This window comes from Hemiscyllium ocellatum, chromosome 15 (assembly GCF_020745735.1).
Source record: "Hemiscyllium ocellatum isolate sHemOce1 chromosome 15, sHemOce1.pat.X.cur, whole genome shotgun sequence".
Classification (NCBI taxonomy): Eukaryota; Metazoa; Chordata; class Chondrichthyes; order Orectolobiformes; family Hemiscylliidae; genus Hemiscyllium; species Hemiscyllium ocellatum.
This window is the reverse complement of record NC_083415.1, coordinates 37651744-37723832: the sequence shown is the minus strand read 5'-3', so window position 1 is coordinate 37723832 and position 72089 is coordinate 37651744. Positions and strand designations below refer to the sequence as shown.

The 72089-nt window shown below is 39.6% G+C and overlaps 1 protein-coding gene across 3 annotated transcripts; it reads left to right on the top strand.

Annotated features, from left to right (window-relative positions):
* The first annotated feature begins 17966 nt into the window (after positions 1-17966).
* On the top strand, positions 17967-56510 carry ythdf1 (YTH N6-methyladenosine RNA binding protein F1). 3 transcript variants are annotated; one of them, XM_060836378.1, is made up of 6 exons: positions 17967-18179; positions 18407-18431; positions 19023-19102; positions 32898-34424; positions 46448-46486; positions 53491-56510. In XM_060836378.1, the coding sequence occupies exons 1-6, from the start codon at positions 18153-18155 to the stop codon at positions 53512-53514; spliced, it is 1722 nt and encodes a 573-aa protein (XP_060692361.1). In that variant the 5' UTR covers positions 17967-18152; the 3' UTR covers positions 53515-56510. The 3 variants fall into 3 exon arrangements, with proteins under 3 accessions (XP_060692361.1, XP_060692362.1, XP_060692363.1); XM_060836379.1 differs by lacking the exon at positions 46448-46486; XM_060836380.1 differs by lacking the exons at positions 46448-46486; positions 53491-56510 and adding an exon at positions 45975-46409.
* The last annotated feature ends 15579 nt before the right edge of the window (positions 56511-72089 follow it).

Here is a 72089-nt window from a genome sequence, read left to right as displayed (position 1 = left end):
TTGGTACCAATGAGTTAGAAGAGGATGTGATCCTATATCAGAATTTAGGGAGTTAGGTAGAAAATTTTCAAGCAAAATGTAAAAGATAGTCATCGTTGGATCTCTCTCAGTGCCCCATGCAAGTGTGTACAAAACCAGAAGGAGAAGATGGCACATGAGGGAGGGCTTTAGATTCTTGGGACACTGGCTCTTGTACAAGCGAGATAAGTTGCACCTGAAAACAGCCAGAATTGAATTTATTGCATGGCATTTTGTAAATTTTAAACTTGGTACAGATGTGGGAATCAAGAGAGAACATTAGACAGTAATACCAGAATGTACAAAATACTTGGAAAGTGGGACAGGACTAGTATGGAGGACAGAAAGTCAATAGACGAAATTGGAGTAAGGGAGAATATAATTAAAGCTTAATCAGGGTTACTGCGCACATATGTGACTGCATAGAGTAGAGTAAATCAGATTAGGGAGTACAGTTGCAGATAGTCATGTGGAAATGTAATGTTTGGTGATAACAGAGACCTAGCATTAAATCTTACTGTGTCCAAAATGTTCAGAAAATATAGAAAAGGAAGAAAATGAGAAGGGTCACAATACTGGCTTAGGAGAGATATTTGCAGTGCTGAGGTTCAAGGACAGAATCAATCTGGCCAGAGCTAAGGAACAAAAAGAAAGTGTGATCACTGGGGACTGCACAGAGGAATAAAATTACAGGGAAATTTATGATGGATGCCAACACAATAGAGTAGTTATAATGGGGACTTTAACTACTTGAATATAAGCTTGGACAGTGGTACTGTCAAGTGCACAAAGGAGCATATGTCCCTAAATCATGCTGTGGAATTTTTTAAATGTATGAGTCGAGTCCAACAACAAAGAATGCATTGTTTTACCTAGTTTTTGTAAATAATGTGGGCAATTAGATCAAGTGTCAGTGCGTAAGCATTGAGGAGTCAGTGAACTTTGCATCTAGGTTTAAGATTATGATAGAAAAGGACAATAGGCAATCCAGATCAAAACTCATGAACTAGGGAAAAGCCAACTTCATTGGGGCAAGAACTCAGCTGGGCCAGGTATACTGGAAAAAATAATGTAGTTGAACATACATTCAAAGTGGAAATCACTTTGATACAGTGAAGGTTTGATACAGTGAAGGTTTATTCTGTCAGACAGGAAAGGGAGGGCAAACAAATCCAGAACTCCCTGTAGATAGAAATTAAAATGAAGAAAGTGTCTGCTTTTTGAGAGGTGTCAGATAGAAAATACAGTTGAGAACATTGAACAATACAGAAGATTCAGAGAGGAGATGAGAGAGCATGTTAGATAAATAAAAGAGGAATTATGAGAAAAGACTAGCCACCAAGATTAAGAGAAATCCCAAAATCTTCCATAAAACATCATTAAAGGGTGCTAAAAGGAGAAGCAGGCCTAATTAAAGATCAAAAAGGTGATTTATACATTTACAGGAAGCGTGGCTAAAATGTTAAATGAATACTTTGAATTTGTCTTTACCAAGGAGACAGATATTATCCAGGTAATGGTGATAGAGGAGGAAGATCTGTTACTAGAAAGTTTAAAAATTCATAAGGAGATCTTGGACAGGCTATTCACACTTCAAGTTGAAAAGGCACAAGGATTGGATGAGATAAGTCTAAATGTATTGAAGGAAGAGAGAGTGGGAATTGCAGGGCCTCTGGCCGTGTTATTTTAATCTTGGCTGGACTCAGGAGGTGCCAGAGACATTACACCATTGTTCAAAAATGCCAGATGTGTTTATCTAGTCAAAAATCCTGATATGGATTCCCCTGGTTCCTGAATTGCCGAGTAAAACTGATAATGTCTCAGAATGATAGGAAGCTAGGGGTCATAATATTCCTTAACTAAATCTGTCAACTCTTGAAAGGTTGCCTTGCTGAAAGTCAGGCTCTTAATAACCAAGAAAGCTGAAAGTCCTCAAGCTGTCTGGGGAATTACTAATTGCTTTTCATCTTCCCCAATAAAATATGACTGGATAAAATATCACATTCTTTCCAGATACTGGGCCCAGTCTTCGATGGCAGGATCAAACAAGTCAAGCTTCCCAAATAAAGGCATGATGCCAGAAATGCTTACCACAACTGAAAGAACACTGTTGCAAGTGAACTTCATCATTAGTGTGCTTTTCTCTCATTACTACTGAAGTAACTCCATAGAAGCAAGTATCCCATCACCAAGTCATCCTTTACTTACATGTGAAAATCCTTGACACTGATCCAATTTCTTCAGTGCTGGCTCTCCAAGTGAGCAGAACCTTTTACACTCCTGCGGTAGTGCTTATTTTTTTCCCCAGCACCCATGTTGTGTGTGTGCAGGTGTGAGACACAGTGAGAGACACAAGGTGTACGAATCTTTATTCAATTTCCACCACCAGGAAGAAAGGAAATATGTTAGCTAGGGCTCCCTGATTGGACCAGATTAACAGTTGTAATCAGGGAACTCAAACTCTGTGAAATCCACCTGGCTGACCTTGTTACAAACACTAAAACCACCAGTCATCTCTCTTTGTTGAGACAGCAGCCTTATGGTCTGACTGGACTAAGGTGATTTTACCTTGAATTCAAGTCCATTTCTAAGCAAGAGGAAATGTCCTTCAGTCAGGTACTGGGTAGGCAATATAACCTTTGGAACTCCCAGCTATGAATTTAGAGAACAATTATCCCCTGACTTTGGTGTCCTCAAAACAACCCATTAGTTTTTCCTCCCTGAATTGAATGGCATCCTGCACCATGGTTTTTTCATTTATTTTGCAATTCTTCAGTACCTCATATCTGTTGGTCAAGGATTGAGATTCTGCCATCACTTCATGTTGGATTCTCATACCTATCTGACTTGTGGTCACAATGTCAGGTCCTTGATATTTGAACAAATCTAAAGTTTATTTAACCTTACAGTGTGACTGCTTCCTATAACAAATACCAATACTTCCCATCTCTCACCATTCAAAAAAATATTCTGCTTTTTTATTTTTTGATCCATATTGGATGACTTCATACTCCCTGACATTATGCTTCATCTTCCATCTTCTTGTCCATTCACTTGTCACATCACTCTGCAGTCTCTTTACGCTATCCTCACAATGTACTTTCCGACCTAATTTTGGTTTTTCAGAGAATTTGGAAATTATACATTTTGGTCGCCGTGTCTGAAAGTCACTTTCTTGGATTGTAAACAGCTGAGACTCAAGCAGTGATTCTTGCAAGACACTGTTCTTTACATCTTGTAAAATAACCCGTTTAATCCTATACTCTGTTTCTTTGTTTGTTAATTGATCTTCAGTCCACAAAAATGTATTACCACAATCCCATCATTTTGCGTAGTAACTCTGTGATATTAATAAATGCATTTTAAATATCTAAATATACCAGTTTCACAGGATTTCTAGTGTCATCCCTGTTAATTATAACTTGAAGAAATGCTCACAGATCAGTCAAAATCAATTTCCCTTTCATAATTCCAAGCTGATTCTAGCCCAATCATATTAACATTTCCCAAGTGCTCTGTTATTTTAAATCTAAGGTAGTTTTTTTTTGTTAAGCAAAGGTATTAACAGATATTTGTCAAAGGCTGGTACATGGATTTAGGCCACACCATCAGCTATAATCTCAATGAATGGCAGAACAGGCACAAGCGGCTGAATGGCCTACTCCTGTTGTGATTTTCCTCTTATCACATCCTAATACACAGATTCTGTATTTCTCAGCTACTAATGTCAGTGGGCCTACAGTTCTTCATTTTTCTTTCCCCAAACTTTATTGAATAATAAGATTACATTTATTACCTTCCAAATCCATGGGAACCATTTTACAATCTATGGTATTCTGAAAGAGCAAAATCAATGCATCCACTATTTCTGTACCTAGCTCTTTGAAAACTCTGGGAGGTAGACAATCAAATCCAGGGGTTTATTGACTTTAAATCCCATTAATTTTAACATAACTTACTCAGCAATTCTAATTTATTTAAGATCTTTGTTTTCACTGCATCCTTGACTTCTCACTATTCACAAAATGGTTTTGTGCCTTCTACTTTGAAAATTGTTTTGATAAATATTTTTAAAATAATACACTAATAATAAAATAACTGAAGTATAGTAACTGCTACTGGGTATGTGAATATACATTTGTTTAATGTCTTTGTTGTCATGCCAACAACAGGCATGTTATGTTATGAACTTTCAGTCCATACTTTTAAAAATTGGACACAAACAACAGTCAAAATGGCTTCTGCAATTCAGGTGAATTTTGATATTTGGATTACTGACTGCATCAAGTTTGGCATTTACCCAATTAAACATGGAAATGTGTGAAGGTTCCTCATTGAATTATGCCAAAGTCAAATAGCTCATTGTGTGTGTTTGGGCCAACACCTAAAAACTAAGGAGTTGAAACTGCCTATCTCCATGTCTCGCATTGACCAAAAGGGGAAATCAAAACTCAATGATAACTATTAACTTCTATTGTATTACAATGGCCACTCCAATACAAATTAAACTGACCAAGTATCAGAAACATTAGGTGCACTACCAGTTGATTAAAGCTGTTTCAGAGACCGCACCCTTATAATTCTGGGATTCAGCAAATCTATCAGCCATCAATTAATATGAGAACCAGACTCTGAAACAAGCTACAAACAATCAAGCAGTCAAAGTGTTCAACCTGTTCCAGTTACGAAATTCTCCTGAGAACAAACCTCTAAAATATTCAACTACAAGAAACCTCACAACTTACTGTGAACCCTTTGCTTTACAACACATTCACTTTAACTTAAAAGCATTGAAACCATTCAAGACATCATAGGCCTACAATGTGGAAAGCTGGAAAACATAAATCAAATGCCCAAATAAATTGTGATCTTCTGAAATGCATCACTTGCATCTATACTAATGTTTTCCATCTGTGATTTGAGTTAATTCAGGGCAACTGTGGGAACAAATATCCTTTATTTTAAAACTGATGAAAAGTTGGTGCTGAGTTATTTAATTGGAATATATACTTCAAGGATAAAGAAGACACTCTTTGCATACAAAATATACTGATTATGGACAGTAATGAGAGAATGTAAAGCATGTGCTGGAAACTGTAATTTCCTTATTCCCCATTATAATCTCCAAAATATCTACATTTACTCTGGCTAATATTTTTCTTTTACATATCAGTAGTGGCTTAATCAACTTGCTTGATATCTCTTACTAGTTTCGATTTATATTCTTTTGTTCCTTGCATCAATTGCAGCTAATGTTTCATTCGTTTTTCTTAATTTCTCTCCAGGCATAGCCACATCACCTAAATAGCTAAATAATTGGCTTAAGCCTTGCTAAATATTTTTGAAGTTCACTGGATTCAGATGTATTTAACACTCTTCTAAGTGAAAAAAAATGGTAGTCTATATGCCACCAGAAAATACATTTCCTTGGATTAAAGCTAAACTAAAGGGCATATGACATAAAATGTTAGATGGAATATAATAAGGATAACTACCGTGGTACATGGAATCCAACAAATATGTTTGGTAACATTTCTTTCTTTAATTTACTGTTTAAAGAATATTGTATATTCATGGATTTAGTAGCTGTTGCTATAGTTCAATTTCACTGTTATTTTTGAAATTATTTAGGAAAAGGATTTAAATGTATTGTTTTAAGTGATATTAAAATAGCAATCATTATATGTTAAATAAAATACAATATTTCTCATCTCACAGAAACCGTAGATTCAAGAGAATCCTTGATCCCCTCTACTCGTAGCAAAGTAACAGAGGTTTTATCTGGTGGAAAGAAGATATGGATATACTGTATAACAACCTTCATGAAAGTTTGTGGCCATATCTTATATCAACCATTAATGCCTCATTCCTTTTATAACAAACTTGTGTTATCTATTTCTCCTTATAGTTTCTTTGTGAATATGCATCTTATCTGGCCAAGGCAAATGGCAAGGGACATAGCCAAATTCATTCTCCATGTGAGAGACAACGTTGCCTTTACTTGTCTCTCAAAAGTGACCTACCTGAAACCCAGAATTCACCATTTGGCAAAATGCTGCCGCTGCCAATTCTTCCAAACTTACAAGTGGCATATAGTAATAGAAACACTGTAAAGATATTCCAGTTCTCAATCTTCTGCATTGTTAAATATGTTTTCTTTTTAAATTAACAAAATCTCAATGAATTAACCTGACATAACACATTCTACTTTGAAACGAAAATGAAAATTATCTCAAAATTCCAAATTACCCAAATAAATAAAGAAATAATATTCAATAAGTGGTAGATTTACAGTTTATAATGTATAAGCTTCACAGGAATTGTACCAAAGTACATTGTTACATTCTGATTAATAGAATGCAGTTGCTTTGTCCAACAAATCAGCCTAATTTGAATCTATAGTAGATTGCCATTTCTTCACTGTCAGAGTAAAAGTCCTGAAATACTCACCTGATCAGCAATGTAATGTTCTGACATTACGTGGTCCATTCAAGAAGGCTATACCACTCTAATCATAATGGTGATGCACACCCTGCAGGTCAGCTAGCTATTGCCCTAGTGGCCTAATGACAGCAATAGTTGATGCACTGCCATTTGGCAATTAAAATTCACTCCTGCTGAATTGATGTCCATTACAACCAGACTGTATAATATGCACTATTTTGAGCTTAGATCTTTTCTCATTGCCAGCATTAACTGACTTCTTTTGTCTCTTTATGATGGCTCCAGAGATGGTAAGGAAGCAGATATCCTCTAAGACAGCTAGCACTCTGAGGATGCTGTTGTGAAAATCTACTTTGTGCTTTAGAATATAGGTTTACTTCCAGGAATATAACTTTGAGATTGGAAATTAGATTGTTAATTGAGTCCTGATCATGAGTCCTGATGAAGGGTCTTACCAAAACATCAATTCCCCTGTTCCTCAGATGCTGTCTGACCTGCTATGCATTTTCCAGCGCCACACTCTATATACTCTGAATTTCCAGTATCTGTAGACCTCACTATCTCCAAGGAACTAGGGAATCTGAAGAAAGCATTTAAAACTCCATTAGCAATACAAATTATTCATATGGGCCACAGAATCAAATAGTAGTGTGGAAAATAAAACAATATGGACCCTAATCTTAATATTTTTGGCTAGGTGCGAGTTGTATCAAGTTTATTGGAATAATACTTACCACAAGGCCCAGAGTGTTTTCTCGCTATACCTTACTAAGCCTGTCTCATTACTACTTATCCCACCCCTATGATGAACCTTACATCCAATTCTAGCCCAATCTTGTCACATGCCATTCCCAGAACATTCAATTTGATTTTTAGATTTTTCATTTGAAACACAGTTAGTTGTAAACTGTAAAGCAAAGTCTAATTCCCCAATATCTTTTCAATTTTTCTTGTTAGTTCTATAGCAAAGGGTACTGCTATACAATTTTGCTCATATATTTGTATTGCACTTCATCTTCCATTGCTCTCTGTTCACTTTTCTTATTTAATTCATTTTGTAGTTGGCTGATTATCTTTTCCAATTCGAAAGTTGAGGAATTATAATTGTAATGATGAAAAAAAAAGTTTACATTTACTGGAGCTGCGAAGTTGAAGCGGTGATCTGATGAAATTTAAACATTATGAAGGTTATGTGAAGTATAGTGATAGTTTGTTTCCAACGGTTAGTGACACAGTAACAGGGCACAAATTATAATTTTTATTCATAAGTAGTGTTGGGAAAATTGGAAGAATTTTAAAGAAGGACATTAAAATGTTGACTTCCCGACCAGTTATTTTTGCTCAGAGGAAATGCATTTATTAAAAAGGGAGTTGGATACTTGATTAAATTGGAACACTTTTTTCAAATGTTTTCATGGGATGTGGGTGTCAGTAGCTAGATCATTTATTGCTCAACCCTAACTGGGCAGGGTATGTTAAGAGTCATCCACATTGTTCTGGGCTTGGAGTCAAACATAGGCCAGACCAAGCAGATTTCCATACTTAAAGAATATCAATGAACCAGATTTGTATTTAATTCACATAGCATTATCTGCCATGGTGTAATTTGAACCCATGTCCCAGAACATTAGCTAAGCGCTCTGTATTCCTGGTCTAGTGACATTACCACTACAACACCACCACTTTTCCCACGGGATGGAAGTTGAGTAAGGATAACGGACTATTCTTTGTTCCTTCTTAAGAATGTCAGAGGCTAGCTGTGCCTCCTTAACAAGTTAGGCAAATCCAGCCAGAATGTTATGAATGATTGGATTTGCCCAGGTGTTCCACAAAACCAAAGCAGTCGAGAACACAAGCTGGTACCAATGCAAAACAGTCCTAACTCTATTAGGAAACAAATTACAATAGCTTTTACTACAAAACAATACTATTTCTAATCCTTTTCAGCCCCTTAAGTTTACAATACTTTCCAAGTCTCTTGTAGATTACACTCTTTTGCTCTAAATCTGCTCTCTCTCTCTCTTCCTCCTCCTCCTCTCCCCTCCCCCCCCCCCCCCCAGTCAGCAGATCTCTGTCGAGAGTGTGGTGCTTGAAAAGCACAGGAGGTCAGGCAGCATCCAAGGAGAAGGAGAATTGACATTTTGAGCATAAGCCTGATGTAGGGCTTATGCCCGAAACGTCGATTCTCCTGCTCATCAGATGCTGCCTGACCTGCTGTATTTTTCCTGCACCACCCACTTGACTCTGATCTCCAGCATCCGCAGTCCCCACTTTCTCCTAGTCGGCAGATCTCTGCCTTTTGACACACCAGTCTTCTCGGAAGGTCTCCTGCTTGGCGTACAGGTAAGTCCTGTTTTTAAATCTTTTTCCCAAGCTTCTGGATCTTTCTATAGCTTCAGCCAATTAGGAGATCCTGCTTAGTGGGAGGCACGGTGGCAAGCACTGCTGCTTCACAGCGCCAGAGACCACAGTTCAATTCCTGACTCAGGCGACTGACTGTGTGGAGTTTGCACATTCTCCTCGTGTCTGCGTGGGTTTCCTCTGGGTGCTCCGGTTTCCTCCCACAGGTCAGGTGAATTGGCTATGCTCAATTTGCCCATAGTGTTAGGTAAAGGCGTAAATATAGGGGTTTGGGTGGGTTATGCTTCGGTGAGTCGGTGTGGACTTGTTGGGCCAAAGGGCCTGTTTCCACACAGTAAGTAATCTAATTTAATAGCTAATAATGGTTTGGATGGCATTGTTAATCACTAGATGTTCTCTTAATATCTGTTCACGGTTTAGACTTGAGTGGCTGGTTCTTGATTACTAATATACATCTCCTTTATTTTGTTGATGATATTTGTCTATCCAGGAAGACTGTTGACAGAATATGTCTTTACATTACACTAATGTCTTTAGCACTTAATTGCTGTTTGTGTCTGGTGTCTGAGTTTTGTAACTTCAGGGTTTTACTTGGCCAATGTACCCAGCAGCCCTTGCTTGCTATTTGATCAAGTTGGCAATCTATCAGTGGTTTAGCAGCTAGGAAGCTGCTGCAACTACACCAAGTGTGGTCAGAACTAATGTTGAAGACCTGATAAGATACATATGTGTTTATTAGCTGCAAAATGCTACAGTTCAGCAACCTGAATCCTCCCCCTCATATTAGTATCTGATTCAAATTCAACCAGTGTGCATTGAGCAGTTGAATCAAAGTCATTAAGATAATCAGATGAGGGCAGAGAGATGAGTTTATGGGTGCAAAACAGCCTTACCCATTTCAATGGCAGGCTGTACTCTGGGCCACTTCATGCATGGCATTTATCAATAGGAGAAGCTACTACAGATGATGCTACAGTAACAAATTGGTTCCCATCTCTCTTTATAATTTGTCTTTTATGCTAGTTCTTACAACATTTATTCAGTTGCTGAAAACAAAATAAAACATTTGGGAGAAAACACACACAAAGAAAACCATGGATCAGAAGCTCCTCCACCCTCCCTGAGGAGTTCATCAGTGCTTCCTGTTTATGTGAAACTTTAATTAGATGCCAATTTCCTTTATCTCCTGAGGATCTCTACCCCTACGGAAAATAATTCATGATTCTTTGTAGCTTTCAGCAAATTATTGGTTCTATAGGTTTATTTTATAGTGCTTCTGTAGGAAATTGCTTTATTTCACTAGGCAACTTCCCAGATCAGTATATTTAAAATTATACATTAATGGTAAGGGAAACTGAAGTCACAGATCTATCTCACATTAGTCCACTGTGTGCACGTTTGGTGCATTCTCGAGTAGTTCTCAGGCAAAATTTTTTTTGGAGTTGTGGTCTTTATCAAAAAATTGGTGTAGAGTTTGTCTTGAATTAAAGCATGTCATCAAAAAACCGAAAGTTTGTATCTAACTTTATGTATGTTTAGCAGATCTGCAAAGCTAAAGTTCCCTTCAACTGATTAAACAAAAACTTCAGGAAGTATGTGCATCATTGGCTGGACCAACCTTTATTGTTCATTCAAAGTTGCATTTGAGAAGGTAGTGGTGAGTTGCTTTCTTGAACAGCAGTAGTTCATTTGATATAGGTACACTCACAGTGCCATTCGGGAGTTCCAGGATCTTGATCCAGCAGGACTGAAGAGACAGCATAGATTTTTCTAAGTCGATACGAGTAGGTTGGGGGGAAATTTGCAAATGGTAGGGGTCCCTGTCTCTGCTGCTGCCCACATCCTTCAAATGGTACTAACTGTGAATTTGGAAAAGCTATCTAAGGAGCCTTGGTAAATTTCTGTTATGCATATTGGAGCGAGTACACTGTTGGTAGTGTGTACCTTGTAGGTGATCCACATTGCTGCTTTTGTGCATTGGTGGTGGAGGCAATGAATGTTTGAAGATGAGGTGCCAATTAAAAAGGCTGCTTTGTCCTGGATGATGTCAGATTCTTGAGTATTGTTAGAGCTGCACTCATCCATGCAAGTGGGGAGTATTTCTTCACAGTCCTGAGTTGTGCCTATAAATGGTGGAGAGACTGTGGGAATCAGGTGAGATGTTACAGGTTCCCTAGCCTCTGGTCTACTTTTGTAGCCATTGTGATTATGTGTAAAGTCCAGTTCAGGTCACTTTCTGGTCAATGGTAACCACCAGAATGTTGATAGTGGGGATTTTAGCAATGGTAACACTATTGTACATCAAGAGATCATGGTTAGATTCTATTTATTGGAGATGGCCATTGCCTAGCACCTGTGTGGCACAAACATGACTTGTCACTTATCATCTCAAGCATGGATATTGTCCTGGTCTGCCAAGCCTTCTTGCATTTGGACATGAACTGCTTCAGCATTTAATTGTGCAAGCAACAGCAAATTTCCTGACGTCTAATGTTATGAGGAGGGAAGGTCATTGATGAAGCAGCTGAAGATGGTTGGGCCTAGGATACTATCCTGAGGAACACCTGCAGCCTTGTCCTGCAGCTATGATGACTGACCTTCAATGACCACAACCACATTCCTTTGTATTAGATATGATGCCAACCAATGGTGATCTTTTTCCCTTAATCCTCATTGACTTCAATTTTGCTATGGTCTTTGGCAGAACCCAAGCACAACATCAGCAAGTAGATTATTACATTTGTTGCTTGATGACACATTTTGCTCCTTGATGACACTTGGTCAAATATGCCTTAGTTGTGTCAAGAGCACAACTTACATCTGGAATTTCGCTCTTTTGTCCATGTTTGAACTCGGGTTGCAATGAGGTCAGGAGTTGAGTGGTCTTTGGTGGAACCCAAACAGAGCATCAGCAAGCAGGTTATTGCATTTTTTTTGCTTGATAACATTATTGTTAACACCATCTATCACTTTAATAACAATCAAAAACAAAACAATGAGGCAGTAATGGCATGGTTGGATTTGTCTTGCTTTTTGTGTACATGTAATAGCTGTGCAATATTTCACATTGTCAGATGGATGCCAGTATTGTAGCTGTACTAGAAAAGCTTGGCTAAGGGTGCAGTAGGTTCTGGAGTACAGGTCTTCAGTATGATTGCTGCTCTATTGTCAGAGCTCAGAGCCTTTACAGTATCCAGTGTCTCCGACCTTTTTTTGAATAATCAAATTGACTGAGGACTGGCATCTATGACACTCCAGAAGAGATGACTGATCAAGTCAACAGTTCTTGCTGAAATCTGTTGCAAAGGCTTCAGCGTGTACTTTTCACTGATGTGCTTGGTTCACCCTTCATTAATGGTGGTGATATTTGTGGAGCCTCCTCCTTCAGTGAGTTATTAATGAGTTCACTAATAATTTTGCTGGACTGCAGAGCTTAGATCTGATCTGTTGTTTTTGAAGTTGCTTAGCCCTGTCTATCAGTCACTGCTTATATATCTGGCATGCATATATTGCTGTGTTGCAGCTATACCAGGCTGACATCTCATTTTTTGACATATGCCAGATGATGCTCCAGGTATGCTTTCATGCACTGTTCATTGACTCAGCATTGATCCCTGGCTTGATGATAATGATAGAGTGGGCGAAATGCCTGGTCATGAGGTTGCATATTGCATTCGATTACAATTATGCTGCAGCTGATGGCCCACAAATCTCACACATGTCCTATCTTGGGTTGCTGGACCTGTTCAAAACCTCTCTCATAGTGGTAAGGCCACACAAGAGGTACCCTCAATGTGAGGATGGAATTCATCTCTACAAGGGCTATGCAGTAGTCACTTTTACTAACACTGTCTTGGATAGATGCGTTTGCAGCATGAAGATTTGTGAAGATGAAGTCAGTATGTTTTTACTACTTTCTGGTTCTTTTACCACCGTAATCCAGATCAGATCTGGCATCAATGTCCTTTAGGACTTGACCAGCTCAGGCAAGTGTGGTGCTGCCAAGCTACTTTTGGTGATAAACATTATGTTCCCCACCCAGAATGCATTCTGCACCCTTACCACTCTCATTGCTTTCTCTCAGTGATACTCAACATGGAGGAGCACCAATTTATCAGCTGAGGAGGGAAAAGAGTGCTTTGTGATCACACAGTAGTGTCATCTTCCATATCTGACCTGATTCTATGAACTTTCATGGGTTCAGAATCAATGTTGAGGTCACCCTAGACAACTTCCTTTAACTGTATTCCACTGCCCTGCTACCTCTGCTAGAATGTCTTGTTGGTGGAACAGAATGTACCCATTAACTGATGGTGTTGACTGGCATGTTGTCTGTAAAGTATAATTCTCTGAGAATGACAATGTCGAGCTTTGCTTGAATTATATGAAATGCAGTTCTTCTAATTATGGCACTAGCCCCTGGCTGCTATTGAGGATGCTTTGCAGGGTGAAAAGGTTGAAATTGTCATTGTCACTTTCAGTACCCAGATCAATACCAGATAGTCTATCTAGATTTTTTTTAGACTTTGCAGTAGTTGAATACAACTTAGGCCATTTCAGAGATATTAAAGAGTAATGCACATTGCTGTGGGTCTGAAGTCACATGTAGACCAGACGAGATACGGGACATTAGTGAACCAGATGGGTTTTTAGTCATCAACAATAGTTTCACAGTCATCACGAGACATTTCATTCAGATTTTGTTTTGAATTCAAATTAATTTGCCATGGTGGAATTCCAACTTAGGTTACCAAATTGCTGAGTTAGTAGCCCATCAACAATACAACAATTTACTGCCTCTCCAATGTGAGAAAGACTCCCTTTGGATTCTACCACATATTCAATTTGAACTATTCAGGGATTTGGAGATCCTATAGTTCCCCATTTCCTTCTACATGGTGACACCTTGGCTAATCAGGTCAATTTGCTAACCAATCAATAGCCTTTTCTCTTGTATACTAAAACAATCTGAAATTTGGCATTGACATGTTTGTCCTGATGAATGCAATACAAAAAGCTTTAGCAACATATCACTCTGTTCAACAAAACTCAATTCTGTAATCTGAGATTCCCTTCCACTGCGAATGGCTCGAGGTTTAACTGAACGGGTTGAGTTTTTTATATTTGACTCCAAGATGAGCTAACAACTACAAAAATGCTCCATCACTAAAACTAACTCCAAAATAGTACTGAATTCCATCACTATCTCAGTTGTGTTTGAAATCATCATCCCATGCCTTAGTTTCCTCTAGACTTGAGCATTCCATCATACCCTTGGCCAGTTTCTCATCTCCCACTCTTCATAAATGTTGGCCAATCCAATTAATGCTGTCCATATTCTAAGTGTCAACTAAGTCCTCGTGAAGAGTCTTTGACTGATGATCCAAAAGTAGGATGGGCAAGCTTAGTCATAAAGTAAAACAAAAGGTCAGCAAAGTGGAAAAACAGATATCTAAAAGTTTTATATAACCTTTGATTTCCTTTAAATTTACAATCTATTTTATTACTTGTTCTTTGCATGTTTTTGATTAGGTTGCGAAAATGTTTCAGGATGACTGCAACTGAAGTTCCACTCATGATCAACTTGCATGTTAAACGGCATGCTAGAGATTTAACTTCTTGGAAATTTATTTAATGACAAAATTAAACAATTCTTGTTTTGATTCTGTAGCTGTCCCCTTCATTCTTTAGAGTTTAAAAAGGCACCTTCAGCAATGACCCAGCGTACCTTTTTCTTTACATTGAAGTTTAGCACAAAGGTTTGAATGGGAAATTAATACAGTTCAGATTCAGACTTGGTAATTGGGTTAGCGAGAGATATTTTTAAAAATCAGAACAAGCTGGAAATGCTCAGCCAGTCTCTGGAGAGGGAACAAGGTATTAATTCAGATTAATGGATGATATTTCATCAGAATGAAGTTCATCAATGCGAAAACTTAGCTCTGTTGCTGTCCCGACAGATGCTGGCCAGACTTGCTCAGCCTTTCCAGTATGTTTACAAGAAGGGAGGGAGAGAGAAAACAAGGAATTATAGACCAATTAGCCTGACGTCAGTGGTGGGAAAGGCAATTATAAAAGATGAAATGACAACTCATTTAGATAGCAGTAACAGGATAGGTCAGAGTCAGCATGGGTTTACAAAGAGAAAATCGTGCTTGACTAATTTTCTGGCATTTTTTGAGGATGTAGCTATGAAAGATGGACAAGGGAGAGCCAGTGGATGTAGTGTACTTGGACTTTTTTTTTAGATTAGATTAGACTTACAGTGTGGAAACAGGCCCTTCGGCCCAACAAGTCCACACTGACCCGCCGAAGCGCAACCCACCCATACCCCTACATTTACCCCTTACCTAACACTACGGGCAATTTAGCATGGCCAATTCACCTGACCCGCACATCTTTGGACTGTGGGAGGAAACCGGAGCACCCGGAGGAAACCCACGCAGACACGGGGAGAACGTACAAACTCCACACAGTCTGTCGCCTGAGTTGGGAATTGAACCCGGGTCTCAGGCACTGTGAGGCAGCAGTGCTAACCACTGTGCCACCGTGCCGCCCACTAATCAAAAAGCCTTTGATAAGGTCCCACATAGGAGGTTAGTGAGCAAAATTAGGGTTTGAAGAATGGCTCATGCCCGAAACATCGATTCTCCTGCTCTTTGGATGTTGCCTGATCTGCTGCGCTTTTCCAGCAAAATTAGGGTACATGGTATAGGGGCAAGGTACTGACTTGGATTGAAAATTGGCTGACTGACAGGAACAAAGAATGGTGATAAATGCGTCTCTTTCGGAATGGCAGGCAGTGACCAGTGGGGTGCCACAAGGTTCGGTGCTGGGACCGCAGCTGTTTACAATATACATCAATGATATTGATAAAGGCATTAAAAGTAATACTTGCAAATTTGCTGATGACACAAAGCTGGTTAGCAGGGTGAAATGTGAGGAGGATGTAATGAGAATCCAGGGTAACTTGGACAGGCCAGGTGAGTGGACGGATGCATGGAAGATGCAGTTTAATGTGGATAAATGTGTGGTTATCCACTTTGGTGGCAACAACAGAAAGGCAGATTACTGTCTAAATGGAGTCAAGTTAGGTAAAGGGGAAGTGCAACGAGATCGAGGTGTTCTTGTACATCAGTCAATGAAAGCAAGCACGCAGGTACAGCAGATAATGAAGAAAGCAAATGGCATGCTGGCCTTTGTAACAAGAGGAATTGAGTACAAGAGCAAAGAGGTCCTTCTGCAGCTGTACAGGACCCTGGTGAGACCGCACCTGGAGTACTGTGTGCAGTTTTGGTCTGCAAATTTGAGGAAGGACATTCTGGCTATTGAGGAAGTGCAGTGTAGGTTCACAAGGTCAACTCCCGGAATGGCGGGACTATCATATGTTGAAAGATTGGAACGACTGGGCTTAAGAGGGGATCTGACTGAGACGTATAAAATTATTAATTGACTGGAGACTCTGAAGGCAGGAAGCATGTTTCCACTGATGGGTGAGTCCAGAACCAGAGAACACAGTTTAAGAACAGGGGGTAGGCCATTTAGAAGAGAGTCGAGGAGAAACTTCTTCACCCAGAGAGTAGTGGGTACATGGAATGCTCTACCTCAGAAGGCAGTGGAGGCCATGTCTCTAGATACTTTCAAGAAAGAGATCATTAGGGCTCTTAGAGATAGTGGTATCAAGAGTTATGGAGATAAGGCAGGAATAGGATACTGATGATCAGCCATGATCATAATGAATGGTGGTGCTGGCTTGAAGGGTTGAATGGCCTACTTCTGCACCTATTGTCTATTGTGTTTAGTTTAGATTTTCAAAGTTTGCAGTGATTTGCTTTATAACAGCTTATTTCGTTTTTATGGGGGGCTTTATGAAATCTTAATAAATCCTCACAATCATAAAAGATGAAGAGAGGAGAATCTTTTGAGTAGGGTTGCTTTGAGCAGAGCAAAATCTCCACAGCAGTTGAGGTACACTAATTCAGTCCCATATTCAGTAAGTAATACAAATTCTAATTTAAAGGTCATATCCAAAAGAATAACTTGCTACAGTAGTTCTAGCAGTTTCATTTTCAATGAAATAGATGAAATTTCAACAGCTTATTACTTGTTACAGATTAATTTGTCCTTTCCTAAATTTGTTTATAGTGTCCTGTCTTAGTAGTAGCATCTTGCCCAAGTCAGAAATATTGATTAGAGCTCCACTTGAAATTCATTGCATTGTAGTAGAGTGAATGCAGTGTTGTTGCAGGATGTCTTCAAATCAACTGTCAGACCGAGACCTAATTTGCCCTTTCAGATCGATATATATTTTTAAAGAATCACATTACCTGACAAACAGCAAAGGGTTTCTCTCGTATTGTTAACAACATTAAAAAATCATTTATTTTCTGTAGGACTTTGTACATAAACTAGACGCTGCACGATAAAACTACAGTTTAAAAAAGTAGCTTATTAGCAATGAAGCACTTTGAGACATCTCTTGAGGGCACATTAAGTCTTCTCAGTAGCAGTTATGGAATAAATTCTGAGACGACCCTTAACCACTTATTGCAGATTGCACACGCCATAGAATTAATTCAAGCAGTTTACAAGCGAACAACAAATGCGCCGATCTATTATTATCCCAGACATGTAACCAGAGGGCAGTAAGGCACAGTCCAGATAGGGAGGAACAGGTGTTCCAAGAGGATGAGAACGCCAAGCATAGGGGCCATGGTGAGAAGTGCTGAGCTGGGGTCATCCTACAAATTTCGACTCATGAAAAGAAAGCTCTAGATGGAGTTGTGCCTACTTGCAGCAATTCGATCGTGGTCAGACTCTCGCACAGTAACAACATAAATATTAATCGGCGAAACGTCCGCGAGACACAGCAGAGTCCGCCTCCTGTTCCTCCCCAAGCCCACGCTTCTGGTTATAACCTTGGCACTCACTTTACACACAACTCACAATTAAAACACAGCAGAGGCGAAAGTTGGTACGACTAAATACGTTAGCGACCATTTCCAACGTTGCAGTCTCGGTACCTGAAGAGGAAAGAGGAGGAGGCGCAACCGTCAACCCCGGCCTCAACGGCGCGCGTGCATTGCGTCATCACTTGTACCGGACCGCTCCGGCGTCACTGCGCCGAGTGCGTACTACGTCATCAGATCCTGAGTATGGTCGCCATTGGGTTAAACGCCTGAGAAATCCGAGCGAGGAAGCTAAGTTGAAGAAGGGGGGTGGGTGGGTAGAAACTGCGGCCTCTGAGCTACTTAACCCGCCCCCGACATCCAGCAGCCCGAGAGCCCTCTTCAGAATCCGAGCCCGGTGCAATTGGCGATTAATGAAGAATGTCTGCGACAAGCGTTGACCCTCAGGTAGGCAGGGCTCGGAAGCGGCTGGGTCTTTGTTGTGTTCTTCCCCCCCCACACCCCCCCCCCCTCCTTCCCGCTGCTTCAGTGCGCGGGGGGTGAGCCGCGGGCTTCGTTCTACAGTTTACCGAGGCCGCGAATCTGCCTTAACATTTTTCTCTCTCTCTCTTTTCAATTTGCTTCCCGTTTGCTGCTGTGTCCGTCCGTCCGTCCGGTGGTGGCCCCTGAAACAGCGAGCGAAAGGACAAGAGAATAAAGGTAAAGTGCTGGCTTGGAGGCCCCAGGGCTGCTGCAGATGCCTTAAATAATGTGGAAAGTTGCCATGAATGCCTTTTATTTTATCTGCTGCGTGCCCACTCAGGAGGCATCCTCCCGGCTCCCCCTTTCCCGGTCCGGGCTGTGCCTTGGCGATCTTGGGTCGGCGGCAACGTCAGGACTAAATGTGGCGGAAATGCTCGATAAAAGTTGGGAGTTAAGGCCAAGTTTCCCCTTTGGTCGTGGGATCGGCCTCCTCCCGCTTTGTGATGACTTGTTCTAAGGAAACGTCATATGTTTCTCCTTTGATCATCTCTTTTGTCCAGAAAAGCAATTCTGAGGAGAGTTATTCTTACTCGTTTGTCTAATCGCGAGTTTCTTTCTTCCCCTATTTAACAAGAGTCATATGAAATTTAACAAGATGTAACTTTTCTGTTTTCAAATGTTTTCGCCATCCGGTCTAGTTCCCCCCCCCCCCACTTTCAGATATCGATCATACATTTGTGTATGTTTTTTGTTGCCGCAGTTTTTATTGCAACTTTTCAACATTTGTGGTATTTGTATGGACGTTTATTAGAATGTTTTACGTTACAGTGCAAAATGGTTCGTTGCATCAAAAGGACACCGTACACGACAATGATTTTGAGCCATACCTAAGCAGCCAATCTAATCAGGTGAGTTAAATACCTATTTTGTCTTCAGATCTCTGAGCACAGCATAATCTGGCAAACAAACTAGTCAGTTGGAAAGCCATAAATGTATTAATTTTTCAGTCTTTTGGAAGCTAGGATGGTAAATACTTTGGCAAGTCACATAATCAATCCATATTGTACTTTACTGAGGGAACAAAATGTTGTGCAGTTTCGTGGATCTTGTAGTAGCAGGCCGAGAAGGAAGTTTACAGGAATAAGTTGAAAAGTTTTAAATTTAAGGTTTTAAAATTTAAATACTTGCGAGTGTGCAAAGTTAAGGTGCAAGAAGTTAATAAGCGATATGCTGTTAGTATATTTTTGATATTTCTTTTGTGTGCAAATTTAGTCAATTCTTTTTGTATATAGCTTTAAACTTGCTACTTTCCATTTCTAATGAATCAGAAAAACTGACGAATTATTTGGTATACGGTTAATCCTTTTTCTTAGTGAACAAAACAATTTCCCAGCCCAAAAGATCTGTAAGGAATGGTGTGCTTCAATGTTTCTTTAAAAGTATTCCTTTCTAATAATAGCACAAATTAAATTACACAAGTGTACCAGCTATATAATCTTGATCTTGTAAGAATTATTACACTTTTCTTCATTATACACACAGCCTTTCATTTTAAAGGCATTTATATGATCATCTGTATGTTTGTGGAACAATGTAATCGACCTTGTAGAATCAATTCCCTAGATTTTATGTTAGAAGCATTTTCTACCAAATATTTTCTTTTAAAAATGCAAGTTTAATGTTGAAAGATGAATCACACTTTGTTGAAATAGTTTTTGTGCTAAAGGAAATAATTTCTCATTTCATATTCATCCTGTTTATTTGTAGCACGCTATCTATGCTCACAGGATATTATTGATCTTATTACATAAAACCATCAGCTTGAGTGACAAATGGTTTGACACTTTTTTTGCTTATGACTCATTGAAAGTTGCTGATCTCTGCACTGAATGTCGTTGCAATCGCAGTTTCTGCCCAATGAAGGGACTTGCTGTGCAAAAGTACCAATTCAACCAAGGATGTGGGCAAAATTTACAATCCAAAGTTAACATTCTGGTTATGTGTAGACTTGAACGCACTATCAAATTTCAGTTATTAGTTAAAGGGCACCTAATCAAAAATATCAATTTCCATATTTTCATCTAGCCAATAAGTTCCATCCTCTATTAAATTAGGAAATTGTGTCCAAGCACCAAAGAAAAATGGTGCTGTTGTTATTCTTTCCTCTTCCTAACATTCACTGAGGTACAATCCTTGTTTTTTTAAGTAATAGGAATTCATGTTTGAGCCTTGACTAAGATTTAGCAAGCTATCTGATGCAGGGGAATCTCAGCCTGTCTCAATCCTGTCTTCATCCAACATCCTCATATATGCATCGCTAGCAACTGGAAGTTGATTGTGATCAGACAAGTGGGCCTTGACAGATTTTTTTTTCTCTGACCACTTCCTATCCCAGGTGTGCAGAGGTCTATTGTCCTGCTTTTGTGTTGTCTGTGATCAGACAACTCAGCCTAGATTAAGTATCAAATTTGGATTTTCCTGAGTGATATAACTGCTTCTCTCTGACTTGCTGTGCTGTTGGAGGAATTGCTATCGGCAGTAAGCCTCCATGATATTTTTAATATGACTTTGTTTAGTTTAAGTTTACAATTTATATCTAATTTTCATGGAGTATTTTAGGAAATACACTATACTCTGATTTGAATATTCAATGTATATAAGTTACTTGTTGCTTAAGTCAAGTGTTTTGAGCAGTGTTTCATATTACTTTATCCCAATGATTAGATTAGATTCCCTACAGTATGGAAATAGGCCCTCAGGCTCAACAAGTCCACACCGACCCTCCGAAGAGCAACCCACCCAAACCCATTTCCCTCTGACTAATGCACCTAACACCACGGACAATTTAGCATGACCAGTTCACCTGACCTGCACATCTTTGGATTGTGGGAGGAAACTGGAGCACCTGGAGGATAGACATTGGGGGAATGTGCCAAATTCTACACAGTCGCCCGAGGCTGTGAGTTGGTGTGAGGCAACAGTGCTAACCACTGAGCCACCATGCTGCCTCGAATAATGTTTGTAATGGGAAGTTGTAAGGTATTTAAGCAAGTGTTGAGTTTCTTTAACCTACATCACAGAAATCCTTGGTTCTTTAAAATTATTTAAGTATGTGCTAAACTGCTGAATATTAGGGCAATAGACTTGAGGTTCTTGAACAGTTTTTAATTCTGAATGAAAATGTTACAGTAAACTAACTCCTCAACAAAAAAAAACAATGCTATTCCAGTGCATTTGGCTGAAAAGCCCAAGGATGTTACTAACTTGATGGAAAATAGACAAAGTGAAGTAGAAATATTTTCATGCAGATAAACAAGTCATCAACTTTACTGAAAACAGGTGAATAAAGTGATTTTTATTCAAAACAGCAATCAGCACTGAAGTCAGTTTTTTGGATAGGTAATAAATGACAGATGAGAAACTTATGCTTAACATACACAGAACCTCTGTTAGTACTGGGCACAATTCTGATTCTCTATGTGTAAAGCTTTTGAGATTTACAAGGTATTGCAACTGAGATGCTATGTCGGAAGAGAGAGGGGTGAGGGTGAACTGATGCAGAACTTCAAGATTAAGTAAAGTAGATGTAGAGTCACCGTAATACCAGTAGACTATGGAGCTACTCTTTCATTGGAGAAAGATTACTTGTGATAGTTTAATCTGAAGATCACCAGGTTCTCCAGTAAGGGGAAAGGTTGAGAAGGAGGGATCTCCATGGTAATCTCAGCTGGTATGCTGTTAACATCACTCTGCATCGTAATCCAGCCAACTGAGCCCACTGACCTCCAGTTTAAGATTGAAATTTTTTGCAAGGGTGCATGCTGTAGTATTTCTACTTGTGGAGGAGAATAAATAAAAGTCTGTCACAATTATATCTAGGAGGGAACTCAGAAGAAACTTTATTAAGAGTGTGATTAAAGTAAAGAGCAAGTAGTTGAGACAAATAGAGAAGTATTTGAGTACAAACTGGATAAATATGAGGAAGGAATAAAAAGTTATGCTGATTTGGATTAGATGAATGATGATGAGAGAAGCCTTGTGAGGAGCATAGGTATAAGTTGGACGGGAGTTGCCTGTTTCTATGCTGTTATTCTATTTTCCTTCTTTGCTTGAGTACTGTTGAGAACTACTTGAACTAAGTGACATCAATTCTTATTTTTTTGTAAGCGGAAAAAGTCTGATCTCCAAAATAAGATGCTTTTTCCAAATCATCTTATTTGCACTGATGTTCGGCATCATTATGACCATGCAACTCTCATTTCTCATGATTTCAACCAAATGATTATTGAACTTCCAATTAAAATGTAGAGTTTGACTTCATTGAAACTTTTAACTTGTATGAAAACGTGTAACAAACAAATAGAAGTCAATAGTTGAAAACAAATGTTGATTTTTACACCTCAATATTGTACAATGTTAAAACTCCATAAGTGGAGATATCAAAATAGTCTGATCGCCTCACTTAGATTAGATTCCTGACAGTATGGAAACAAGCCATTTGGTCCAACAATTCCACACCGATCCTCCAAACCCACCCAGACCCATTCCCCTACCCTATATTTACCCCTGACTAATGCATCTAGTACTGTCGGCACTTTAGCATGACCAGTTCACCTGACGTGCAGGTCTTCGGATTGTGGGAGGAAGCCAGAACACCCGGAGGAAACTCTCTCAGACACGGAGAATGTGCAAACTCCACACAGGCAGTCACCCGAGACAGGAATCGAACCCGGGTCTCTTGCGCGGTGAGGCAGCAGAGCTAACCTCTGAGCCACTGTGCTATTCTAGTGCCTTACACTTGTGGCTTGCTCTCATTGTAGTAATCTGATCGACTGTGTTCTTAATTTTATTATAATCTGATATGAAATAGTTGAATATTCATGTTGGAAAACAGTGATAAGATTGGACAGAGTCAACATAGATTTACAAAACAGAAATTACGCTTGACAAATCTACTAGGATTTTAAGAAGTTACAACAATTAAAGTTGATAATGGGGAGCCATGGATGTGGTTTACTTGGACTTTCAGAAGCTGCCCAATCGCGGACATGAGATTAGCATGTAAAATTAAAGCGCAAGAGATTGGGGTAGTGTACTGACTGTTCCCAGTTTGTCAGAGTGTAGGAATGATCATGTCATTTTCTGAATGGTGGGCAGTGCTAGGACCCCAGTTACAATATATTAATGATTTTAGATGAGGAAGAGTGAACTGTAAGGAGGTTGCAAAGATGCTTCAGTGTGTTTTGGGCAAGTTGAGTGGATGAGCACATGCATGGCACTTGAAATTATAATGTGGATAAATGTGAAGTTATCTGTTTTGGTAACAAAAACGAGGTGGATTATTATCTAAAAAGCCATAGATTAGAAAAGAGGGAGATATGCTTGTACATCAGTCGTTGAAAGTAAGCATGCAGCTGTAGCATACAGTAAAGAAGGCAAATGGTATTTTGGGCTTCATACTGAGAGGATTTGAGTACCGTAGCAGGAATGTCTTGCTACAATTTATTCAGGGTCTTGATGAGACCATATCTGGGGTATTATATGCAGTTTTGGTGATCTCCTGCAAGAAAGGATATTCTGTCTGTAGAGGGAGTGCAGTGAAGGACAAATTCCTGGGATGGCAGACTGATATATAACAAGAGATTAGAGTAATTGGTTTTTAACTAAAATGTTTTGGTGTTATTTAAAATCCAAATTGCATCATATATACTCTGATCTTGCTTTTTCAGACCAGTATTTTGATTCTGTTAACAGATACTTGAACAGACAATCATTGTTTTGAATATATTACATTTGTGGCTATATTCTGTTTATTGTGGGGCATGTTTAACATGAAATTGCTAACATTTACAATGGTAAGCAAACTTCACAGTAATACACAATTATTTCAGATCACGTTTTTTTTCCAAAACATGTCCTTTTGGGACCATTTTGCTAGTTTGAATTCCATTAATTATGTCGTAACATTTTGTAAAAATTGATGTGTTAATCGGACTGGAATAATATTTAATTGTTGCTTGTTGAGAGCTGATGTATTAGATCTGGAAATCATCTTCTGTTCAGTGTATGTGGAATTCTGTTTGAAGTAATCTAAATATTTCAGGATAGTTAATTGCACGTTTTTCCAAGAGATGTAATATTTACAGAAAAAGCAATTAGTAGCAAAAATATTGTTAAAAAAAATTAATTGTGAGACAAAAACTTGATGTAAATCTTTGCAAAAGATCAGGCCCTATTGAGCCCAACTATCTTCAGTTCCTTTATGAATTGTCTTTTTGTCCATTTTAATGACAGAATTGTGAGTGTTGTGATACTTGTGTTCAGCTCAATTTGCATAACCTTGAGTAATGAATCATAGTTCAACATTGCATGCAGCAAGTCCTGGATAACATTTAAACTTTGACTGGTTAGTAGCAAGTAACATTTGTACCCAACCCAACAAGTGGCAGGCAGTAATTAACATCAACAAAAGTCAGGATGTGGGGCATTTGGTTGATGGATCATTATTAATCAAGAATACCATGAATGCCTATGCAGATCAAAGACTGGTTTTAACTCTCTGAACTCCTCACAGCCTTTATGCCACCTGCAAGTACAAGCCAGGGTCAAGATGGATGATAGATGCAGCTCCAATAACTTTCAAGACTCTTAACACCCTGTATAGGAATATGTGGGCTGCTTCATCACCATTTTATCTACTAATGTAAATATCCCGTTACTCCACATTGTCAAACATAGTTTGCACTGCAATCATTGTATCTTATGGATTGTACCAACTTGCAAAGTTTCTTTGGTAGTACCACTGAACCTTGCAGCCTCCCAACACTCGGGGGAATGGGTGCATAGGAACCCTAACACATCCATGCTTCCTCTAAGTCTCATATGCTTTTGATGCATGTTTTTGATCCTTTTATGTTGTTGCAAGGAGATATTATAGAACCCATTGTTTTGATGAGATACCACAAATGGCGCTGTTTCAAACAAAACTGATCAGAGCTGGAGCAAATATTAGGCAATTAATTCCAGTCTGGTGAGGTGTTTTTACATATGTCTATTCACACACCACAGAACCTTTTGTTTCTTCCCAACACCAAATTACCTGTCTAACTTTCTTCCTTTTATCCTCCGCCACAAAATCTCCTGTTTTTTCCAATCGATTAATTTTTTTTCATGCAAAGCTCATCCGGGGTAAGTCCAGTGAGTGGTAGCCACATCCCAAGTAATACTTTATTTCTTTTCCTAGCAATCTTTTGAACTAATTTTTGTTTTATTTCGCTTATTTTCAATGCAGTTGTATTCCTCAGTGAAGTAAAATCAGTTGATTTGAGAGATTTCCATACTTGTGACATGATCATTTATAATGTTTATATCTGAATTTTTTAATGACAATGCCATGCATTTTGTCTATAGGAACAATATGAGAGCATGTTTGGCATCCATGTTAGATGAAGCGATAATTTTGAACTGTACCACTAAAATATGTAACTGCACCATTAATTTAACTTGAAATCTGAGTAATATAAACTGTTGCATTTTTTTAGCTGTGTTCAGTGTGAAGGCAGTGCTGTATGGTGGTTCTCATGATGCTTGACCTGATATTAAAACATTTTTTATAAACTGACAGATGAATAATTACATTTCTCTGTTGAACCTCCCTCTGAGGTCTTTGTGCATTCTCGTTGGCATTATTAAATTGACATTGGTGTTAGGATTTGCCTTTTTAAGTTTTGATGGTTATAGCGAGTTTTGAGAAGATTTATAGCTAAGGTTGAGGTTCTGGATGTAGGTTTGATCGCTAAGCTGGATGGTTCATTTCCTGGCATTTCGTCACCCTACTTGGTAACATCTTGAGTGGGCCTCCGGACAGAGCACTGTTGATAATTCCTACTTTCTATTTATATGTTTGGGTTTCTTTGGGTTGTTGATGGCATTTCCTGCAGTGATGTCATTTCTGTTCTTTTTCTCGGGGGTGGTAGATGAAATCTAACTCTGTTTGTTGATCGAGTTCTGGTTGGATTGCCATGGTTCTAGGAATTCTCCTACAGAGAGACGCACGAGAATTCCTAGAACCATGGCATTCCAACTGGAACTCGATCAACAAGCACGTTGAGTTAGACCCCATCTACCATCTCGGAGGGGAAAAAAAGGAAATGATACCACAGGAAATGATGTCGCCACAGGAAATGACATTACCCACCCAAACATTGAAGTAGAAAGCAGAAATTATCAACAGTGCTTCGCCCAGAGGCCCACTGAAGATGTTACCTAGTAGGGTGAAGAAACGTCTAGAAGTTACCCTTTCAGCTCAGCAATCAAACCTACATCCAGAAATTGGTTATTTTAATAAGGGGATGAGCTAAACTAAAATTGTTAACTCTAAACTAAATTAACATGTTAATAATACAACTTTAAATATCTAGAACAGAGTCAATGATGTTGTGACAATACATCCAGCAGTATTAGTAGATTGTCTAAACCATGAGACATAGTCATGAATTATGTTCAGGACAACCTCAATTATCCAACCGACACTGGCAGGGACTATTTTGTTCGGATAATTGAATGTTCGGATAGCACAGTTTACCCAAACATCGGCACCTTGAGATATTGTTTGGATAATCCAAAATTTGGATGAGTGATGGTCGGATAACCGAGGTTGTTCTGTATTGACACAAACTGAAGGTTTCGATCATGTATCTGTCTGCTTCACATAAGTTTCCATTTAACATTTGAAAACATTTTGCTCACCGCTATTTTCTTTGGGTGCATGTGTGTAATTTTTCAATCAAGGAGTTAGATAATGTGAGGAAGAAAGCTGTAACACTGATTATACTACTGAATTTTTGGCTAGTATGCAAATTAGATTAGAAGTCATTTGAGTCCCTCACCAAGTGGAGACACATAGTAGGATTAGTATCAAAATGTTTTATTTTAGCAACCCACAAACTTTGACCAAGAACTCTTTCTAATCTTCTGCATAACAATGGTGTTACAGCCTTGCTACACATTTTTTTTTAAAAAGGGAAATTTATGCACCTTTACACCAAAACTTCACGGAATTACTTTGATAACTTAGACTGCTTTCACACATGGCTCATTGGTATGACCCTGTTTTCATGCAAAGGAACAAAGTAGTGGTTTGACAACAGTTTAAATAGACATGAATGTATACCCAAAATTTTACGTGGAGGATCTCAAAATAACTGTGTTTTGTAATTTTCTCCTCCTTCCCCATTTCCCCACCCCCTCCAACCAATAAACTCTGAAATGCACAGTGAGTACATGGAAAGTAATGAATTAGCAAACAGCTCCACATCTCTCTGTAGTACACTGTGATCATTTCATTACACCAAATGCAGTGCAACTTTGTTAATCATAATCTTTTTGTTCGACCTTTTCACTGTTACAGAACTGTCTATCAATTTCCATTAAACTTTTCATAATTTAACTCAGTGTTGTTTGTTTTGAAGTGAATATCACCATGTTGATGACTAAGAAACAAATAGCCATCTTTAGGTCAATGTTGAATTGTCTCTTGATTGCTGCTTTAGCAATTTCTCATTCTGTTGAACTGGCAATTGTGCTGCTTATGACTGCTTTACTGAAACTCTGAAAATGTTTAAATCTTGAAACTATAAAAGTGCCAAATAGAAGATTAAAATGTCGCGGAATCAATTTGTAAACAGAATATGGAGACGAAATTATGAAATAGGTCTAGAATGGTTGTTAATTTAAAACTTCTGAATGTGTTACATTTTATTTTTCTTCATTTCCTACTCTTCGGATTCCTTTATCTGCCCTAGGAAACCTATTGGTAATTTATTAGCAGAATTCCAGAATTTTGACTGCAAGTAGATTTTGGAAAAATGAGTTGCTTATTTGTCCAGGGTGCCAGATGCATATGAATGCTGCTTGACCACCTAGACAATTTAATACCCTTTTAATTGTAGCTGCACTTGTATTTTTTTGGCAGTGTCACTGACATTACATTTGATGGCTTACCTTCATGTTGTCTTACAGTAGGTTCCTGATTTATGAATGTTTAAGTAATGAATACTTAAAGAATGCAATCCTGTGCAGTGATGTAATTTTCAAGATCCAACGTATGGATGTACTTATGAATGGCTACTTTTGTATTATCCTGTATAGTGTTCCAACTCTGGGAACTGACTCAAACAGAACCCATTCACAACCCAGGGTCTGCCTTTATGTGAGCAGTGTTTTGCTCACTTGCTTCCATTTTAAGAAGTTTGCTTAAACATAAGCAGTGTTAATTGTCTGGGGGCTTGAATAGGTTCTACTGTAATGAATATTACAATATTGGAATTTAAGAATTAATTTAGTTATCCAATGTAACAAAACCAGAAATTGCTGGTGACATTCAAAAAGTCTAACAACCTCTGGGAAGAAAGCAGAATTAATGTTTTGAGTTCACTGACTCTTTATCAGAACTCTTTTCTTCCCATACATGCAAATGTTAACTCTGCTTTAATCCCGCAGATGCTGTCAGACTTGCTGAGATTTTCCAGCAATTTCTATTTTTCTTTCAGAAGTCCAGCATCTGCAGTTCTTTGTTTTATTTTAGTTTTCCAATGTCATTTCAGGTTTCAACTAATATGGACACATTGAGACTTGCAAACTCCACATTCTTATGTACATTTTGAAGATAATTGGGGAAACTCAAATTAAAGCTTTTATGCTCCTAATGGATTTATATTGGTTGAAGATGTTTAGTTTCTTCGGTAGCTTAAAGTGTTGCTTTTCTGTTACATTGCAGTGCATTTGAATCCTTGTGCAATTATATTAATCCAATTGGGAGAGCAGATTCAACATTTCTGATGGCAGCAGATTAATAGCTGTGTGTCATGATGTTTTAAAATAATCTTTTTCAATGTTTTTGTCTTTTGAACATTTATTTTGATGGTATGCGAAGGTCCAGACAGGTCAGGATTGGGGTAGCTCTGTTGTGGATCTGTAGGATGTTTAAGCATTCAGCCAAAAAATCTAGAGTGCATAGGAATGATATCTCCTGGAGATTTGGAGAAATATAGTAATTCTTTAAGGAGAGCAATGGCACCTTAGACATTGGTACTGAATTATTTAGCTAAAAGTGTGATGGTAAAATTAGCTGTCTTAGTGGGCGGCACGGTGGCACTGCAGTTAGCACTGCTGCCTCACATTTCCAGAGACCCGGGTTCAATTCCCACCTCAGGTGACTGTGCAAACTCCACAGACATTCTCCCCGTGTCTGCGTGGGTTTCCTCCGGGTGTTCCAGTTTCCTGCCACAGTCCAAAAGTGTGCCGGTTACGTGAATTGGCCATGCTAAATTGCCTGTAGTGTTAGGTGAAGGGGTAAATGTAGGGGAATGGGTCTGGGTGGGTTGCGCTTCGGTGAGTCAGTGTGGACTTGTTGGGCTGAAGGGCCTGTTTCCACACTGTAAGTAATCTAATCTGTCTCTATAGTTATAGCACATTTAAATACTGCAACTGAAAGGCAAAGAAAATCTTTTGCCGACGTAGAGAAAAGCTACATGTAACTTTTGGTTTGAGGAAACGTATTAAAATCATGGGATATTTCCTGTACAGACGGGGACCATTAGTCTTAAATCTGTCATTGCTAGTTCTCTGCAGGAGCATCTCTGCTGGTCCCAGTGCTCTAGTCCTTGTAGCCCATCAATTTTGGTTGGCTACTTCCCACTGAAAGCCAGATTTTTATCTACCCCCCCATCAGACTTGCAAACAGATGTTAATCACTTGCTATGTTTAAATAAAAAGGTTCTTTTTATTGTATTTGATTCTCTTACTAATCATATTTGTAAAATCTGTCTTCGGGTTCTTGACCTTTTTCGCCAACAGGAACTGTTTCTCCTAGCCTACTTTGTCTTGGTCCGCCAAGATTTTGAACACTTTTCCTAATGCCTTTAAATAGGACAATGCCAGTTTCTCCAATATATCACTAACTGAAGACCCTCTTCCCTGTAACCATTCTTGTAAACGTTTTATGTACCCTCTCTAATAGATTCATCTCAATTCTGGTGACGAGAAGTAGACAGAATACGCAAGTTGAGTTTTTATTTTCAGACAGTGGAAGTTCTGATTTCAGTTTACAGCCAGTCACAACGAATTCATTCCTGTTCGTTTTGAATAGAATTGTGCCAATTTGGTTTGCCATAGCTTGCAATTGTACAGTTGGCAAATTTTAAATTTTTAAACCAATTAAAGGAGCACTATTCATTTCAATCAAATGAATTTTTTTTAGTCACTAAAATCTTGCACAATTTTCACAGGACTCGAACCATTTTGAGATTTACTAACTTTAGCAAAGAATTTTTAAGACATGGCACAAGTAGCTCTACAACTTCATTTTAGAAGGCATTAAACTCCAGCTAATAACACATTGCACCAGGTGCTGATCCACTTTCAACCCTATGCTTGCTGATCCACGTTAGACCCCTGGTTAAGCAGCACCTTGATTTTAAAGTTCTTTTTTCAAATCTCATCATCACCAAGGCTTATGTCTGCAATCTGTTTTCACCCTACATCCCTCTGAGCTGCATACACTGCTCCACTCTGTCCTATCTATCCATGGCTATGCCTTGAGCTCGGGAATTCTCTCTGCAAAGCCCTCCACCTCTGTATGTCTTCTGAGTTTTTAGGAGCTTTGTCTTGACAAAACTTGTCCTCTGTTTGCTTGTTGTCAAATTTTGTTAAATGACTGAAGTGAAATATCATGGGAAGTTTTACTCTTAAAAACACTAGATTAATACGGGTAGACTCTGATAAGATTAGATTCCCTACAGCGTGGAAACAGACCCTTCGGCTCAACAAGTTCACAAAGACCCTCTGAAGAGTAACCCATCCAAACACATTTTCCCCTTCATTCACCCCTGACTAATGCACCTAACACTGTGAACAATTTACCTGACCTGTGCATCTTTAGATTGTGGGAGGAACCCCATGCAGGCACAAGGAGAATGCCAATGTGGAACTTGCACAATCGCCCAAGGCGGGAATGAAACCCGTGTCCCTGGTGCTGTGAGGCAGCAGTGCTAACCACTGAGCCACCGTGCCACCCCAAATTATTGGAAAGTGAATTGGAGAAAGCCCAAAAGGCTTGGACCTGGCATTGCAATAATTAACTTCAGTTCATTGGTAATGCTAGTACAAGCTTAATGGATAGACTCCTGTTTCAATTTCTGGAATCTATCGTAAGACCAATTCCATAACTTTTTTTAAAATAAGACAGTCCCACATTATTCGGAAAAGTAATGATATCGAAACTCTGTTGTTGAAAGTTAACATTTTAATTTGTATCTTCTGGGCATTTATTTTGTTTAAGAATAGAATGTTGATAAATTCAATTGTGTTAATGTCAAGTCTACCCAAACCATGTGTGTGAACAATGTATTCCTATTGCTTGATTTATTTGATGTCTAACAAGAACACTTAATGCCATACAAGGCAACTTCCAAACTGGCAATCTTTTATTATCTTAAAGGACAAGGGCAGCAGCTGCAGGGCACATCACTTCCAAGTTGCCCTTCCAGTCATACCATCACTCTTGCTTTGAACTATATTACTGGTCAAAAGTCCTGGAGTTGTTCTTCCCATGGTAATATGGGTGTGCTGTCACGACATAGACTGCACCAGTCCAAGGATGTGACTCTCAACTGCTAATGCTTTGCCAGGCATTTTTGGGGATTGTCCGTAAAAGCTGGCCTTGTCAGCAATACCTGCATCTCATTAATGCATTTTTTAAGAAAGACCCATTAGCTTTGAGGTAATTTTTATTTTGGCATTGCATCAAATGAAGTCTCTGCAATGCAGGTTTGACATGAGGTTGACAAAAACTGATGGTCACTGGATTTTGCCAAGTAACATGAAACCATCTTGAAGATAATCTTCCACTAATTTTAGTGAGACGGTAACTTTAAAATTTTTCTGGCAGTTCAATTTACAAAATTAATTTTAAACTATTTAAAATAACTACTGACCTGTTGTTACTTCATTACACCTTCTGGCATCTAATGAAATGTTAGTGTGAGCTAATATTTAACACTTCCAGATAGGAAGTAAAGACTGTAGTTTTGCTTTAGCCATTTTCCAAATTTGTGTAATTTATATTTACATATCTTAGCATTACTTTAAAAACTTGTTTATTTTACATTTGGCTATGCTACTAGACTCTGCAGGAAAGACTGCAGTCCTGCTGTGACATCCTGAGGTTTCTGCAGAAATTTATTGTGGTATGTTTAACAGGAAAATTTAGGACTGACTGAAAAATATTCCTGTCAGTCCAGTTGCTTGCTGGTGTTAATGGGCGTGTTTTTGAATGGCTTATTTGTACAGGACATTGCCTCCAATATTTGCTCCATAAACTCACGTCCCTATATTTGAATTTCTGGGTGGAAGGCCTCTTGTACTCCATCGCTAACGTGGTCTTAGTTGCAGCTGTGATCTTGCAGATCTGGTTAATTTTCTTGTAGAGGTTTAGGTGAGACTTTACAGTTTAAAGTATATTTGAAGTTAAAGATCTTATGAAGCCTAATTGACTGTAACTAACTGCAATCTTGATAAGACAAAGCACTTTTTAAAAAAAAATCAATCTCTGATGCAGTTCCTCGTTGTGGCAGCAGGAAAACATGAATGCATGTGTTTGAGAATAACAGTATTATAACTATGTTTTTCTTTTTCAATCAACAGAGTAACAGCTATCCTTCAATGACTGATCCATATTTGTCAAGTTATTATGCCCCATCCATTGGATTCTCCTATTCTCTTAGTGAAGCAGCACCATGGTCCACTGGCGGTGATCCTCCTATTCCATATTTAACAACTTATGGACAGCTGAGTAATGGAGACCATCATTTCATGCATGATGCTGTGTTTGGTCAGCCTGGGGGACTAGGGAGTACCCCATATTTAAACCAACATAGATTCAACTTTTTCCCTGAAAATCCAGGGTTTTCTGCATGGGGAACTGGTGGATCTCAGGGACAACAAACACCAAGCTCAGCATATGGCAGTAGCTATAGTTACCCACCTAGTTCTTTGGGAGGAACAATAGTGGATGGACAGGCAGGGTTTCCAAATGATACCTTAAATAAGGCACCAGGCATGAATAGCATTGAACAGGGAATGGTTGGACTAAAGATTGGAGCTGTGACATCATCAGGTGTAAAGACTGTAGGATCTGTGGTAAACAGCCCAGGTATGACCAACACAGCACCTGGAAATGGCTCAACAGCTGGTGTATCTGCTCCAAAGCCAACATCATGGGCTGCCATTGCAAGTAAACCAGCCAAGCCTCAACCAAAATTAAAACCAAAGACTGGAGCAGCAGTAGGAGGTTCAGCATTACCTCCACCACCTATAAAACACAATATGGACATTGGTACATGGGACAATAAAGGACCTGTACCAAAAGCTCCTCCAACCCATCAGACCCCTAATACTCAGGCAGTTCCACAGCAGCAGTTGACTCAGCCCCCTCCAGCTCAGCCATTACAACTTCCACAGCAACCTTATCAGAATCCTCAACAACCCCCACAGAACCGATGGATAGCCCCTCGCAATAGAGGGGCAGCATTTGGTCAAACTAGCGGAACTGGTAATGAAAGCAACTCGGTGGGTAATCTACCAGTTAGCTCTCCTCCAAGCAATGAGACTCATCCTGTTCTTGAAAAGTTGAAGGCTGCATACTGCTACAACCCAAAAGACTTTGACTGGAATCTTAAAAATGGCCGAGTGTTTATTATCAAGAGCTACTCTGAGGATGATATCCATCGCTCTATCAAGTACTCCATTTGGTGCAGTACTGAGCATGGCAACAAACGCTTGGACAGTGCTTATCGTTCGATGGCTGGAAAAGCCCCTGTTTACTTACTATTCAGTGTGAATGGCAGTGGACACTTCTGTGGAGTGGCAGAAATGAAATCACCAGTGGACTATGGTACATGTGCCGGGGTTTGGTCACAGGACAAGTGGAAAGGCAAATTTGACGTTAAGTGGATCTTTGTAAAGGACGTACCTAATAACCAGCTGAGGCATATCCGTTTGGAAAACAATGATAATAAGCCAGTCACTAACTCTCGGGACACTCAGGAGGTTCCTTTAGAGAAAGCTAAGCAAGTGCTCAAAATTATTGCTACTTACAAGCATACCACCTCAATTTTTGATGACTTTTCACATTACGAAAAGCGTCAGGAAGAAGAGGAAGTTGTACGTAAGGTAAGTCCTGCTAGATCATTCATGCATTCATGCTGAAATTACCAGCCAACGGGATGGCATTTTATTGTACAATATATATTTTGATTGCATGAAATTAGTTGCTTTTCAATTGATTTCCAATTCAGCCATTAACTATAAAGAAACTAATTTCTTACACATGACTTAATTTAACTAAAATTAGATTGAAATGTAATTATAACTGTCTGTCATGTCATGGACCGTGTGTTTTTTTAAAATAAAACTAAAAAGAAAATTTGATTTGATTGCAATTGAAACTTTAGGGATTATACACCAGTTAGCAGGGGTCTTTTTCTTTCACCCCCTCTCCCATCCCTGGCCTATAGGCTAATTATTTTTATTTTGTGTATTGGATTCCAGAAATTTGTTTAACGTTACACTAATTGACCCAACCTAGTATTTAACATTCCATTCAAAACAGCTACTTGAATGTGGCTATTTCTATTTCACGCTATAACCATAACGTATGTATCCAATGTAAGGAATGATGTGCTGTTCTAAATTAAAGGTGATTTGGAATTTATGGCACTTTGTTTGGAACTGAGCTTCAGAAGTTTATTGGAAATAAAACTGACTTTTTTTTTAAAAAGTATGTTCAGTTTTTTTTCACTTAAGGCTGCTGTAATGATACACTAAAATTTCAATGATGAAATTTTATGCCTAACATATATCCATAAGTTCTCCTGTCTTTTACATTATTATTCTTGCTCTTACTTATTCAAAAGCAATGACTGCAGATGATCTTAGGGAATGGGTGTGGGGAATGCATTTAACAAATTATTTCATATTCAATTTTTTTTCAAGCTGTTCCTGTTCAAATATATAAAATTCTATACACAACTGCTAGTAAAATATGATATTTGGAACTGCTTGAATAGGATAAGTACTCATTCTGCGACAGTAAAGGCAATGCATCTTATTACAGCAGACCTTGTACACTGAATGCATTTCTTTGACTGCAGGATTTTTTTCTTTTGGAGAACAAATTCATCCCTACATTTAAGACAACAATTAGAGCCATAGAGCCCAATGACTTGATGTTTCACTGGCAGGTATTTTCTAGTCAACCTAATCAGAAGTGTAATTACACATTTATCTAAACATGAGGTCATAATCTTAAAAAAAAATTAGAGCATTGCATTTAGGATTTACATTAAGATAATCCAAAGGGATCCTACAAATACATTGAAAAAGGTAACTAGGAAGAGAATAGGGCCCCTTAAAGATCAACAAGGCCACTTACATATGAAACCACAGGAGATGGGTGAGATACTAAAGGAATATTTTGCATCAGTGTTTACTTTTGGAGGATGATTTGGAAGATATAAAATATGTGGAAATAAATGGTGACATCTTGAAAAATGTCCATATTGCAGAGTAGGTGGTGCTGGATGTCTTGAAATGCATAAGTGAATGAATCCCCTCTGGATTTGAGGCAGAAATTCAGGGAGCTGGGTAGAAACTTGGAGCTAGAACAAAGAGTTCTTATCTCTGGTTTGTTGCCTGTGCCGCATGCTAGCTAGACAAGGAATAGGGAGAAAGACGAGTTGAACATGTGGCTACAGGAATGGTGTACGAGAAAGGGTTTTGGATTTCTGGATAATTGGGTCTCTTTCTGGGGTAGGTGGGACCTCTGCAAACAGGACAATCTTCACCTGAACCAGAGGGGTACCAATAACCTTTTGGGGGGGTGGGGGGGGGGGTGGAATTTGCTAATGCTCTTTGGGTGGGTTTTAACTAATTGAGCAGGGGATGGGGACCGAAATTGTTGTTCGAGTATACAGGAAGTTGTGAGTAGTGAGGTCAGAACTAAGGTTTCAAGGTCACAAGAAGGCACTGGCAAGCAAGAAGTTGGTTTGAAATGTATCTACTTCAATGCCTGGAGCATCTGGAATAAGGTGAGTGAACTTGCAGCATGGGTTAGTACCTGGGATTTTGATGTTGTGGCCATTTCAGAGACATGGGTAGAACAGGGACAGTAATGGTTATTGCACATTCCAGGCTTTAGATGTTTTAGTACGAACAAGGAAAACGGTAAAAGAAGGGGTGGTGTGGCATTGTTAGTCAAGGACGATATTACGGTTGCAGAAAGGACGTTTGAGGACTCGTCTAATGAGGTAGTATGGGCTGAGATTAGAAACCGGAAAAGAGAGCTTACCCTGTTGGGAGTTTTCTATAGGCCTCCAAATAGTTCCAGGGATGTAGGGGATAGAATAGCAAAGATTATCCTGGATAGGAGTGAGAGTGACAGGGTAGTTGTTGTGGGGTTCTTTAACTTTTCAATTATTGACTGGGAATACTATAGTTGAAGTATGGGAGAAGGGTCAGTTTTTGTCCAATATGGACAGGAGGGTTTCCTAATACAGTATGTAGACTGGCCAACAAGGGGCGAGGCCACACTAGATTTGATACTGGGTAATAAAACTGGCCAGGTGTTAGATTTTGGAGGTAGGTGAGCATTTTGGTGATAGTGATCACAATTTGGTTATGTTTGCTTCAGTAATGGACAGGGTTAGCTATGTCCCACAGCGCAAGACTTATAGCTGGGGGAAATGCAATTAGGCAAGATTTAGCATGCATATGATGGGGAAGGAAACTGCAAGGGATGGGCACAGTTGAAATGTGGAGCTTATTCAAGGACTAGCTACTGCAGGTCCTTGATAAGTATGTACCTATCAGGCAGGGAGGAAGTTGTCAAGTGAGGGAGCTGTGGCTTACTAAAGAAGTTGAATCTCTTGTCAAGATGAGATGTGATGGCTCATTTTGAGTTGCACGTTAGCCAGGAAAGACCTCGAGAGCAAAGAAGACCCCAAAGAAGACCTGAAAAGTCATTGGCAGATAGGATCAAGGAACACCCTAAGGCTTTCTATAGGTAAGGTTAGGGATAGTCAAGGATAGTAGTGGGAAGTTCTGCATGGAGTCAGGAGATAGGGTAAATGCTAAATGAATATTTTTTGTCTTTTTCTAGTGTGAATACTGACAATGTAGTTGAGGTGAAATACTGTGATACAGGCTACTAGACTAGATGGGATCGAGGTGTTAGCAATTCTGGAAAGTGTAAAAAAAAGATAAGTCCCCTGGGCCGGATGGGATTTATCCTATGATTCTCTGGGAAGTCAGGGAAGAGGTCACCAAACCTTTGGCTTTGATCTTTGTTGTCATTCCCTACAGGAATTGTTCCAGAAGACTGGAGGATAGTAAACGTTGTTCCCTTGTTCAAGAAGGGGAGTAGAGACAACCCTGGAAATTAGAGACCTGTGAGCCTTACTTCGGTTATGGATAAAGTGTTGGAAAAGGTTATAAAAGAGAGGATTTATAATCTAGAAAGGAATAAGCTGATTAGGGATAGTCAACTCAATTTTGTGAAGGGTCGGCTGTGCCTCACAAACCTTATTGAGTTCTTTGAGAAGGTGATGAAGCAGGTGAATGAGGATAAAGTGGTTGATGTGATGTGTATGGATTTCAGTTTGATAAGGTTTCCCACAGTAGGCTATTGCACAAAATACGGAGGCATTGGATTCAACATGATTTCTGATCCAAACCACTAAATCAGAAGATGAGTGGTGGTTGATGGGAAATATTCATCCTGGAGTTTGGTAATGAGTGGTGTCCCACAAGGATCTGTTTTGGATCCACTGTTCATCATTTTATAAATGACCTGGATGAGAGCATAGAAGAATGGGTTGGTAAATTTGCAAATGACACAAGTTTGGTAGAGTTGTGGATAGTGACGAAGGAGGTTGTAGGCTACAGGGGGACATAGATAAGTGGCAGAGTTGGACTGAGGTGGCAAATGGTATTTAATGCAGAAAAGTGAGATCATTCACTTTGGAAGGAATATTAGGAATGCAGAGTACTGGGCTAATGATAAGATTCTTGGTAATGTAGATGAGCAGAGAAATCTGTGTCCATGTACACAGATCCTTGAAAGTTGCCACCCAGGTTGAAAACGTGGTTGAGAAGGCCTATGGTATGGTGGCTTTTATTGGTAGAAAGATTGAGTCTTGGAACCATGAGGTCATGCTGCAGTTGTACAAAATTCTGGTGCAGCCACAATAGTGTCCAGTTCTGGTCATTGCATTATAAGAAGGATGTGGAAGCTTTGGAAAGGGTACAGAGGAGACTTACTAGCATGTTGCCAGGTATGGTGGGAAGGTCTTATGAGGAAAGACTGAGGGACTTGAGGCTGTTCTCGTGAGCGAAGAAAGTTGAGAGGTGACTTAATTGAGACATAAGAAATTCATAGGGTTAGGTAGGTTGGACAGTGAGAGCCTTTTTTCTCTGGCAATGGCTAGAACGAATTGAGGGGTGATAGATGTAGGTTAGATGTCCAAGATAGTTTCTTTATTCAGTAGTAGGGGTGTGGAGCACACCGTCTGCAACAGTATGACTTGCTGACTTTAAGGGTATGGAAGTGGTCATTGGATAGGCATATAGACAAGAATGGAGTAGTGCAGATTAGAGGTGCTTCAGATTGGTTTCGCATCTCAGTGCAACATTGAGGGCTGAAGACCCTGTACTGCGCTGAGATCTTCTGTGACCTGACCAAGTGGACCCTTGGACTCTGTGGGAAACCAGGGAATTGATTGTGGGGCCCCTTGCTGAGAAATTTGTATTGTCGATAGCCACGTGTAAGGTGCAGGAAGACTGGAAGTTGTCTAATGTTGTGCCACTATTGATAAGGCAAAGCCAGGGCGCATAAACTGGTGAGCCTGACATTGGTGGTGGGCAAGTTGTTAGAAGGAATCCTGAGGGACAGGATTTACTTGTTTTTGGAAAGGCAAGGACTGATTGGGGAGAGTCAACATGGCTTTGTGTATGGGAAATGGAGTCTTACTAACTTGAGGTTTTTTTTGAAGAAATAAGAGGATTGATAAGAGCAGAGCAGTGGATGTGATCTATGTGGATTTCAGTAAGGTGTTTAACAAGGTTCTTCATGGTAGACTGGTCAGCAAGGTTAGATCACATGGGATACAGGGAAAACTAGCTACTTGTATATAGAACCGGCTTGAAGGCCAAAGACCGGGTGGAGGGTCTCTTTTCAGACTGGAGTCCTGTGACCAGCAGTGTGCCATAGGATCAGTGCTGTTCGTCATTTAGATAAATGATTTGAATGTGAACACAGGAGGCCTGGTTAGTAAGTTTGCGGATAACACCATAATTGGAGGTGAGTGGACAGCGAAGATGTTTACCTCAGAGTACAACGGGATCTTGATCACATGGACCAATGGTGGCAGATGAAGTTTAATTTAGATGAATGTGAGGTGCTGCATTTTTGAAAAGCACATCCGGGCAGGACTTAATGGTAAGGTCCTGGGAATGTTGCTGAACAAAGAGACCTAGGAGTACAAGTTCATGGTTCCTTGAAAGGGGAGTTGGAGGTAGATAGGATAGTGAAGAAGGTATTTGTATGCTTGCCTTTTTTAGTCAGTGCATTGAGTAAAGGATTTGGGAGCTCATTTGTGGCTGTACAGAACATTGGTTTGACTACTTGGAGTATTGTGCGTAATTCTGGTCTTTTTCCAATAGGAAGGATGTTGTGGAACTTGAAAGGGTTCAGAAAAGATTTACAAGGATGTTACCAGGATTTGAGCTATAGCTACTTTCCCTGGCGCATTGGACGCTGGAGGGGTAACCTTTATGGAGATTTCTAAAATAATGAGGGGTGTGGATAGGAGAAATAGGCAAGGTCTCTTCCCTGGGATGGGGGAGTCCAGAACTAGAGGATATAGGTTTAGGGTGAGGGGGAAGATACGAAAGGGACCTAAGGGGCAGCTTTTTCACACAGAAGGTGATGCCTGTATGGAATGAGCTGCCAGAGGAAGTGGTAGAGGCTGGTACAATTCTAACTATTAAAATGCATCTGGATGGGTATATCAATAGGAAGGGTTTAGAGGGATATGGACCAAATGCTGGCGAATGAGGCTAGACTTATATAGGATGTCTGGTCCACATGGACAAGTTGAACCAAAGGATTTGTTTCTGTGCTGTGTATCTCTGTAACTAGTGTAACTTCACTATTTCATAAAACAGGTCGAGAGAAATCAGGGAATTATAGACCATTTAACCCGACATCTATAGTGGGGTTAGTGCTACATTCCTTTAAAAAAGATTTAATAACAGAGCACTTGAAAGACAGTGACTGGATCAGAAAGAAAGGACATGCTTTACAAATCTGTTGAATTTTTCAAGCATGTGCCTTGTAGAATTGACGAGGGGGAGCTGCGTATATGGTTTAATTGACTTTCAGTAGGCTTTCAGTAAAGTTTCATGTAAGAGCTTAGTGCGTAAATTTAAAATGCATGGGTTTGTGAAGGTCGTGCAACTTACATGAATAGTGAGCTGGTTGATAAAAATGAGGAATAAGTTGGTCTTTTTCTGAATAGTAGCAAATGACCAGTGGTGTACTACAGGGATCAGTGTTCGGACCACCAGCTATTCATAATATATTAATGATTTAGATGAGGGAGCTAAATATAATAAGTGCAAGCAGATGACCGAATCGAGTGGGAGTTTGCAGAAATGCTTCAGTGTGATTTGGACAAGTTGGATGAGTGGTTAAATACATGACGCATGAAGTGGAATGTGGATAAATGTAAAGTTGTTTACATCGGTAGCAGAAAAAGGAAGGCAGATCATGGTTTGAATGGTGATAGATTGGGGGCGGTGGTGGTGGTGCAGGTACTACAAGACTTAGGCATTCTTGTACAGCAGTTTAGAAGTAATTACAGCCAAGTAAAGAAGGCAGACGGTATGTTAGTCTTCATGAGACCATTAGCGTGCACAAGCAGCAATTGTACAAGACCTTGGTAAGACTACATCTGGAGTATTGTGTGCAGTTTGGGTCTTATTTGAAAAAGGATGTTGAGGCTATGAATGAGTGCAACAGGGTTTACCAGATGGATTCCTACTATACAAAGGGCAGTGGAAGTTTGGCAATCTCCCAAAAACCTGTGGAAGCAAGATCAACTGAAAAGTTTCAGACCTAGATTTTGTGTACATTAGGGCTATCAAGGGATACAGATCAAAGCAACTAGATGAAATTAAGCTATAGATCATCTGTGATCCAGTTGAGTGACAGTGGGTATTCAAGGGGCTAAATGGCTTATTCTTTGCTGTGGTTTCATATTCATGGTGGTGGTTAGTGTGCATTTGCAAATCGTTTTTGCTGACTGTGTATTAGTGATTGGTCTCTGAGTACTCTTATGAAGCATTGTTAGTTGATATGCTCTGACAGCATTTTCACTCCCTATTTGTAAAACACATCTCTTTGTGTTTGAATGTCTGCCTGTCTCTGTAAGATTTCATTAGTTACAACCTATTCCTAAAAGATGGAATTATTTCATATGAAATGTTACACTGGATCCTTCCCCATAATATTGCATCCAGTAGTGGCAATTTTTTTTTCCAATCGTTGCATAATTCAGTATTTAACATTTTCTACATCAATTACTAAAATTATTATTTGCCTTTTTAAGTCTTATATACCTGACTACATTATGGAAGTGGATTTGAAACAGATTATCACCTTTATGGCATAGGCAGTAATGTACTGGGGTGGCTTGAGCATCCTTTTTTTAATATAGGGACCTGTTTTTTTTCCCCCATTGCTTTCAAGCAAGGCCTTATGAAAGGTATGCAGTTCAGATTTGCACTACTGGACTATCATGAAGGTAGTCATGGTGAATGTCCAGTCTTGTACAGCAATTTTAAATTTAGCAGCAGGCTAGATTCCAGATTTCTATGCAGACACTGTTGCACTTCTTTAGTTTGTGTTTGTATAGACTGAGCTATTAATTTTGACAGCTTCAAATGTAGCATATATTGTAGCTAAAATACTATTTAAAGTTTCTTATTTTCAATTATGTGAATTTGGCCAAATGGGTATTTATTTTAATGAGCAATGATACTTGTGTTTTGATTTATCAATGCTTAAATTCATTTTCAATTCAACTTTCATTCTATTTTAGCAAATTGTGCATTGTTTTGCTTAATAGGAGACCTTAATTTAAACCATGTTGCACCAAAGCAGCAGAAAGGCATTAAGGAAGGTTATTGCTGCAATTGTGCATATTAGTTGGTTCTTAAAACCTTCAGACTGATTTGGAAAGGCTATTGATATTACAAATCAAAAATAACAATGTCCTTTGTGAAGTTTTACTGAAATATAAAGGTGATAACATATGGAGCATACTAAATGTAATATATGGTTCTGGGTATGTCTGAAATCCAGTCTGGCCTGATTAGGCTAAGATCAGAGTTGTACAACTTCTGTCAACCCTTGGCTGGGTCCAAAATGAAATTCTTGTTTCAATTTTTGATGTGTAATCCTGTTTTAATTAAATGCATGCATGTATAGCAATTTTTATTAGGATGCTTTAACAAACGTTATAGCAAATTTTTTTTAACATGAAATCTCTTACATTTTCTTTTTCCTGATTGAAGACTCAGTCAAATTTTGATTTAGAATAATGGGCACTTTTACACCATCTCACGGATATACTTTTGCAATCCAAAATCAGGCGCTCCTATAATTGAGTCAAAGATGATGAGACATTCTGAGAGGTAGCTAAAAGCTTGGACAATGAATTGGGATTTTATGGTAACTCATAAAAGGAAGAGTGAAAGTGTGAAGAGAGAGAGTGGAAATTGAGTTTAAAGCCTAGATGTAAATAAAGCTGAAGTGAAGAATTAGTGAATTTTTGGAGGGCCTTACTACTGGAGGTGGTAGCAGAAATGGGAAAGGACCAAGTTATGAAAGGATTTCCACAAAAAGAATACAAGTTCGCAATTTGAAAATATTGTTTCATTAATTTTGAGCTGATTTAGATTAGCAAAGTCAATGAATGATTTGAATGGGCCATGATGTGATAAGACCAGGCAAAGATACCAATTGTATTTGGAGAAGCTTAAATTTATGGAGGATTCTGGGCAGCTTTGGAACAATTGAGTCTGGAAGTGACTGGTGCTGATAAAGGTTTCAGCAGACAGTATGCTTGAAGGTTGGGTAGTGGACATTTTGAAAGATTTTCATATCTTTAATAAGGAGAGAATTGTTGCAAGTAAGTTCATGGTCAAATAGTCTGCTTCACTGGAGAGTCGTGCAAGTCAGTGACAAGACACATGACTAGGCCTAAAGATTATGGCTTTAGTCCTCCCAGTGTTTAAGGGGTCAATTGGCTCATCTGGATCTGGGTAATGGAATTGTTGTCATAATTATGCTGCTGCATTGCAGAAATTGAGAGAGGTGGAGAAGAGTTAGTATCATGAACTGTTGTAAGTAATACTTTGCCTCTTGCTAATATAACTAAGGGAGGCCAGCAGGAGGCTGGGAGAACACAGTAAGCCAGGCAGCATCAAGAGGTGGTGAAGTTGATGTGATCCTTCTTCAGGACACCTGAAACGGTGACTTCACCACCACCTGATGCTGCCTGACTTGCTGTGTTCTTCCAGCATTCTACTTATCAACATAGATGAGACAAGGATAAATGATGGTTGGACTCCAGAAATGGTGTGATGGTGGGAAGAGAAGCTGTTGTTTGAGATGCTGTAATAATTGTAATCAAGAATGGAATAGTGAGAGTAGTGCCGCTAAACTGGAGAGCAGACGAGCTGGGTTGTAGATCAATGTGGTAGGCAGTGTCAAAAACTGCGATGTAATCAAGTGAGGTGAGGAATAATAGACTACATCTGGAGTCGACAAGGATACCATTTGTGACTACCGGCATTTCGGTGGTAGGTATGGAAACCCAATTTGCAGAGACTTAAATATGGAATATTGGAAAAGATCGCTATAAAATTTGGAGATATCAGGATGCTTGCTTTGGAGAGTTGAAGAAGTTAGAGATGCAGCAATCATTTTTCAGTGACAAGCAGGATCGAGGCCTCATTATTTGATAAGGGGACAATGCTAAAAGAGCAGGATGGTTCTTGAAGGTGGAACTATTTCAATTGCAAGGTAGTACAGGAGCCATTCAACAAAACTTGTGTAAATAGAACAGAGCTGCGGATGCTAGAAATCTGAAATAAAAACGCAAGTTCCTGTAGAAACTCAAGTTTGGCAGCATCTATGGAGGAAAAGCAAAGTTAATGTTTTGGGTCCATTGACCCTTCTTAAGGCCTAATAATAACAAGGAAAGGCTGTATATATGAGGGAAAATTGTCGTCATTTAGATTCCAGTGAACAGGAAGTGCAGTTAGGTTAGCATGGAGAGGTAATGTATGCAGTTAGAAGAGAAACCAGATAATGTTGTAAGCTTGGCATGAGGCAGGAAATTTCAGCTTGGTGAGGTAATGAAAGCATGAGAAGCAACTGAATGAATGGTAACAATCTTAAAATGAAGGAATCCCTGAGCTGATTGAGGTAAGGTTTAGTGGAGCAAAGCTCTTGTTACATTTGCTTTCCAAACTCATACTTCAGAATTAGATAGTTTTGATACAGAACCAAAAGTGCTTTAGGACATCCAGCTAGCTCTTGATTGGATTGCTAAACTAGTTCGGTATACTGCATAGATAATATTGTTCCTGCACTCCTTAATGATGAGGGCCATAGCAGAGGGAGTGTTTAAGAGTAGGATAAATTATTTGAACTTGAAATTAAAGTTTATTTCAAGGCATGAAGGAAGTAGGTTGAAATGGTTATGGGGATGCTGTTGCTAAAGTTAACCATATCGTATTCAGATAAAGTCCACATGAAATGGCAAAATTGAAAGAATCAGTATGAATATGGGTAAGAGAGCTTCTATGGAGAGTGAAGTTGAACAATGACAGAAGGGCAAGACAAGTTAAAATGGAAATTGATATCCGGAGAGACAAGTCTGACCTGAGAGAGTAAACCAGTGAGAATCTCAATGTGATGCTCCGGGGGAAGGTAGAAAGTTGCAATTTTTGAGAGCAGGGCAAAGATGGGGCAATGTAAAATGCTTGGAAGAGGGGAACTCTCAAATAAAGTAGAAGACTTGTTGGGCCGAAGGGCCTGTTTTCACACTGTAAGTAATCTAATCTAAAAAAAAAGAGAGAGAGGGCAAATCATGATTTTTATGATGGTTACCACCAGGCCACTTTGTGGTGGGCCAGACAGTGAAGTGTAATCAAGAAGTAAGCTTCACTGAAAGGCGGTGTTGCTAGCCACAGCCATGATGACAGCACAATTATATGATGGTGGATAGTAAAAGTCCTTGCATTTTCTGACATTCAAAGTGCTTCTGTATTTCAAAACACCTTTTTTAAAAAAACGTTCTGCATTGTAGAAAATTCATACATAAAATATCCACCAGTTTTGCTAAATCATTTTTATTTTGTTTTAAGTCTTCAATTTATCTTCAAGATCTCCAGATTCATTTATTGACACTCCAGTTTTTTTTAAGATTGAAGTGCCTTTGTCCTAAGTTGATTGTGTAGTAAATTAAAGTGTGTCTTGGTGACTAGTACCAATTCGATAAATAATTTTTGGCCACGTTTATAGTTTTCCTATTTCACACATTAAAGTAATTTAAGATTGATATTGGCGCATGCTTGTCCTTTTCATTCTAGATCATTGAACTCTAAGCTGATGTTCTGCTTGTTTGCCATGCACATTTGTCAGCAAACAAGTCCTGGCTAGATCATTTGAGGGAGGAACTCCTTTTTGCTGGATGAACCGATTGAGAGCACGGACTGAACTTGATGTAGCCATTCTGATCAAGGATTAATACCAGTTTGGAGAGGGAAAGGAGTTTGAGACAAACAGCAAACCAATTTGATGTCAGTTTTAAATAGTTAACTAAAACAGTATTAAATGATAAAATTTGTTTAGTTTTGTTGATCTGAACCAACAAATGCAGCTAATTGTTTTAAACAAAATTGAGTACTTTGATTTTGGCATAGGAAATTTGTGTTTCTTTTGTGCAAGTATAATTGCCATTTCCCCTGTTGGTGGGTGAAGTTACTGTGTATGACAACAGTAACGTGCTATGTTTTTTTTAAAAAAATTCTCAAATAGATATTCCTTTTGTTTAACTTTCTAGGACAAAATTTCTCTGCCAGTGGCTTCTCATTATTTACAGGTAAATATAGTGAAATGACTAGTTTGTAAAAATTTTTTAAAAATGTAAACCCAGAAATGGAAATCAAAAGACTGATCATACACAGACCTGGCAGTAGAATCTTGTGACTATTTTGTTAATCTTGGCTTTGCTAATTTGTTCCATGTAAATAAGATGGTGCTGTTACTATTTATAAACATTTTCTGAACTACTTCTGCCACATAGTTCTCAAATTTTCTTTCCTTTATCTTCAACTCCAGTAGAAGATAGACAGACAGTAACTGCCAAGTCATTTGGGCTAGAGGCATCGAATGAAGAAAAAGAATCAGAAATACATAGGAACTAGATGGAGCCAATTACACTTGAATATAGAGATCAAATAATTTGACAAAGTCACTAAGAGTGACTGAGCTGAATCCTTGGTATTTGTGGCTGCCAAATATTCTGACCACAGATTACAAAAAGGAGCTGGCATATGAGTACATTTGGTACAAAAACTGTAAATTGGTAAATCTATCCCACAATGAAATGATAAAACCAAACATTCAATTGCTATTAATGAGTTTTGAGAAGATTTGTAGCTCTGGTTGAGGTTTTGGATGTAGGTTTGCTCGCTGAATTGGAAGGTTTGATTTTCAGATGTTTTGTCACCATACTAGGTAACATCTTTAGTAAGCCTCTGAATGAAGCCCACTTTCTATTTATATGTTCTCAAACATAGAAAGTGGGCTACACCACCAGTGCTTCATCTGGAGACTCACTGAAGATGTTTCCCTAGTATGGTGACGAAAACAGCTCAGTGAGCAAACCTACATCCAGATTCAATTGGTATTTCAAAATACGAAAGAAGATTGCTTATACATGCAAAATAACTTGTTGAAAGTTGAGACCTCTCATTAATCACACAAGCCACACTTTTTTTGCTTGTAGCTTTTTTAAACAAATTAATCCTTACATTAATATCTGGTGAACTGTCATGCCATTTGTGTGCTTATAATGGTATGTAATTTTAAATCCATTCCATACAATAAATCAGAATAACCTTGGTCTCCACATTGCAAAGTCAGATATACGTTCTTGCTTAGAATTTCCTATTTGGCAATTTTCTGAATTTTCAGGCAGAATGTTGAGCGGAGGGTAAGATAACTATTCTGTTTGTGCTCAAAATTAAGGGCTGCATTCTTATGTCTTTGAGTATGTAACCTCAATGACAATCGTGTTGGAGATTAGCTTCATGGAAGAATGGTCGGAGAACCATGCTTTGCTTCATTCAACATGCTTAATGAATTTTTTTTTGGAATTTTCTGGCTTCACTTCTCACCCTGCTCTGTCTCAATCTATGAAGCTTAAAATAAAAACAAGATATAATGTTTTCTGACTCTGTGCTTTCTTCTTATCACAAGTAAAATTTTAAATGTAAGGTGATTTTGTAAGCAATATATTAAATTCAATATGGAACTACATGTGCATTCATCATGTGTTAAAAATACAGAACACGTACGTTTTTAGCGAAAACTGTCAGTGCAATTTATCTTTAAGTGTTGCATCTGAATTTTATCATTCAAGTTATTCAGCATGCTGTTTTCACTGGTCTATGTTTGGTCATTCAGAATTGGTACTGATGTGGCATTTAGTGTTCTCAACATTTAAGTAGCTCTGTAGTTACCTTCTGCTTTAGTTATGGTGCCTATTCATTAATAATGTAGAAGTACAGAAACAATGACTAATTTTAAAAAAAATTCCATTTATTTCTTCCATAAAATTTGGTAATGATCCGAAGCCACATGGAAGGAGATTTTAGGATGCCTATTCCTGTTGTGGCCCATTATATTTTTTTGTGACCTCTATAGTGTACAATGTGTTGCTCTTCAGTTCTTTCTCCCATTGCTGTTGGACAGAATTAAATTCTTAATACTTTATAGTGCCATGTCCATTTTTGACGCTTGGCATGAGATTTGGTTCTTGTTTCTAATTCACTGCAATGTCTTCCCTGTCATTGGTGATCATGATTGCTGCCTACTTCTTGACCAGTATTGCATTGTCAAAGATTCTGAGGACAGTAAAAGAAAGAACCCTTAGTTCAAAGTAATGCATAAAGTCAAAAGTCCAAGATGGCTGAAGCATCAGTGTCTGACTTGCCTTTGGCTGGCAAGTGCTCAAAGTCATCCCGCTCCTCTTCCCCTTCCAGCCACCGTTCCTATGAAGCCACAGTCATCCAAGCATCAGGGAGATTGAGCTGCATCAGAGCCGCTGCATCAGTCCTCATCCTCTTCAAGGTTTGCTTCAAAGACTTCGGGTAAGCATCAATAGAAAACTTAATCTAGAGCAACAAAGGAATCGTCGTTCAGTAGTTTTCCATTCCAGCCAAGTGCCAAGGTGGAGACTGGGAATAGTTATTTCCCTCAGTTGAGACTTGTTCCTAGTTTCTACTAAATATATTTACGTATCATAGCAAAATTGCACAATATGTTTGGTGTAATTCTGTATACGTCATATATGCATTGGTAGTACCAACAAAAATTTTTTCAGATGGCTTACATTACTTTGTACTTTCACATCTTTCCAGCTTCCCGGAAAGATAAGGGAAACTGATGGTAGACACACTCGGGACTGATGCATGTCGCAAGCATTGCTCAGCCAGTAGCGACCACTCAGGCCACATTTCCTCTTTTGGTGAAAGGTTTTGTAGTACTTCGATCTATAACTGCCTGTTTTAGGGGTAAAGGAGAATTGTGTTTTTTGGGTCATGGCAGTAGTCTGTGATAAAGAATATCTGAAAATGTGTTGCTGGAAAAGCGCAGCAGGTCAGTTAGCATCCAAGGAGCAGGAGAACCGACGTTTCGGGCATGAGCCCTTCAGGAATGAAGAAGCCATTCTTGAAGAAGGGCTCATGCCCGAAACGTCGATTCACCTGCTCCTTAGATGCTGCCTGACCTGCTGCGCTTTTCCAGCAACACATTTTCAGCTCTGATCTCCAGCATCTGCAGTCCTCTCTTTCTCCCTGTGATAAAGAATATCCCATCTCAATCTTCCAGAAGAGTGAAAAAAAATTACAATTAATGGATTTCTGCAGCATCTGGTAATATTCCTATTTCTCAAAATTAACAGTTGGATGGGTTAGAATTGGGGCACCAGCAGGAAGAGATCTGAATAATAGTCCAGTTTTATACCAGCTGCTACTTTTAATGCACCAATTTTGCTATATTTTTGTCTTCCCTTTTGTCAGCTTTCTTATTTTCCTGCTGCCCATCTCTTGGTGGTTGATCAGCTCAGTTAGCTGGATGATTGCTTTACAATGCAGGGTGATGCCAACAGCATGGGTTCAAATCCTTCACTGTCTGAGTTTACCATGAAGAACTCTCCTTAATCTCTCCCCTAGTCTGAAGCATGATGAGCCACAGGTTAAACCACCACCAGCTCATGCGCTCTCATGAAGAGCAGTCCTATGTTCTGGGAGGACAATGGCAACTTAGTGTAGTTACTTTTTAATGTATAGTTATGTTCAGTAGGAGAGAACAATAGCAGCAAGAGTGTATTTGGCAGGCAGGAAATTGAAGGAAAGGCAGGAAATGCAGTTAGCTCTTCACAGAACTGCCTCGTTTAGGCAACTTGTCAATGTGGCCAATGTGCTTAAACTAGCAACAATAACTTGAGATGTTGATTTAGATTATTTGGGCAATGGTTAGTACTGCTGCCTCACAGTACTAGGGACCCAGGTTCAATTTCAATCTCGGGTGGCTGCCTGTGTGGAGTTTGCACATTCTCCCCGTGTCTGCATGGGTTTTCTCCGGTGCTGCCGTGTCCTCCCACAGTCCAAAGGCGTACAGGTCAGGTGAATTGGCCATGCTAAATTAACCATAGTGTTCGGTGCATTAGCCAGAGGGAACTGAGTCTGGGTGGGTTATTCTTTGGAGGGTCACTGTGGACTTGTTGGGCTGAAGGGCCTGTTTCCACGCTGTAGGGAATCTAAGCTAAACTTAGTGTAGCATAGTTTTTGGAACCATTGTTCGAACTTCCAAGAAAGCAGAAGTATCGACCCAGCGGAAAATACTGCAGAAGATTGTTCCTTATTACATTGTGGTGTAAATAATGCACTAGTAAGCAAGCAACACTAAAAGGGCAGGAACTTTATAGCATCTGGGGGTGCTAATTTAAAGACAAGTGCACTAGATCGCCACGCTATATCCTGCGAATACATTTTTTCAGAATGTCCATTTAGTATTATAATACTTGTTCACCCAGTGTTGAGACCATGTTTTATTAAAAATCAAAATATATAGATCACAAGCTGTAACTCAGTTCCCAAAGATTAAAATTTTGAATTTAAAATTTGAGCTGCATCTTGGCACGTAGCTGGATTGGCGTTTCAAACAATTTGAGCAATGGTGTTGCCAGAAACACTAAGGATAAACTTTTTTTTTTGATTACAGATATTGATTAAACACTAGCTTACACCTGTAAAGTATCTGATGGTGTCTCAGTTCTATCTTTAAGACTATACATCAACTAGATATTTATGATGGAATGTGAACCGGGCCTCAAAGTTCTGAATCAGGCAGGTCAGTGTAGTTGAGGTACAGATTAACCATAATTAAATTGAATGGCTGCAGGTTTTAGGGACTGAATGACCTGTTCTTGATCCTTTATTCCTCCTTGCCCTGCTTGTCCTTATCTAACTCCAGAGCAGCCACTGAAGCTATTGAAGAAGAATCCTAGTCTATAGACCTTCAACTTTATTTTTAAAGTTGCTGACCTCCCTGCTGCGTAGGAGAAATTTTGTTTTGTCCACTGACACTAGATAATGACTTTTTTGCTTAGTCACTCATTCTGATGTAACCATACCAACATCCTGGTAACGGCAATATGGCTTCCTCATCTGAGCTTCAGTCCCATTCTGACAACCTCCACTTTTGATTCTTTATCACCCTGTTTCCAGCCTGTACCTTGCTTTTAACTTTTCGCTTCACCTCTGTGTCCCCCATAACCTGTAGCCCACAATTTCCCCATAGCTGTTTCTAATGTCTACCACTGAGTAATCTGCAACTCTACTTCAATTCCTACTGATGAGCACGCTACCTTTGACACTTACGTTTGTTAATCTCTGGACTGTACTTCCCTCTTAACGTAAATTATTTGCTCAACTGCATCACAACAGACATCTTAAAAACTTTAAATACTCCACAAAATATTGAAGTTGAGAGCCAAGGTCATTGTAAAATATACGTTTTGCACATCTTGGTGTTAATTTTTTTCATTATTGTAGACTCTTTTTCTTTTCCTGTTCTAGAAAGGGAAGATGTTCTAAAGGCAAAATCTTCCATTTCACATTAATCATTCAAGTTGAGAGTTTCATTGGGAGAAGTCGAGGTTAACAGTTGGCAGTACAGGTAATGAAAAACTATTGTTTTGAAAAACCTATCTGCCAGTCTACTGTAATTAAATATGTTTCCTCGCAGAAGGATCATACACCATATGCTGCTGCATTTCTTCCTTTACGAAGACAATTGTGGACAATAGGTCCTTGACTTCGACTTATTTTAATTGATTTACAATTATTTACTTGTAATGATACCTCATTGAGTTAATTGAGGAAAACCAAATTTTGGGGAGCTTGGGAAAGATGAAGTTCTTTTTAGAAACTGATTTGATTCTGTCTTGGAGTGAAATGAAAAATCCCTTGTAACCCAATAGTTATTCTGAGATAGTGAATTGTTGGCTTTAGCTAAAAAGTGAAATGAGGTGTTTAACTTCCATTATGTTTAAGAACATATTCATTAATTAATCTCTTTAGTTCCAAAATTGCAATATTGGTATTGGCATCCCTTATAATGTAGGCTTGTTAACCGCTGCTGCAAGATAGGCTTACTTTGTGAATGGTGGAAAAATAGTTTCTACTGTTTTGTTGCAGAAATCCCTCCATCTTAAAAAGTAGAACTTGGCTGGTGGTACAATTAGGTGGCTGGTGAAATTAGCGGTGTGGCAGCAATAATGTTGCTCATTTTGTATTACAAAAGTCTGCCAAATATTACTTACACAAACAAACATTCCACTACAAAAGAACCAGGAGCTAAATGCAATTAAATATTAACTTTTTTTTCACAAAATTGTCTGGAATCTTTTTCAATGACAAGTGTGCTTTCAGAAGCCTGCTGCAGTACATTTCTGATGGTATTAATTATGTGGACAAGACATTTCCAAACCTTTATGAATTTCGCCGTGGGACCTGATTCTTGTAACTCTTCCACTCAATGGAAGTGAGAACTCTCATTAGCAACACAGCTTCCCTTCAGTCCCCTTTTAACAGTTAAAAGATATGTGGTGATGAATTTGGCACATTTTTTGAAATTGTAAACCACAGTTGCCTGCAGTGTGACAAGAACCTTGCAATTTTGGGCTAATGTGCCTTGTGTTCAAAATACCCTTCCAACTATGAGTATTAAAAATTGGTTTAGTTAAGAACTGTGGAGTGATTTGGTGTGAATGTGCCACAATGGCTGCGGTGCACTAAAACAAACTTGATAATTTGAGAAATCCTTAAAAGGACTGGCATCCTGAGAACCACTTCAGTAAGCTTTGGCTTTGGATCATTACCTAAGGTATATTGTTAGCTGAAAATGTTCATTGTCTTTTGAGTCTGGACACCTTGATTCATAATCTTTCTAGTCAATGCAGCTTAACTCTTCAACTAATACTCCAGCAATCTACAATATACAAGTTCTTGTGGTAAACTAGTTTTAGGCAAAGAAAATTGCATGTTTTCTGAAGCCTTCGCAATACTGTGAATTAGTGTATGTAAATAATTAACTTCAAACTGTGTGAATTTGTACTAAAGCCCACATTTCTCAAACATAAATCAAAGGGAAGACATTGACCAAAAAGAACTTTTTTTTTAATTGGTGAATTGAGTAGTTTAAAATCTTAATTACATTGGAATTAGTACATTGTGTAGTGCAGAATGCCTCATATTAATGGAAAGTAGTTTTTTGTAATTGTTTTCTCAAAATAACTTTTCTCTTTCTCTGCAGGAGCGCCTGAATCGAAACAAATGATAAGAAAACATTTGACTTGATGAATTTAAAAAAAAAACTGAAAACCTGGTGCTGTGACCTAGCATCAGAATGAAAACAAAAATCAAAGCTTTCTGCTCCAGTGATATCTTTATGTGCAGGGGAATTAAGCTACATCACGTTTTTAGTACATTTCTGTTTTTGTTTTTGCCCAGACTGGTCTGCATTTTGTTTGTAATTTTGCACCTAAATGCTGTCGCAGTCACTGGTAACTTCTGTTACACTGAAGCTTTAGCCTGCATTTGTTTAGCAATCCTATGAAGATGAGCCCATCCAGCTCTTTTTTTTATAAATGGGAAATATTACTGCATCAGCCTTATGTAGATTGGATGATGTGATGCTTTCAACGTTACTAGTTTTGGTGATGTGTGTTAACTTTGAGCTTTCTGGTGTTCTTTTCAAGTCGCTGTTAATTTGCATTCTCTCATGAAAATCCCAAGGTCATTTCTTTTTTTTTCTTCTGTAAAGCTGAGCTTTAATGTAGGAGCAAATAGTGGAAACGATGGTTGATGTCTCAAAAAATATAAATTGATGCAAACGTCTCTTGATTTTTGAGATGAAATATTTTGATTGTTTTTTTTCTGTCCGAAAGCTGTACTTTGCTGTACTGTATGTCTGTGGAATGAGGGAACCATTGAAATTGCTGCCGACTGGATAAAGCATGAAACGGTGCTCATGCCTGTTGCTTTAGTTCACAGAAACTTGCACGTGTTTATTGTAGAGGAACTTTACTATCGTTAGAAACAAAACAATTAACTCTTCTGAACCTAGTTACAAAAATGGACCTCAATTTAAAAAGAAAACTATCATTTAGACTTATATTTAGACAATTTTAGTTATGTCTATATTGCCTGTAAGGTAAATGAACATCATTGGGTTGATTTTCTTTCCTCTAGGAGAATACAAGCCTTAATAAACAATATCTATTTAGCAAGCACAGGTGATCTGTCCTTAATGCCTCTAATCATTGTCTTCTGTTTTCTTTCTGTTCATGTGAGTGGAAAAACTGCATTCTGTTCTCTGGACAAAATGCATGAATTCAATTGAAATGAGCATCTTAAGGTTTCAGAAATAATCCACTTAAAAAATGTCAAATAATTGTATATAGCATTTGGGAACTGAGTTTGAATATTTGCCAATGAAAATAGCTTATGAGGATCAATGCACATTGAGTGAAGAGTTAAAGAGAGTAGACTAACTCATATGTTCAGTGATACTCGAAGTGGAGCACCTTAAGTACATCTAGGTGTATGTTTTAGAAAATGTCCATATTGTGATGTTAATTATTATCCATCAGTTCAAAAGTGTCACAAATCAATTAATGTATCATTCCTTTCGATACTGCAACCTGTAGGTAAAATCTAAAGAAAACTTGGATATTGTGTTATATCTATTAGGAGCCATAAAATGATGGGTGATTATTTAAGTGCAAATGCTGAAAATTTTAATTGATTTGAATATTATATTGACCAACATTATTAGCTGTGCAAAGATTGCATTGTACCACTGTCAGAAACTTCTATCACTTTGATTAAAAGTAGACTGATAGGATGATTGGCTAGGTTGGATTTGTCCCGACTTTTGTGGACTTGACAGCTGAGCAATTTTCGACATTGCCAGATAGATGCTTTGGGTGGAAGTAGTTCTGGAGCGCAAGCCTTCATTACTGTTGTCAGGAGCCAAATTCTTTGCAGTAGCCAGTGGCTTTAGATGTATTTTTTAACATGAGTTGAATTATTTGCAGACTGACAGTCATAATCATTTCGCCCATCAAGTCTGCACCAGTCAAAATTAAACATCTAACTATTATTATCCCACATTCCAATACTTGTCAAGTCATCAGGGCAATTGTAAATGCTATTATTCTAGGAATCTGTGGAGAAGGTTGGATGTGGTAGAATTACAGAAACACAGTGAGCAGGTGCATGTGAGGGAGGGCAAGTATTAAACAATAAATGGAGATGGAACCCAAAGAGAAAACAGCAGTTGAGCAGACCCAGGAATGGTGAATGGTGAGCCATGAAGTAAAGAAAACCTTCTAATGGAGACAGTTCGTGTGTGAAAACTGTTATGCTGAGATGAAAGCAGTCCATGTTGTAAGATGTGGAGGTAGGTGAAGGACATGCAAGAAAGTGTTGAGGCTCTAAAATTATTGAACTCTGTATTGAGTCCTAGAGACTGCAGGGTCCCCAAACACAATGAGATGCTTTTCTTCCAGTTTGCACTGAGTCTTGCTGGAGCTCAACAGAATTGTTGGCCAGTGAACACTGGTTTGTTAAATGGCAGACAGCTGGAAGCTCACCATTTTAGCAGACAGTTGCATAATCGCTGTACATCGTGTATGCTAATAACTAGATCAGACTTGGCTGCAAATCCACTGCTCCTTTTCATATCCTTCATCTACCCCAACTCACCTCAAGGGAAACACCATCCATATTCGTGAAGGCTGGTCACTTAGAATAGAGGTAGCTGAAACTTTTTAATGCCTTTAGAATTGATTGAACAAATATGTTTTTACCAAATTATATCTTATCAAATAAAAAGGATTTCTTGCTATTCAAAGTCCCAATGTTTGGCTAAACTCTTATCCAGCATTCAATTAACCAATACTCTCTCCACCTGTGCCCTTCAGATAATTGAGGTTTCTCGAAATCTATGTGTGCGTTATTATTGCACAACCATCTTACTCGGTAGTATATATGTAAGAAATCAGATGTCTATACGGAATTAGAATGTCTTGCCTGCTAATTTTATTGAACCATTGGATGCAGAGATATATCATCCTGATAGGCACTGTCAGCAAGTGAGGCTGCAGTCCAGTGGTATACAACTAATCATGTTCCTAGGCGGAATGGAACCATTGACCGCCGTTTAGCCACTGCCCTTTCACTGCCGAGGACGCTTTGCCACCGCCCATTGGCCGCTGAGGACAATTCGCCACTGCAAGTGTTTGTAACTTATTTTTATGTATAAACCAATAAAATGATATTGATAAAAATAGGTGAAATACGGATTATGTTGTATAAATAAAGGTGACTGAGAAGTATGAAAGAACGGGGGGGGGGGGGGGGGGGGGAGAAACAATCAGTACATATATATGTTTTCCGATGGCGAATATTCTCCTGAGGTTAAACTGGTGATCCCGTTGGAGAAACACTGGCGGCGAACCGGCAGTGGCTGATCGGCAGCGGTGAATCGTCACCAACCCCTCCAGGGATAGCATAAAAAATCAGTTTGAAAAATTGTTTTAAGTTAGGAATATTGATTCCTTGTCACAAATTGAATGTTATATATAAAAATTCACCTTGATTTTCACTTCTCTAGAATCATGTTAATGACGACGAGCAAGTGTGACTTCTGTGCTTTATTTTTCCTTTTGGCATAGGTATACTGAAGACCCTGTCATTTTAATACGTTAAATTCAAATTAGGTAACTAGTAAAGCCAGGTTGATATATTTAGTTTTTCATTGTGTTGAGGATACGATTTTGGATTTCAAGGTTAGGGTTTTTCAACCTCCTCCAAAACACAGTAAATAACTGGTAAAAATTAGGTATTTCATTTTATTTTCTGTAATTAAAAATTGTAAACTAGTCCATTGGCCGTATATATTGCCTTCCTAGGCAAGCAATGGTTAGAGGGGGATGAAATGAGTCATAAAGCTTGAAGTCGCTTTTAGCTTGGTAAAAGAGTTGAGATGGGGTAAATCACTTCATTGGGAGGTGGATGTGATGGCAGTGGAAAAATTAAAATTCCGAAGTATAGTTTGATTAACATCCTTCCTAGATGATTAAATATGCAACAGACCTTTGAGGGAGGTAACTAGTGGGATGCTAGCAGGGTAAAATGTGATAATTATATCAATCTATACAAACTTTCCATGTTTAATTTATGAGTGTTCCAAGGCACCACCCTTGGAATTGCCAGAAGTAACCTCTTGTGATATAAGAACTAAATGTGACAACAGTGTGTGTTAGACAAGTTTATTTTTAAATAATGGCTGCACGCAGGTACATACTGATTGTACTTGTGTTCATTAAACTTCTCTTTCAAACTTGTAATTTTCTCTTGCCCACCCATGTACAATTTTAAAAACAATTCTTGTGCAGGATCCCTCCTCTGCTTTTCTCCCTTAGCCTCTGCACCAAATAATAGAATATCCTTGATGATTTCAACCTTCACCTCAACTCGTCTCATCATGCTGTCTCTTCTCGAAGTTAACTGTCTTCCTATCCTTTCTGTTGCTCCCTTTATGTAGAATCCCCAGACTAAATCAACAGCTGCACCTATGATCTTAACATGTCACTTGGTCTTGATGGTTCCCATCATATCAATTACAAATTGGACCATCTTTGATCACCTATATCACTCACAGCCCACTTCCCTTTCTACATCCCAACGCTACTGCCATTTGTATCTGTTACTGAGGGTAAATAAAAACTATTCCCCCTGTTAATTTATGATAGCACTTTTAGAATTTCCGCTGTTTGATATCTTGGTGGCTTATTTACCACAGCATTTCTGTAGCTACTGAATTGCAGAACCACGCTCGCCTTTGATGTGTTGATCCCCAATAAAACTATTACTCTCTGATTCTGGCTATTCTTCTGGTACAACCTTCAGCACAGCATTTAAGACCAGATCTAGTTGTATCATTTGGAAACTATCATAAATCAAGATGATCCTGTAATACAAAGATAATCCTTTTCTGTACTGCAAGCTGTATTCTGAACCCCCTCCCCTGTTCCATCAGCTTTCACGTCTTGTAGTAAGTAAGGCAAGCTCATGACTTATTGCAAAGATTGAGACCATCTCTCCTGAATTCCTTCCCCTCGCCCAACTGATCAAATTTTCTCTGTTGCAACCCCCTGCCTTCGACCTGAGCTCTCACTTTTTTAAAATCCTGCTTCTATTTGCCCATAAGACCTCACTGTACACACTTTGCTAATGAGACCCATCTCCTGATTTCTCAGTGACATTCCCACAAACTACTGGGTCACCTATTATAATCTAATGAGATGATTATACTAAGCACGTTGGAACTGATGATGTTACTCTGATACGACCAAGAAAGAGTAAAGCAGAAAGACGAGAGAAGCCTGCAATGGAGCAGGTGTGCGGCACTGTTCTTGAAAGCTGTTATTCAGTAATGTGTGTGTAAGACAAACTAAAGAATGCTACAGTACTGAAGAGAGTGAGAGAACCTCATTCCATGTTAAGCAGCAAATAGGGGTGTTAGAGACTAAGACTGGTGCTAGCCTGGCCGAAAGGGAGCAGTTTCAAAGTCTGTGTAGAGACCTAATGCCTAGAGAAACAAGGTGGTACCGTGTGCTCAAAAAAGCATTATTTGTTTTAGTGTGTGTTAAAGCATCCATGTTCCTGAATGTTGTTGATGGTTCTCTGTCTTTTGGAATTTTCCCCCTCCCCTTTAATTTTGCTGTCATCATGCCTCTCCTCTCAAACAAATGGACTGTTGGCCACACTGTCCTTTCATATTACCATCTTATTTCCAACTTCCTTTTTCTTTAAAGTCATGGACTATTATCATTAAAGGAGACAGTCGCTCTAGTATTTTGACTGAAGCAGCCTGAAGAACAACAAGATGTTTTAAAGAGTCATCAGGTAGAATCTTAGAGCTGAACAAAGTGGGCAATGAGGAGAAATGTAATCATGCAAGAAGTCCACTGAGGCTTCTCCTGAAATCATGCTCAACTTGCATCTTTTAATCAAGTTCTGTGTGTTCTGGATAGATTCTGGCTAGACAGCAGTGAGTTGCCATTTAGAACAATTATTGCTTGTTAATGATACTAACTGCAGATCTTGCCTCATTATTATGTAGCTTTCTGCTCATTGCCTGCTGCAAGCAAACTGAATGCCGAGAATTCTTGAAATGGAAATCAGTGAGTACCTGGGGACTTCAGCTTCCTCCGAAAGACCTCTGTGTTAGACACCGGGCACAAACTTGTCGGGATTGGAGATGCCTCCCTCACAATCACAGATGTTGGCATCCAATATGTCCCAACCATTCAAGAATCCTCATGGTACGTCTCTGATTCATACTTCTGGTTGCAGACCCATGGATGTAATCACGACTATTATTGTTGACATTCAGGGAAGTGTAACCACCTTGTAGACCCCATGAGGCTGCATCTCAGGACTGTTGGCTAGCTCTCTCAGCACTAACTCACTTGGAGCCTACCTGCACTCACCACATTCCTGCTTGCTTTTTTACGACTTGTCCCTTCAGCCTGTGATACCAGACACATAGTACTTTTCTTTAGCACAGAAACAAACCCAGGAAGCTTGTCATATTTGTCAGCAGCCCTCAGTCAAGGGAGACAGCCTTCAAGTAGGAAGTCCTGACAGTAAGTCAAGGGCAGCCTCTGGCTGTAAGTCCAGGCACTTGGACATGGTCTGTCACCTGTTTCGGTGGTCAGAATTTGCATACTGTCCATATAAAGGGTGAGGAGCTGAATCTCAGCCAGCCCTCCTTGAATCTTTGTTATCCTCCAGAAATGAGAGAGGGGCAAGTATTATGGGAGATCAAAGTGGGTGGCACTTATGTTATTGTGAATGCAGGTGGGGAATTGTCTCGATTGAGTGAGCAGGTAGCTCAGACGGAAAGCAGGGTCGGTGTCATTGGTGTGGGTGAGAGTGTGTGAGGGAAGATGTTGCAGACAGTAGTGAGACTGGAAGAGCTTAGATCTTGGTGGTTTAATAGCTGAGGTAAAGAGATATTGAAGAGAAGATGGTGGCACTTCAGGTTGCAGAGTGGAGAGGTCATTAATGTTCTTCCTAGTCGAGGGGACGGCGGCATCTCAGACTAGGCAGATGTGGACGTGTCATGACCTTGGTGAACTGGGCATTCTGTCTCTGTACAATTCCATCCAGCATGACCTCCATGTACTGCCTACAAAACTAATATTCCCTTCTCTGCCATGCCCAAGGCAAATATTAGGAATTGTGTAGGACAGCTGTGGACTAAATGTTTGGCTAGATAATGGCCATTTCAAGAAGGTGCTGACATCAGGTATGCTAGTCCATTCTGGAATATCCTAGCAGTGGCATGTAGTTCCTCGTATGGCAACTTGCAGAATGGGGCGAGAATTGGATGGGAGACCTTCTGTAGGGACCAGATATGTAGTTAATGAGACAGATTTAGAAAAATGCAGTGAAGAAACTTGCTGAGCCTCGCAGACAGCAACCCTCCTTGAAACTCAACAAAACTGACAATTAGCAAAAAAAGTTAAAATTCAACTCATTTTATCAGTATCTAGTTCCGGGGGTTTTGCTTGTTTTGTTTGCTTCTTAATTGTTATAATAATTCAACATGGCTGTGGTCATTCAAAGTGCTTCATTTTTTTTTCAAAGCTTCTAAATTGTTAGGAATCTTGTGTTGACTGTAATAAATAACTTACTCTGATCGTTTATATTTGTATCTGGGTTACATCAGCAATGAAGAATGGTATAATCCATGTGTGATGACTTCTGGCAGGTATGAGGAAGTGGTGTTGGAAGAAAATTGCAGTTGGTAATGACCAGCAGAAAGAGTGTCAGTAAGATCATAGGACTGATGCATATAACAGTAGAATCTCATGAGATTTTAGTTTTTGAACAAACTGGACAGCCACTAGATGGTAGTGTGATGCAATTCTGATATCCATTTCTATTACCTTCTCTTCAAAGGCTGTCTGCTGCACCTTGATTCTTATCGTCACTTCAATTCTAAAATGTATTTACCGAAATCTTCCAGTCTTTGAATTATTGACGATGGAATGTATGTTGGAAGATTCACATCAGGACTTTGTATATTCCTGATTCACAGACCTATGAATGAAATTACCTGGAAGTTTCAACTTCTGGTGGCTGATTACTAGCTGTTCCAGAGCCTCCATGAATGTCAATGACATTGAGCTCAGCTGGATACTTAGGTGAGATATGTCGGACTTACCTGGAAACTTAACCAGGAAATGCCAGTAATTTTAATACTTGGTTTAACTTGATAATTAGTTGGCACAACCCAGCAGAGCACGAAAACCAACTCCCTCCGTCCATTCAATCCCTGCACTCAGCTGCTCACTCTCCCCAATCAGGCTTGACTCAGCTGACAGAATTACCTCTCCAAAGCAATATTTAATCGAACAATGAGGTGTTTTACAACTATTTGAAATCAACATGAGTTCAGCAATCTTGTATCATAATGCTTTATTAATGGCACTCCTGTTGCCACTCATAACTCTTCTTCATTCATTGTTCTGTTATTGCCAGTTTCCTTTTGCTGAATACCATTTTCCCTTTTTTACGTAATCATATCTGTTTTCCACCTTATCGCAAAAAATCACTTTTGTTCTTTTATCTCCTCTCCTCTTTAAATGGCACTATGTTTATTTAAAAATCTAACTTTTTAAAGTTATAATTGACCTAAAACTTTAACTCTATTTTCCTCGCCACAGATTGCTACCAGAACTGCTGAGCATTTCTATCTTTAACGTCAGTTTTTCAGGATCAGGAAGAATTTGCATTTTATCTTTCTCTTCTTCTCTCTTCCCTTGTCTTTATCGATGTTGCTCTTCACAGTTCATCTGCAAATAGGAGTTAAATATGCTTAGAGGTAAAAACAATGACTGCAGATGCTGGAAACCAGATTCTGGATTAGTGGTGCTGGAAGAGCACAGCAGTTCAGGCAGCATCCAAGGAGCAGCGAAATCGACGTTTCGGGCAAAAGCCCTTCATCAGGAATAAAGGCAGAGAGCCTGAAGCGTAGAGAGATAAGCTAGAGGAGGGTGGGGGTGGGGAGAAAGTAGCATAGAGTACAATAGGTGAGTGGGGAAGGGGATGAAGGTGATAGGTCAGGGAGAAGAGGGTGGAGTGGATAGGTGGAAAAGGAGATAGGCAGGTAGGACAAGTCATGGGGACAGTGTTGAGCTGGAAGTTTGAAACTAGGGTGAGGTGGGGAAAGGGGAAATGAGGAAACTGTTGAAGTCCACATTGGTGCCCTGGGGTTGAAGTGTTCTGAGGCAGAAGATGAGGCGCTCTTCCTCCAGGCATCGGGTGGTGAGGGAGCGGTGGTGAAGGAGGCCCAGGACCTCCATGTCCTCAGCAGAGTGGGAGGGGGAGTTGAAATGTTGGGCCACGGGACAGTGTGGTTGATTGGTGCGGGTGTCCCAGAGATGTTCCCTAAAGCGCTCTGCTAGAAGTGCCCAGTCTCCCCAATGTAGAGGAGACCACACTGGGAGCAATGGATGCAATAAATGATATTAGTGGATGTACAGGTAAAACTTTGATGTGGAAGGCTCCTTTAGAGCCTTGGATGGAGGTGAGGGAAGAAGTGTGAGCACAGGTTTTACAGTTCCTGCAGTGGCAGGGGAAGGTGTCAGGATGGGAGGGTGGGTTGTAGGGGGGCGTGGACCTGACCAGGTAGTCACGGAGGGAACGGTCTTTGCGGAAGGCGGAAAGGGATGGGGAGGGAAATATATCCCTGGTGGTGGGGTCTTTTTGGAGGTGGCGGAAATGTCGGCAGATGATTTGGTTTATGCGAAGGTTGGTAGGGTGGAAAGTGAGCACTAGGGGCGTTCTGTCCTTGTTACGGTTGGACGGGTAGGATCTGAGGGTGGAGGTGCGGGATGTGGATGAGATGCGTTAGAGGGCATCTTTAATCATGTGGGAAGGGAAATTGCGGTCTCTAAAGAAGGAGGCCATCTGGTGTGTTCTGTGGTGGAACTGGTCCTCCTGGGAGCAGATCCTGCGGAGGCGGAGGAATTGGGAATATGGGATGGCATTTTTGCAAGAGGTAGGTTGGGAAGAGATGTAATCCAGGTAGCTGTGGGAGTCGGTGGGTTTGTAAAAAATGTCAGTGCCAAGTCGGTTGTCATTAATGGAGATGGAGAGGTCCAGGAAGGGGAGGGAGGTGTCAGAGATGGTCCGGTTATATTTAAGGTCAGGGTGGAATGTGTTGGTGAAGTTGATGAATTGCTCAACCTCCTCGCGGGAGCACGAGGTGGTGTCAATGCAGTCATCAATATAGCGGAGGAAGAGGTTAACAATTTTTCCTTTAAATCCATCCACTTCCTCCAGACCAAAGGGGTAGCCATGGGCACAGTATGGGCCCCAGTTATGCCTGTCTCTTTGTTTGCTACGTAGAACAGTTGATCTTCCGTAATTATACCGGCACCACGCCCCACCTCTTCCTCCGCTACATTGATGACTGCATTGGCGCCACCTCGTGCTCCCGCGAGGAGGTTGAGCAATTCATCAACTTCACCAACACATTCCACCCTGACCTTAAATATACCCGGACCATCTCTGACACCTCCCTCCCCTTCCTGGACTTCTCTATCTCCATTAATGATGACCGACTAGACACTGACAATTTTTACAAACCCACCAACTCCCACAGGTGCCTGGATTACACCTCTTCCCACCCTACCTCTTGCAAAAATGCCATCCCGTATTCCCAATTCCTCTGCCTCTGCCGTATCTGCTCCCAGGAGGACCAGTTCCACCACAGAACACACCAGATGGCCTCCTTCTTTAGAGACCGCAATTTAACCACGTGGTTAAAGATGCCCTCCAACGCATCTCGTCCACATCCCGCACCTCTGCCCTCAGACTCCACCCCTCCAACCGTAACAAGGACAGAACGCCCCTAGTGCTCACTTTCCACCCTACCAACCTTCGCATAAACCAAATCATCCGCCAACATTTCCGCCACCTCCAAAAAAACCCCATCACCAGGGATATATTTCCCTCCCCACTCCTTTCCGCCTTCCGCAAAGACCGTTCCCTCCGTGACTACCTGGTCAGGTCCACTCCCCCCCTACAACACAGCCTCCCATCCTGACACCTTCCCCTGCCACCGCAGGAACTGTAAAACCTGTGCCCACACCTCTTCCCTCACCTCCATCCAAGGCCCTAAAGGAGTCTTCCACATCAAAGTTTTACCTGTACATCCACTAATATCATTTATTGTATCCATTGCTCCCAGTGTGGTCTCCTCTACATTGGGGAGACTGGGCGCTTCTAGCAGAGCACTTTAGAGAACATCTCTGGGACACCCGCACCAATCAACCACACCATCCCGTGGCCCAACATTTCAACTCCTCCTCCCACTCTGCTGAGGACATGGAGGTCCTGGGCCTCCTTCACCACCACTCCCTCACCACCCGATGCCTGGAGGAAGAGCGCCTCATCTTCCGCCTCAGAACACTTCAACCGGGGCATCAATGTGGACTTCAACAGTTTCCTCATTTCCCCTTTCCCCACCTCACCCTAGTTTCAAACTTCCAGCTCAACACTGTCCCCATGACTTGTCCGGACTTGTCCTACCTGCCTATCTCCTTTTCCACCTATCCACTCCACCCTCTCCTCCCTGACCTATCACCTTCATCCCCTTCCCCACTCACCTATTGTACTCTATGCTACTTTCTCCCCACCCCCACCCTCCTCTAGCTTATCTCTCCACGCTTCAGGCTCTCTGCCTTTATTCCTGATGAAGGGCTTTTGCCCGAAACGTCGATTTCGCTGCTCCTTGGATGCTGCCTGAACTGCTGTGCTCTTCCAGCACCACTAATCCAGAATCCGTTAAACATGCTTTGCCTTGCATGTTCTCACCATTACAAGTGGAGTCAGCCATAATGTTATTGTTCCTTTGTTTCCTAGTTCAAAACAAAATTATTATCTAACACCAGCATGATCTAGTTTTCTGAGTGCTGCTGTTTAGGAGCCTGCTCAAGAATTATCCAACAATAAAATTGTACCATTAATTTATCCTTAATATTATGCATGTTCTTTAGCTTGACACAAATTAATGAACCTAAGACAGCAGAGTTGACTTAAGGCTTGGTCAGTGAAGGATCTGAAAAGGTGAGATGGAAGTGGAGTGGTTTAGAGAAGGAATAGAATTTAGGCAGCAATACTGGAAGACTAGGGCACCTATGGTGGGTTTGGGGAATGTTTGTTTTTACAGAGTGAGTAGGAAGTATTGAAGCTGAAAATGTGTTGCTGGTTAAAGCACAGCAGGTCAGGCAGCATCCAAGGAACAGGAAATTCGACGTTTTGGGCAAAAGCCCTTCATCAGGAATTCCTGATGAAGTGCTTTTGCCCGAAACGTCGAATTTTCTGTTCCTTGGATGCTGCCTGACCTGCTGTGCTTTAACCAGCAACACATTTTCAGCTCTGATCTCCAGCATCTGCAGACCTCACTTTTTACTACGAGTAGAAAGTATTCAAAAGGTTAGAGTTACAGGAATGCAATGTTATAACGAGATCCTGGTCGAGATTCCCCAATTTGTTACTGTTCTGATGTGATACACCAAACTGTTATGGTCCTGGATCTGGAGAGATGAATTGTCTACCTTCGTTATTCACCCCCTCCCCTTTTAGTTGCTTGCATCAAGATTAATCTGAAAAGCATTAACGCCATTTTTGCAGACCCAAATTAACTCGTGCTATTCTTTTCAAAAATCAACGAGTGAGTTTATTAATTATTAAATGCAAGAAGAAAGAGTAATGCAACATATATGCACACGTAGATTAGAAATTAGAAGTGGGTCCAAAAGGATTAAAGCTAAAAATGCATCGATCTCCTGTCTGACTTGTTTGCGATTGGTTGAGGTTCTGATGTTTTTTAGTCACGAATTCTATCATCCTGTGTCTGAGAGTTTATTTTGCTGACCTGTTTCCTTTCGATCTGGTTTGCAGCACTTGAAGTGAGACAGAATCTTTCCTTTTACCTGCAACACTAGGGGCTGGTTGTTCAACTGTGACCTTCACAGCATGCTAACTCTCAAAGATGGGCTGATATGCAGTGTTCAGTCCCAGTTGGTCTACTCCAGTGCATTTGTAATTGGCTTTTTTTAAAACTCTTATCCTTGTGCATTCATGGTGTGTAAAGTAGACATCTCAGCGAGAGGTGGCTTTCTGGTGACAGAGAGGTAGTTTGCACCCTTGTTAGCTCTCAAATCTTATCCTGTTTTGAAGTTTCCTTAATAAAGTTATGTGTGTGAAATTCAATTGGATTCTCACAAGGCTTTGCCAGGCAGTCACTGAATTTGAAACCACAGTTTTGTTTTTGGAGCAGACCTTTTAAAAACAATATATTTAGGAATTAAATGGAAAAATGTCTATAAATATTCAGGGTGCTGATCTATCATCGTAATAATAGAATCTTCCACTGAGATAGTAGGACTGAAGGAGGCTGCTGAGGTAAAGAAGGACAAGGATTTAAATGAATTTAAACGACATAGAAATAACGAGTACACACAGCGAGTTGGAGTTGGCATGGATTAGAATGGTTGCAGCATTTTAGGTGAGCAAAAGATTTAGAGGATGGAGGATAGGTGGCCAGTCAGGGTAAGCTCTACTTGGAATGGACAAGAGACATGATAAAGATATCTTGAAGCACTAACAGAAATAAACAATGTTATTGGGATGGAGGTGGGAAGATTTTCTGATGCAGAGCATATCATTCCAGAATTTCAGCTCCAAGACAAATAAATTGGAAGGTTGTAAATGATATGGTTCAACCTGTGACAGTCACTGGAGAGGGCTGTGAACACAATGGTGAAAATAAAGAGTTTGTACAGAGACCCTAAATGACTGTCTTAACATTTTCCTCTTTTTAAATACAGTAGATTGGGGATGGATTAACACAACCATTTGACACCAGAGGAGGGTTGAAAGAGCTGCTGGAAAGATAGAGCTGGTATACTATAAATGTGGGCTTTGATACCATGTTGATGGATCTTTTTGATGTTCTTTTGGCAACGAACAACATGTTCATGAGGGGTAGGTCAAAGATAGAATTGTGAGGGATTCAGAGAGACTGGTGCAGTGGAACACAAGAGTTTCAGACAGTGAGTTGTGGAAATTTAAGGCCTTATGGACTAAGTTTTTTGCGAAGCCTGATTAGCTCAGTTGATCGTTTAAGGGGCTCTTATTCCCAGCTTCGCAGTCATGAGTGCCATATTGGTTGATTTTATTTGCTATTTTGTTTAAGTTGGTAATAAACTATACTCAGTTAACTGAGCAAGAAACCTTTGGAGAGGGTAACCTGGGCACAGTTCTTTGCTAATGTGGTTTGCTATATTGTGCATTGATATGGCAGACACACTAATTGGACAAATTGGTTTTATCTTAAATCTTGCAATTGGCATTTTTTGCTCTTACTCTAACGATTTTGCTATCCTGATTCATGTTTTCAAGCATTCATTTAAGGTGGAGTGTGTATTCCATGCAACACTGTAGCACTATTAAGTATTTGTGCATGTATAGAAACTGCCCCCTAGTGTTGCATCTGAAAATCATAGCCTTTTCTTTTGTTCCTTACTTAAATAATTGCTTCTAATCTACAGAGGTCATTGAGATATCAATGAATACTGCAAAATCATATCAACTGCTTCAACTGTGCAGCTATTTTTAGGACCCTAGGCTATAGATGTAGATTGTCACGTCATAGTGGTTTATCAATTTTGAATTCTCTTAAGTTTCCCTAATTCTTCTTTTGTACTGAAACTAATTACTTTAAATAACTAATTCTTATTAGTCAGTTTGGTACGTGAGATAGGATATATATATTATATATAAATATCACTTGTTTTTGAATTTGGATTTTTAAATTTTCAACTAGTAACATATAATATTTCTGTAGTCATGGTGGTTTCTTTTAGAACAGCTTAAGAGACAGAAACCCTCAAAGAAATAATCAGAGTATTTGTTTATACAGGGAGCTTTTGCAAGTGAGTAAAATATATAGTGTGGTACATTAGATTTTCTGATGAAAAGCTATTGACATTATTTTAAGTTTTATGGGTAAATATCTATAGCTTGGAGGAAAACGTTCATATTTAGTTTCAGTTTGGGACATTCTGCAGGGTACTTAGCTGTAGATGGGTGAGTTAAGCAATTGCTCCTGAGGAAGGGAGAAGATAGCTTAGATTTGTTAAATAATAGATTACCTCAGATTTCATAGTCTGGAAATAATTCCAGACCAGGAATGTTTGGGCAAAGCCCTGAAGGGGTTACTTGAAGCTGCAAAGGTTTAAGCTTAGGTGTTTGAAGGCTTCAAGAAGAGGCTATCAGATTCTCCAGACTGAGAGTTGAAGTCATAGATAAACTAAGCGTAGAGAGGTGATAGAGAAGGAAATTCTCTTTGGTATTCGTACCAAAATCTTTTTGGAATTTATAAAGGAGTGACTTTTGGGATTTATGAGATTGTATATAACCATGTTTTAAATCTTTAAATATGTGTTATATGAAAATAGTTGGGTTTATTCTAGTTTATGTTCATTTCTTTTGTGTAATAAACTTCTGTTTATTCTTAAACCCAAATCTGTAATAGACTAGACTTACAGTGTGGAAACAGGCCCTTCAGCCCAACAAGTCCACACCAAAGCGAAACCCACCCATACCCCTACATTTACCCCTTACCTAACACTACGGGCAATTTAGCATGGCCAATTCACCTGACCCGCACATCTTTGGACTGTGGGAGGAAACCGGAGCACCCGGAGGAAACCCACGCAGACACGGGGAGAACGTGCAAACTCCACACAGTCAGTCGCCTGAGGCGGGAATCGAACCCAGGTCCCTGGCGCTGTGAGGCAGCAGTGCTAACCACTGTGCCACCGTGCCGCCCAATAGTGTTTCAGTGAGAGATTACTTCATTAAAATCAAAAGAAAGAAAAAGATCTATCAAGACATGTTTCAGTCTGGGATCTGACTTTTCCAGTAATAATAACCAGGATCACAACTGTTACCTTGTGCATCTGGTGTACAATTTGAGTCTCCTACTATAAATTACTCTGTTTTAAGTACCTTTTGGTATATGTGCCAGCTGCAATAGAAATGTCAGCTCAGAGAGACCAGGACATTACATAATGATAACGGATGTTAATAACCTATTGATCTCTTTTTTTAAAAGCACTCTCTCTAAAGTGCTAATTGCTAGCGCCTCACCTCACTCAAATGGGCATTTTTCAGTGTGAGCCTTGACACTTTGTTAGTTGGATCCTCAGTCATGGTGACTAAATCTTATCTGATGTCATACTTCCTGGTCTCAGTTATTGGGTTAGTATTTGGGACTACTATCTTGTCAGAACTTTTCTTCTCCTAACCCAAGTAAGCAGGTCTGTTTTAGCACTCCAACTGCTGCACTGTCTGAGATCAGCTAACGACGCATTGACCAAGAATTGAATCTGTTGAGACAGAGTTCATAGAACATATCCACGATAGTTTCCTCAAACAGTATGTAATGGAACCCACGAGGTTGCAAGCCATTCCAGATCTGGTCTTGTGTGAAGAGACAGGAATAATTGATGATCTCATAGCTAGGGATCCTCTTGGAAAGAGCAATCACAGTTGAATTTAAAATACAGGTAGAAGGTGAGAAGGTAAAATCCAATACCAGTGTCTTGTTCTTAAACAGAGGAGATTACAATGGAATGAGGGAGGAGTTGGCTAAGATAGACCATGAGCAAAGACTATATGGTGGGACAGTTGAACAGTGAAGGACTTTCACAGTAATTTTTCACATTGCTCAGCAAAAGTATATACCAGTGAAAAGGAAGGACTGTAGGAAAAGGGATAATCAGCCATGGATAACTATGTTAATAAAGGAGGGTATCAAATTGAAAGCAAATGCATAAAATGTGGCAGTGATTAGTGAGAAGCTAAGAGCTTGGGAAACTTTTAAAAGGTCAACAGAACGACACAAGGAAAGCTATAAAGAAAATTAAGATTGATTATGCAAGTAAACTAGCTCAGGATGCAAAAACAGATAGCAAATGTTTCTGCAAACATGTAAACCAAAGAGTGGTTAAGGTAAACATTGGTCCTTTCAAGTATGAGAAGGGAATTTAATAGTGGGAAATATGGAAATGGCTGAGGTGTTAGTCTTCACAGTGGAAGACACAGCATGCTAAGAATTGATGACAAGGAGATTATGGCAGTTAAGGTCCTAGAAACAATCCTTATCACTAAAGGGGTAGTTTGGGGCAAGATAATAAGGCTAAAGGTAAACAAGTCTTCTAGCCATGACGGAATGCATCCCAAAGTACTAAAAAAAATGCCAGGGGAAATAGCAAATGTGCTTATAGTAATTTACCAATATTTGCTGGACTCTGGGTGATTACAATCTGGTAGATTAGAAAGCAGCAAATGTGACACCATTGTTTAAAAAAGGAGATAGAAGGTGGGTAACTATCAGCTGTTAGCTTAACTTCTGTAGTGATGAAATGCTTGAATCTACAATTAAGGAAGAAATAGCAAGGCATGTGGGTGGCACGGTGGCACAATGGTTAGCACTGCTGCCTCACAGTGCAAGGGATCCGGGTTCAATTCCTGCCTCAGGCAACTGTCTGTGTGGAGTTTGCATATTCTGCCTGTGTCTGCGTGGGATTCCTCCGGGTACTCTGGTTTCAAACCACAGTCCAAAGATGTGCAGGTTAGGTGAATTGGCCATGCTAGATTGCCCATAGTATTTGGTGAAGGGGTAAATGCACGGGAATGGGTCTGGGTGGGTTGCTCTTTGGAGGGTCGGTGTGGACTTGTTGAGCTGAAGGGCCTGTTTCTAATCTAATCTAAAAAACAAATCTGAATAAGAATTGTCCCATCAGGCAGATGCAGCATGGCTTTATGAAAGGTAGGTCATGTTTAACTGATTTATTACTATTCTTTGAGGATGTTGTGAGCGCAGTGGCCAACAGGGAACGAGTGGATGTGCTGTATCTAGATTTTCAGAAGGCATTCAGTAAGGTGCTGCACAAAAGGCTGCTGCATAAGATAAAGGTGCACGCTGTTAGGGGTAAGGTATTAGCAAAGGTTGAGGATTGGTTAAAAGAAAGCGAAGAGAGTGGACAAATGGGTGTTTTTCTGATTGGCAATCAGTAGCTGCTGTGTGCCTCAGGAATTAATGTTGGGACTGCAGTTGTTTATAATTTACATCAATGATTGTCGGGGACCAAGTGTAATGTGTCAAAGTTCACAGATGACACTAAAATGAGTAGTAGAACAAAGTGTGCAGAGGTCATTGAAAGTCTGTAGAGGGGTTATAGATAGGTTAAGTGAGTGGGCTAGGGTCTGTAAGATGAAGCACAATGGTGGTGAATGTAAGGTCATCCATTTTGGTAGGAATAACAGCAAAATGTGCTATCATTTAAATGATGAAAAATTGAAGCATGCTGCTCTGCTGAGGGACTTAGATGTCCTTGTGCATGAATTACAAAAAGTTGGTTTACAGGTGCAGCAGGTATTTAAGGCAAATGGAATATTGTCCTTCATTCCTGGAGGGGTGGAGTTTAAAAATAGGGAAATAATGCTGCAGGGTGCTGTTGAGGCCACACCTGTAGTAATGTGTACACTTTGGTCTTTTCACTTGGGAAAGGATATACTGGTGCAGAGGAAGTTCACTAGATTGATTCTGGAGTTGAGAGAACTGGCTTGAGGAGAGATTGAGTAGATGGGGACTATATGTATTGCAATTTAGAAGAATGAGGGGTGATCTGATTGAACCTTATAAAATTATGAAGGGAATAGATAAAATAGAAGCAAGGAGGTTGTTTC

What these genes read in the sequence shown, in the direction of transcription:
- ythdf1 (XM_060836378.1), top strand. Translation starts at nt 18,153, where the DNA reads ATGTCTGCGACAAGCGTTGACCCTCAG. An exon ending in TAAGCAGCCAATCTAATCAG is followed by an intron (nt 19,103 to 32,897) that starts GTGAGTTAAATA and finishes TTCAATCAACAG; the next exon opens with AGTAACAGCTATCCTTCAAT. An exon ending in TGGCTTCTCATTATTTACAG is followed by an intron (nt 46,487 to 53,490) that starts GTAAATATAGTG and finishes CTTTCTCTGCAG; the next exon opens with GAGCGCCTGAATCGAAACAA.